We start from the raw sequence: 56,903 nt of genomic DNA on the forward strand, positions 1-56,903 counted from the left end.
CCAGAGGCAGCATCGATCGGCTTCAGTTAGCAGCAGTAGCAAAGGAATCGCTCGATCGGGTTCAGTTAACAGCCATCAATCAATCGCTCGGGTTCAGTAACGCGTAGCCTGCAGTGCAATCGCTTGGGTTCAGTTAGAGCCCAATGCCTCGCTCGGGTTCAGTTAGAGCCAATGCCTCGCACACACGCGCATACGTGTACAAGAGAAACACGCATCGCTCGGCCCCCGACCTCCCACCGTAACCGGGAACTCCCCGAAATTTTCCTCGCCCTCGCTTCTACCACGGTTTTTTCCGTCATGGATGGCTCAAAGAATGTCATGCAGCTGCGTCTCCGGCCCGCCCAGGACGAAAAGCCCATTTTCTTTCATGATTTTTTGTCATAGAAGTAGGAGCCCACCACATCTATGATGATACCGGGTTTTGTCACAATTATCGTCATAGAAGTGTCATATGTATGACAGAAAAAAATTTCGTTCGGCCCAAAATGTCACGGATGTGTCTTTTTTTTGTAGTGCATGTGAGATGTAGTACAAAATATCTTGGAGCACCGTCGGTGTATAGTACGCCTATGGCTTACGCGAGAAGGTGCGTCGGCTACAGTCCACAGCCGGCGTGTCAAGCACACTAGCTCACTCCCCAAAAACTACCGCCTCTGCATCCCTTGCAATATCGAAAATATCTACCGCCTGGAAGGTATTAATGTTTGATAGCACATGATTAGTATGTGCAGACTGTGTGCGATGTCTGTTACTCCCGCTCTGCTTCAGTCCCTTGATTCAAATTTTCAGTAGCCCCGGCATTTTACTCCCGCCTCTACATCCCTCACAATCTCAAAAATTTCTTCTCGCCCTTGATCCAAATTTTCAGTATCCCCGCCTTGTTACTCCCGCCTAGTAAAATTTTCAGTTGCCGCAGTATTTCCTCAAACACAACCTTGCTCCCCCCTCCCTCCACACACACACCCCAAAACCTCCTCTCACACAGACACACACAACCCTCAAAACCATTGGTAGGTCGCCGCCATCATCGGCGCCTCCATCCTCAACCTCTGCCCGTGTGCCGGGGAGCTCGAGGAGCCAATGGCCAAAAAGAGGTTTATCGCGGCCTTTTCGCCCGACGCCGGCGAGGTGGCCGCCGAGGTGTACCCGTCGTCCTCTGCGGGCCCGATCCGCCGTCACCGGTCCCCTGATCCGCCCGCCGCCGCGCCCCTACGCCGGTTCGAGGACTTCCCCGTCCTCCCTTGGACCCGGCAGCCGATACCTTGGGGTCCGACAGCGGCGGTGGGGGACGTGGGTCGCCGAGATTACAGATCGAGAGACCCACACCCGCCGGTGGCTCGGTAGCTTCCACACGGCCGAGCTCGCGGCCATGGAGTACGACCGCTGGCAGGTCCGCTACCACGGCGCGGCGGCTAGGCTCAATTTCCCCTTTGGCACACGTCCGGTCCACCTCGTTTCACCGGAGCCAGGGTGGTGAGCTCGGCTATGGCGCGGGAGGACCACGAGGCATGGGAGCGTCTCGAGGCCAAGGCCGCCGACGAGGTCTACATGCAAGAGCTCCGCCGGCAGCACCCGGAGCTCGTGGAGGCGGAGCGGGCGATCTTTGCCGGCGCCGAGGGCGGCGAGGTTATCGCGCTCTCCTCCGATGATGAGGTCGAAGGCGGCGAGGACGGCGTCACGGAAGGCAGTGAGGTTATCGCGCTCTCCTGTGAGGACGAGGTCGAAGGCGGCGGCGACGGGGCGGAGGGCATTGAGGTGGGCCCTGAGGACGAGGAGATCGACGTCGAAGAGTGGAGGAGTTCCTTCCCCAATGACCCCGATGACAATACTGGCCCGGACCCGGCTCGCGGCACACCGTATGTGACGAGGAAGGATTGGCTCGACCTCTACTTCGACCGAAAGTAGTTTAGCTTAGTTTAAATTTATGTTTTATGTTCGGTTATGCAAGACTATCTATGTTTATGTTTGAGTGCATGCTACTTTTGGTTGAACCTGCTTTGAACTTGATCAAATTGAAGTTTACAACCTTAAGTTTAGGGGATCGACTAGAAAAGGCCAAAAATTGCTGGAGTATATATATATCCACTAAGGGTTTTATTCCTTTAACTTTTTAAGGATCGCCTAGAGATGTCCTTATGACTTGTTAATTTCAGTTCTTCACAATGTGATGCTCTATATGTGCAACTATTTGTTGTGCAGTTCAATTTCATCAATAACAGTTTCAACAATACCACTATGAATTATGATATTTGGTTGCTGTTAAGGATATTGCAGTTAACATGCCTTTTCGTTTTTCAATTGTTGTTTAGCAACATGCATTGTACTGAATGACTAAATATGCAATCCCAGGCTACATAGCAACAAGGAAGAGTGTTACCTTAATGTTCTGATGATGTCTAGATATACATGTAATAAAATCTTATATAATGGGATGGATGGAGTGTTGTACTACATCATTTTTCAATTGTTTTTTAGCTTCTAATATTAACTTGGTGCTTTTAGGTACATATATCATTGCCAAAGATCCACACTTCGACCCTTTCTGTGTATGGGGCAATGAGATATTCATGAACCAGCATCAAGTGAGGAAACTGATAAAGATTGTTACTAAAATGGGTCAAAAGATGTCAATCGAACTATTTGTTTACACTTTATGCAAGACAACAGTGAACTGCAGGATGGTAAGTAAGAACCCTGTAGCCTTCTTTTTACTGCCCGTAATGAGTTGTGTTAGATGACAATATCTGAATCTTTTTTCTTTTGTAGTGGATCCTGAAGCAGTTTACTCAAGATTACCTCTCAAACTACATGGGGTTGGACTAGAGTCCTGCATGCCTTCTGCATCCAGGAGAGCACAATAGGGCCATTCCGCTTCACCTTGTTCAGTAACTGGAATGTATGTCGCCTCTTTCTTTACCATCTGTAATAGTACAAGTATAGAACCCTGGTACATCATTCTTTATTTGGTGCTTCTGCAATTCTTAAACATATGTACCTGTGAATCGAATAATGCATTGGTTGTTTGAACCTGATGGATATGAATAAAGCTATAGCCTACTTTCAAGTTTAAATTAGGTACAATTTTAAATAGCAGCAATTAAATTAGGGCGAAATTACGTTGTGTAGGTCATTACGGCACACACGGTTGGTAAAACACATATGTTTGCGATATACACCATAATCCGAGACGGTTCACAGAGAGGAAACGTGTGCAAGCATGCACACAGTTGCCGTTCGCAAAGCCTGTGTGATGTCAGACACTATCACATATGGTGCAGGAAAACTAAATGTGTGTGATTGTCTACCTATCGTACACGGTTTATAATCATGAACTGTTTGTGATGTGCCAGGCATCGTAAATCTCCCGTGCCTGGAATCTGCCTAGAATCTGCCTGGAAAGCTCCCGTGCCTAGAATCTGCCTGGTTTTAGGCAGAACCACAAAACTCCGACTGCGATGGCAATGCGAGCACAAACGAGTAGCATGGATGAAGTGTTTGGGATATTCGAGATATCAGAAACAGTTATATAGGGACAACTGTATGCATCAAGGCTCCCTATCCCCGATGGTTTCTGGGTCGTGTGGGAAGGACCACCCTATCGCCCACACTCACTTGGCGACGGTTCCAAATGCCGTCACGGAAAGGGGTAAAAAACCGTTTGTTTAGGACCGACGCGCACCAGTGATACCATGCCAAGTTTCGTGATTTTGAGGTGAGTTTTGGATTTACAGTAATTTTATAACCAGGTTTCTCAATGTTTGCTGTCGAGTCGGCACTGCCCTGGATAGGCTTTTTCCTCGTGGGTCCCAAATGACAAATCCAAATCTGTCACTACCATGCTACCTTTCTTATTAAGAATTACAACCCATTTGGTGTGCTAGCTGAAAATAAGTTTGTGGGTGCTGGTGGGCGCTAAGAACTTGCGGGTTCTATAATGAACAAAGATCTCGAGGATCCCGCGAGAGTGATGTTCTTTCCCTATGTTGTGAATTCTTATAATATTTATGTCTTAATTAAAGAAATGGCAAGCCATTGGCCCAGTATGAAAGAAAATATGGGTCAAAACCGAGTTGAAAAGGGAAACAATATCTAACTCCAGCTTAGAAACAGTACAAAAGCACAAGGATTAATTGCTCATCAGGTTTAGACAAAATCCAGATTGAACAGGACAATGACATCTAACTCAACCAAAGTTTTCGGCAGTCACAATCAAATGGATCGGTCTGATCCATAAAATCAAGATCCCCGGCCAGAAATTCTACTGGTACATGATGACAAGCTATTGTAAATAGAAGCCGAGCACGATCAGAAGCCCTTAGGTCCACTTGAAACTTCTTTTTATGTTGTTCAACACTTATAGCCGTAAAAAAATTCTTGTCGAAAAACTTAATCCTCATGGACAATAGTGCCCTCGCATTCAACATGAACAATGTGACAAAGCTAGTGTTTGCATTGTTGGATGCATATCCTTCCAGTGTTACTGTCTTCAAACGAATGTCATGAGATCTGAGAAAATCCCGGTGCTTCTTGAACCATCGATTGGTTATACCTTTTTCTCCACGTGTTAGTGCCTAAATAGATATGAAGATTGAAAACAGTTAATGTCTAAAAAGATTATGTTGAAAGAGTGATAGCTCAACGATTAATTATAGTACATTATATATGGGCTTTCAATGTGCGTGAAATCATCACCTTTATATACAAATTCTCCAGACATGGAAAGCATTGCAGCAAGCCAATAATCATGTTCAGATAAAAACACCACATACTGATATGTAAGGTCTTGACAGAATTCACTACCACTGATAGGATGGACAAGCTCTTCATTGAGCATAGAACATAATATTAGTACCAAAAGTGTAGTCCAAGATGATACTTAACTTATGCGCACAAATGAAAAAGGCAGATTACAAAAGTTTACGTGAATAATATACAGCACCTCAATAGGTGTGGAGCCAAACACCATCTTGAACCATCTAAAAGGATCACGAATTGCACCCAAGGTCTCCAGTTTAGGCGTAGAGACTATAGTTATTTGCGAAGGTACTATACCAGAATCAAGGAGCAACCTTTGAAGTGAAGGGGCATTTTCGATGATGAGATCATGTCCAAAAAACAAATTCCCATGCTTACAAGGTCGGTGAAAGCACAAGTGCTCCCTGGGTGGTTTGGTAATTAATGTCAACATATCTCTTGTTGGACTAATGTTTTCATCTAGTATATTTCAGACGAGTTCAACAGATGGAGTGGCGTGGACAAGAGGATATGGAACCCCTTTAAGGTGCTAAGGATAAAGGATTGGCTCAAGCTCAAAAGCTCGAGACTCTACATTTTACTTTTAGTGATCCAAGATCACATTGGGTCCATAGGAAAGCCAATACTATTAAAAGGGGATGAGGTGTTGCTTAATGGCTTGCTTGCTCAAAGTGCTTAGTGATATGCTCCAAAACCCTCAACCATTTTCTCATATCCACATATGTCCCAAACCAAAAGTCAAACTCGGCCCCATCGAATCTTTCTATCGGGCGCCACCGAGTTCAGTTGACATAGCCACTGCCAGAAACCCTAATCAATTCGGTCTCACCGATGGGATCTCGGTCTCACCGAGATGGGCTTGCAAACTCTCTGGTTCTTGTTGCATTAAATTCAGTCTTGCTGAGTTTCGTAATTGGTCCCACCGAGTTTGCCTGACCAACTCTCTGGTTAGCCTATTACCAAAATTGGTCCCACCGAGTTTGTGTAATCGGTCAAACCGAGATGAGGTTTTACCCTAACCCTAGCACATCGGTCCCACCGAGTTGATCATGTCGGTCCCACCGAAATGCCTAACGGTCACATTATGAACTAAATTGGTCCGACCGAGTTTTTTGATTCGGTCCCACCGAGTTTGGTGATTTATGTGTAACAGTTAGATTTTGGGTGGAGGCTATATATGCCCCTCCACCCAATCTTCACTCGTGGGGAGAGCCATCAGAACATACCTACACTTCCATCATACATTTTCTAAGAGAGAACCACCTACTCATGTGTTGAGGTTAAGATATTCCATTCCAACCACATAAATCTTGATCTCTAGCCTTCTCCAACTTGCTTTCCACTCAAATCATCTTTCCACCAAATCCAAATCTGTGAGAGAGAGTTGCTATCATTTGAAGCACAAGAGCAAGGAGTTCATCATCAACACACCATCTATTACCTTTTGGAGAGTGGTGTCTCCTAGATTGGTTAGGTGTCACTTGGGAGCCTCCGTCAAGATTGTGGAGTTGAACCAAGGAGTTTGTACGGGCAAGGAGATCGCCTACTTCATGAAGATCTACCCTAGTGAGGCAAGTCCTTCGTGGGCGATGGCCCTGGTGGGATAGACAAGGTTGCTTCTTCGTGGACCCTTCGTGGGTGGAGCCCTCCGTGGACTCGCGCTACCGTTACCCTTCGTGGGTTGAAGTCTCCACCAATGTGGATGTACGATAGCACCACCTATTGGAACCACGCCAAAAATCTCCGTGTCTCCAATTGCGTTTGCACACTCCAATCCCATCCCTTTACATTCTTGCAAATTGCATGATTTACTTTCCGCTGCTCATATACTCTTGTCATGCTTGCTTGATATGTATTGTGAATGTTTAATTTTGTGCTAAAACTCCACCTTAACTTGAAGAAAATAAAAACTGCAACTTTTTCTTGTTAAGAGTCTATTCACCCCCCCCCCCCCTAGACACCTCTTCTTGATCCTTTCAGTGGGGCGACTTTATTTTGAGACAAAAGATATGAATTTCCATTGCAAAAAAAAGCAGCAAGTGCTCCATGGTAGGGCAGCTGGAGTGGATGATGTTGTGCAGTGCGGCCTCCGACAGATCAAACACCATAAGTGCAAGTTTTTTTAGCAGTGGGAGTCGAAGCATTTGTACCAGATTGTCTGCTAGATGGCACCTGGCAAAGGTGGCGGTGTGGAGAGAGGAGGAAAACCACGTGATGGACATCGGTGGTGAGGGCACAGATACATCGGTTCGTGGTATGTTACATACATAGTCATGGTAGAACTCAAGCTGCTGGAGTTTATCGAATTGACGGGATGTTAGCCAGGCGGCCACCATGCAAGGTATGTCCAGCAGGTAGCATGTCGGGATTCAGATGTGTTGAACGGAGCCCTCGTGGGAGGAGATGATGGCTCCGGGGAGTTCAGAATCATCATCGACAGATAGGTGACGACAATCGAGATTAAGAGGCGCGGTGCACCATAGAGTGCGCCACCGAGATGCGAGGACTTGTATGCGGCAGCCATCCTTGGTGGGGAGAAGGGAGATGGTCTCCCCAAGGATTCCGTCCGGGAGATCGCTGATGCGGTCCGTCGGAGATTCTACTGGTTCCTCAGGTCCAGGGGGCGCTTCTGGCCGCACAGCCGGGTCCAAGATCTACATCCGGCGGCGGCGCTGGTCGGAGCCTCATCTGTGTACATACTAATCTGAAAGAAAAAATGGCATAACATGTAGGACATTCGAAATCAATTCTCAAGATCAGGAAGAAAAAAGGCACAAACATATATGTAGTACATTCAAAATCAATTCTCAAGATCTAGCCATGAAATATTAGCATGCAAGCTAACCCTAGTCGGATTATTAGCAAAAATCATTTGTACAGAACAAATAATTAATCACTAACTCTATACAGATAACATTTAAACAATCAATACACTACGTGCATCTAACGGATCTTAATTACTCTGATTTCATGGACTGAGAGAACATAACCATAGGATTTGTATTCCAGAAAAATTATAGAGGGGCGGGGTGGGGGGATTAACCAAAGAAAACACTTGATATGTTTGCCGCACAAATGGGTATATAGATGAGTAACCGGTTTTCCGTCGGAGTCGCAGTTGTTGCCGGAGTAGCTGTTGACCTCCGGCTCCGGCTAGGGGGGCACAACGGCGCCGACAAAGTCAAGGTCGTGCTACTGCCCACGTGAGACCTCGTCGGCGGCGACGGAAACCTTTGTGGCTAGCTTCATGCGTTGTGCGGGTGCTTCACCAGCCCCGGCGTCGCCACTCCCTCCGATGGTGTGCTTCGGCGGCATCATCATACACTCTAGAGTCCAGACGTTGGTGACCGCTGTGGACCAGGGGTGCGGCCGCCTATTATGGCCGGCGGCTCGGGCGCGGAATTAATACGGACCAGTGGGAGCAAGGCAGGCTGCGGTCAAAAGTTGTCTCGCCTCCCGGTGAGCCTACGCGGCGGACGTCTGCCATTCCTACCATCGTTTCACACAGCTACTCGCACGCCTCCCCGTCAATTCACACACATGCACGCACGCCTCCCCGTCTGCCTACGCGGCGAACTGCTCGCATGCGTCCTGTCAACTCACGCCTGCTCACACGGCACATTGGGCCTGTGGCAGCACACATATTTTTTGGTTTATTTTCTGCCGCTTTACTGCTTCACTGAACCGTTTGAGTTGAAGAGATGCACAAATCCTGCGTTGAACATCTCCCACGCTTCCCGGTGAACCTGCGCACCGGACGAGTCTTGGATTTACTAGAATTTAAAAACCATGTATCTCAATGTTTTGCCGGCAATCAACGGTGCCCTGGTGTTTGGAATTCATTCCCATTTCTTGCATGGGACGTAAGCATGCACCCAAGGACAAAGATTTGATTTTTTAACCAATTTATATGCACTGGAGCATGTGCATGTAGTTCAAATTTGAATTATGCACATACATGCATTGAGAACTCAGTTAATGCATAAAAATGTCCAAACGAACCCCGAAAAATCATAAAAATTGACACAACACTCCTGTTGTTCTATGTTGACACGAGAAATTTTTTGAAACCAATAAGAGGCAATGGATATCGTTTCGTCCCCAAAGGTGGGACGTTCCCTCACGAAACCCACATGCTTGTTGTGAGAAGCTCTGGTTTGTGAGAAGCATATACCCAAACCTGCCCCAAATGGGACAAAAAATTTGCCACGACATGTTGATGCCGCTCCATGATAGCATGCCAAGTTTCATGAATTTCAGACGAGTTTTGGATTTACTAGAATTTAAAAACTAGGTATCTCAATGTTTGCGGCCGAGTGACGGTGGCAGGATGTTTGACTTCATTCCCATTTCTTGCATGGGACCTAAGCATGCACCCAAGGACAAAGATTTGATTTTTCAACCAATTTATATGCACTGGAGCATGTGCATGTAGTTCAAATTTTAATTATGCACATAAATGCATTGAGAGCTCAGTTAATGCATAAAAATGTCCAAACGAACCCCGAAAAATCACAAAAAATTGACACAACACTCCTGTTGTTCTATGTTGACACGAGAAAATTTTTGAAAGCAATAAGAGGCAATGGATATCGTTTCGTCCCCAAAGGTGGGGCGTTTCCTCGCGAAACCCTCATGCTTGTTGTGAGAAGCTCTGGTTTGTGAGAAGCATATACCCAAACCTGCCCCAAATGGGACAAAAAATTTACCACGGCATGTTGATGCCGCTCCATGATAGCATATGCCAAGTTTCATGAATTTCAAACGAGTTTTGGATTTACTAGAATTTAAAAACCAGGTATCTCAATGTTTGCGGCCGAGTGACGGTGGAAGGGTGTTTGACATTCATTCTCATTTCTTGCATGGGACCTAAGCATGCACCCAAGGACAAAGATTTGATTTTTCAACCAATTTATATGCACTGGAGCATGTGCATGTAGTTCAAATTTGAATTATGCACATAAATGCATTGAAAACTCACTTAATTCATTAAACTGTCCAAACGAACCCCAAAAAATCACAAAAAATAGCACAACACTCCTGTTGTTCTATGTTGACGCGAGAATTTTTTTTAAGCAATAAGAGGCAATGGATATCGTTTTGTCCCCAAAGGTGGGGCGTTCCCTACCAAAACCATCATGCTTGTTGTGAGAAGCTCTGGTTTGTGAGAAGCATATACCCAAACCTGCCCCAAATGGGACAAAAAAATTTACCACGGCATGTTGATGCCATTCCATGAAAGCATGCCAAGTTTCTTGAATTTCATACGAGTTTTGGATTTACTAGAATTTACTAGAATGTAAGCGCCACTCTCATATTTTCCTTTTTTACAAACTAGTTTCCCTAGAATGGTTAAGTCCACAGTAATAGTTATTTCATTTGTTGCCCTATCCAGCAACTTTTCCCTATCTGTATTTATTTCATGTCACTGGCTTTTGTGTGTTACACCCGTATTTTTCAGTTTTCATTCCTTCTAATTTAATCTCACCTGCTCCAGTTTTCAAACATAGTCTCAATATATAGTATCTTGTCTTGGTAACATGAGTGAAATTGCTGCTCTTTGTCCAATTCAGTTTCTCGAATATACACATCGACCTGTAGTCTCCTTTTCAGTGCTGAATTGTCTTGTTTTATTGCAATGGTCCCACCAGTGTCCAGGTGGAGTCCAGAGACTTGAGTGTAACATGCTCTCTGTTTCTCCAGCATACACATAATCCGACTATAAAATGTACACAGTGCTTTTAGTTTCTACTGTTCTTGCTTGACATAGCCTGGCAAGTTGAAGTTTAACATGCTTGACTTTTAAGTTCGACCTTTGTCATTTGTTTGGCCATTGACTTTACTGAGCTGGGGAGACTCATTCTTTTGATCTTCCTTTCTTTCGTTTGAATTTTTGGGGAATGGTCAGAGGTACTTCTCCCAGACGGATTAATAGGATTAATATCACCTTTTCATAAATAACTTAGAATATTGTCTCCTCTGAGGATCATGTGCTTGGAGTAATCAAGCAGGACATGCTGTTGGCTCACTCGCGTATCTCCTGGAGCACATTTAGGGAAAACGAGCCTGATCCAGAGTCTGATTAGCTGTAATTTTAAGTTTGTTTTGAGGGCCACTGGGAGCCATGATCCCTTTCTCTGTAACTCAACTATACTTGCTTCTCTTCTGAAATGCATCGGCAATACAACTTCCATTTTCCTCAAAAAATAGATAACATGAGAGGCTAATTCATTTAATTTGCGATGTTTGTACATGCTAATTATGTTATTTCTTATTTGTGTCAAAAGCTTCTACTCACAATGACATTATATATAATACTTTGAGTTGATGGATAAAATTATATATATATATACTGTATATCACTATTCAACTGTAGTTCTTCAGCCCTTATTTAAATTTTATGCTGACTGTAGTTATATGGAATTTCTAATTTCTGCATCTCCCAACAGCATAAGATAGCTTTGAGTGGTACTGATTCTACAGCTCTTGTTATTGCTACTGCCGCGTGCTCACTAAAATGTGTGAAGCTCCTGCTTGAGGTATGTCATCTTCTCACATCAACTTACAGGTTACTGTGCTAATGTGAAAAGAAAGGGTTATATTACTTAGTTTCTGTAATTTTCCTAAAATGGTTATGACAATGATGAATTGCAATTTGTATGTTTGTTCTTGTGAAGTATATAACCTGTCATCTTTTGTTAGGCTGGTGCTGATGTGGATGGTATTGGTAAAGATACACCCTTAATAATTGCTGCCCTTGCTGGCTCGACTGACATCCTTAAGTGCTTAGTTCTGGCTGGTGCAGATGCTAATGTTACTGACAGTGTAAGCTCTTTTTTTACCTTACTGCTACATGGATGCTCTCGTCAAAACTTAGCAGGACATATTCTAATACACGGTTCGTTTAGCAGGTCATTGCTAAACATATTACTGGTTTTCCATCTTCAGTTTGTAAACTTTAAAACAAATGTCTTGATGAATTCTATTTTGTGCATTTTTGGTCCATTTAGATTTACCATAACAGCGAAGCTACATTTTAAATTCAAGACCCTATTCTGTTTGATTATTTGGAGAAGCATGTAATGGCTCTAGGCTATCTACTAAGTAGGAAGAACTTACCTTGGAGTTCCAACTTTGACCAATTTCGAACTTACAAAGAACATTGGATCGTTGGATGAAATATATAAGTTACCATCATCAGTTTTGAGAAAAAATGAAGCTGCGATTGCAAAATCAGCAGGAGTGTGACGCCCGAATAATCAGACTACAGTAATTCCCTGTTAATGATGCCACATCACCTCGATTACTGTTGCTAATCTTGCGTTAGTTCAAACCGATTCAAAATTCAATTTTAAAACAAAGTCAAATAATTAAAAAATTTGAAAGTCAAAACTAAAAAGTTCTAGATGTAGCAAATAATTCATATGTAATTGTGGTGAAGAAACCACATTCCTATAAAATATTGAAGTGCTCTAAAATAAATAAAACAGCAACATAAACAAGTAATTAAATGCCTTTTATAATTAACAAAATTTTAAACTATTTTATTTTGGAGTTCAACTTTTGTGGCAGTGAACTAGATTGAAATAATAATCTGGGTACAACTTTTGTATTTTATAAAACAAAAATAAACTGGTAAATAAAAGAAGACAAAAAGGGAAAATAAAAGAAAAAGAAAACAGAAAACAGAAAACAACCCCCCCCCTATGGGCCAACCAGCCCAGCTAGCAGACCTTGCCCAGCCCAACCGGATCACCTCCCTCCTCGCTACAGGAGCGGAGACAGGGCGTGGCGCCCATCGACCGGCGCCACTGCCGTCGACGCCCACGCGCCGCCCATCTGACGGTCCGCGGAGGGGATAAGGCCGCACCCAGCCCCCTTTCCCTCGCGGAGGAACCCTAGCGCGCCCCAATCCCCACCCCCACGCTCTCTCTCCCTCTCTGACCCACTCGCTAGAATGCCATCGTCATCGTGGCGTCGTCGCTGTCGCGGCGACCGGCCTCCCCGGCGCCCGGGAGCACATCCAGGAGATGCGTGCCTTCCTCATCGTCTACGCGGAGCCGTGCGAACGGGATCGCCTTGCTTCATCGGCATCGCCGCCATCTTTGCCGCCTCTGCCCGACCACAGTCGTCGTGGATCCGCGCCACACCGAGCACCCCGACTTGTCCAAGACCTCTTCAAGCCCCCTTGTGAGCTCTGCCCCGAATCCCACTCTCCCCGGCGTTGTTACGTGCATGTAGTCGCCGTCCCCGCGGGCTCCGTCGCAATGGCCGCGCCGGAGTTCTACATCCGCGCACGCGCACAGCCACCCCTGGCTCCACTCGCGTCGCTCCTGTTACCGTCGGGCATCGCGCGCGCTCGTCCGCCCCCGCACGCCCGTGCTCACGCACTCGCCCGCGCCGGCTCGCCCCGCGTGCACGTGGGCCTGCTCACCGCCGCCGCTCGGCCACGCCCACCGCCCCCCGCAGGCCTCTGGCCACGCGCGCGTGCCCGAGCCCACGCCGCCTCGCGCTCGCACGCCTGCTGCGCTGCCCTCTGCCCACGCTTCGCGCCGCTGCTGCCGGCTGCCTGCTGCTTGCGCGTTGCTGTTGTTGCGTTGCTGCTGCTGCTTTGCTTGCTGAAGCCTGCTAGCCGCTGCATTCTGCTGCTGCGCTACAGTAATGTTCAGTTATTGTAGCAGTAGCTAGCTTTTGTATTTCTACAATGAGTAGCCCTCTAAACAGCCCATAAACAATAGCTAATCAAGTGCTAACATGAGTAAAAATAATATGTGACGGAAGTACACTTGACAAACTTCATTTTACCCCACTGGACCGAATCCATTTGATGCGCGGATTAAATCCTATTAAATTCACAAAATGCTAAGTTCTGTTAGCTGAAAAACTGATAAACAGCTTTATTTTCATAGCTACTTTAGAGCTGTTGATGGTCAAGCAAATGAACTCTAATATGGAGTAAAGTGTTACTAACATGTAGATCGCAGAAAAATGCTCACAATTGATATAACGCACAAAGTTATAGGATGTACAGAACAATAGCTATAGCCTCCGGAAACCAGCTAAGTGATGTTTAAAAACTGGGCAGTTCTCAGAATTTCAGAGTGAGCGGATATTGCTTAAACTTCGGAAATTCTTAGTAATTCATCCGTCGCTCGGATAGAAAAACTTTGTACATGAAAGTTGCTCACAACGACGAGACGAATCCGGATACGCAGCCAGTTCGTCCGCCACACCTCCCTAGCATAGCAAACACGCAATTTTCCCCCTCCGATTCATCTGTCCGAAAACGCGAAACACCGGGGATATTTTCCCGGATGTCCCCCCCTTCACCGGTATCACCTCATACTGCGTTAGGGCACACTTAGCACCGCTACTTGTCTTGTCATGCATCGTTATGCATCTGTTTGCATTGTATTCATTGTTTCCTCCCCTTCTTCTCTCCGGTAGACTACGAGACTGACGCCGCTGCTGGTGCCCCGATCGACAACGCTGTTGACGACCCCTCTTTCTTGCCAGAGTAACCAGGCAAGCCCCCCTTGATCATCAGATATCGCCTATTCTTTCTCTATATTGCTTGCATTAGAGTAGTGTAGCATGTTACTGCTTTCGGTTAATCCTATTCTGCTGCATAGCCGGTCATTGTTGCTATAGTTGTTACCCTTACTTGCAATCCTAAATGCTTAGTTAGGATGCTAGTATTTCATCAGTGGCCCTACACTCTTGTCCGTCTGCCATGCTATACTACTGGGCCGTGATCACTTCGGGGGTGATCACGGGCATATGCTATATACTTTAAACTGTTACAGTACTTATGATACTGTTCGGAGATGGGGGCTGAAGGGCCAGGTGGCTCCATCCCGGTAGAGGTGGGCCTGGGTTCCCGACGGCCCCCGACTGTTACTTTGTGGCGGAGCGACAGGGCAGGTTGAGATCACCTAGGAGAGAGGTGGGCCTGGCCCTGGTCGGCGTTCGCGGATACTTAACACGCTTAACGAGATCTTGGTATTTGATCTGAGTCTTGCCACTGGCCTATACGCACTAACCAACTACGCAGGAACAGTTATGGGAAGTCGACATCGTGGTATCAGCCGAAGCCTTTTTGACGTCAGCGACTGAGCGGGCGCGCCGGATTGGACTGGAACGCCTGCTAGGTTAGTTCTGCTTCCGGCCGCCCATGCAACGTGCAGGTGTGCAATGGGCGATGGGCCCAGACCCCTGCGCCATATGATTTAGACCGGCGTGCTAACCTCTCTGTTGTGCCTAGGTGGGACTGCGGCGTGTTGATCTTCCGCGGCCAGGCATGACCCAGAAAAGTGTGTCCGGCCAAATGGGAGCGAGCGTGTTGGGTTATGTGGTGCACACCTGCAGGGAAGTTTATCTATTCGAACAGCCGTGATCTTCGGTAACAGGACGACTTGGAGTTGTACCTTGACCTTATGACAACCAGAACCGGATACTTAATAAAACACACCTTTTCAAGTGCCAGATATAACCCGGTGATCGCTCTCTAACAGGGCGACGAGGAGGGGATCGCCGGGTAGGATTATGCTATACGATGCTACTTGGTGAACTTACCATCTACTCTCTTCTACATGCTGCAAGATGGAGGCTGCCAAAAGCGTAGTCTTCGACAGGATTAGCTATCCCCCTCTTATTCTGGCTTTCTGTAGTTCAGTCCACCGATATTGCCCCTTTACACAGATATCCATGCATAAGTAGTGTAGATCTTTGCTTGCGAGTACTTTGGATGAGTACTCACGGTTGCTTTTCTCCCTTTTTTTCCCCTTTCCATTCTACCTGGTTGTCGCAACCAGATGCTGGAGCCCAGGAGCCAGACGCCACCGTCAACGACGACTCTTACTACACTGGAGGTGCCTACTACTACGTGCAGGCCGCTGACGACGACCAGGAGTAGTTTAGGAGGATCCCAGGCAGGAGGCCTGCGCCTCTTTCGATCTGTTTCCCGGTTTGTGCTAGCCTTCTTAAGGCAAACTTGTTTAACTTATGTCTGTACTCAGATATTGTTGCTTCCGCTGACTCGTCTGTGATCGAGCACTTGTATTCGAGCCCTCGAGCCCCTGGCTTGTATTATGATGCTTGTATGACTTATTTTAATTTTAGAGTTGTGTTGCGATATCTTCTCGTGAGTCTCTGATCTTGATCGTACACGTTTGCGTGTATGATTAGTGTACGATTGAATCGGGGGCGTCACAAGGAGTTACTTCTTATCTTATTCATCCTGAAAATTGTTGGGAACTTGGGATAGTATTATAATGTAACAATTCGGTATTAGTATAAATGTTGTTCTTGATAGATCATGTTAACTAAGCGCCAGATTTATCCTAATCTCTAGAATGTATTTAAGTTTATACCATGTCTGCTCAATGGTTGTCTACATACCTTGCATGCTCTCGGCCGCTTCGTCATTTTATTTTGTCAAATATCAAGTGAAGTTAATCTTGTTTGTTGTCTTGGCAGTATGGGCACACTCCTATAGAAATTGCTGCACGTTCTGGTATGCGTGAACATGTTGAAATTCTATTTCCCGTCACTTCTCGTATTCCTAAAGTACGTGACTGGAGTGTTGATGGAATCATTGGCAATGTAAATTCAGTGCCCTCATCAAAGGTATAATTATAAAACATCACTACCATATTTATATTAATGGTTTGAGTGTGCATGCTTGATTGCTGGCTGCGAGATTTCCCGAATTTGGGGTTTCTTCAATTCATTGTCTGAACTTGAAAAAACAGCTTGAAACCGTGCACTTGAGTGTCCCTTCTGTATGTAATGAATTATGATTAGTGGCTGAGAATTAGATTGATCGTGAATTTCAAGTATGCCAGTTGTCTTGCTGCAATGGGTTAGCTATGAGCCGGTAAGCAAAAAATGTGTCACATGTATTGCATGCCAACTCATTTCGGAGCAATAAGATTTAGTTGAAAGGATTCTAAATGTATTTAACTTATCTGTTCTGTTAAACTGGTCAACTCGATATTCCTTATCACGTAACTTTTTGATGGCACATCACACTTTAATCTTTTACGTGTTAATTCTGTGGCATGCAAACATGGATTGTGGTTTATTGTCATGCCTATGTGTTTTGAACTCTTGTGAAGTTTAAATTTTTGTAAGTATGAACCTAGCCAGGATTAACCCCAGTGTTGATTTTGGCCCATTTTGGGTCGAGATGTGCATTTAAGATTCTAAATTAAAATAAAGTACAGGGAATTGGCCAAGTGAAAATTTTAGTTTTTAATGATGAGATTGTGGTCTTGTGGGATTTCTGTAGCGGTAGCCTTAGCATATCCCAACTTGCTTTGGAGTAAAGGCTTCATTGTTTTTGTTGTGGATTATGTAGTGGATGGAAGATGCGGTAATCAGTAATGTTGTTTAATACCTCACTCCAAAGACCACAATGAGTGATATGTATATCTGAAACAAAAGAGGCTACCGAGTTCTATCAGTGATATTGATAGTTAGGCCAGTAGAAACATGTGGAAATGAAATGAATCAAACAATTCTTCAACTGGTGACACTGACTTTTAATATTATTTTATCTGGGAGACAGGAGGTTCAACATTTGAGTAAAAATATTCATGGCCATTTCGCAAGTGATAGAACTATTGAGTATATTCAGGAGATTATTATTTTTTCTACTGAGCATGTGGGAAGGGATTACATGTGATACTGCATTGGAGTAAAAATATTCATGGCCATTTCGCAAGTGATAGAACTATTGAGTATATTCAGGAGATTTTTTTTTTCTACTGAGCATGTGGGAAGGGATTACATGTGATACTGAATCTTTATTTCATTTGACTGTTCTCAATGTTTCAGAAAACTATGCTTGCTAGTGCAAAATCTAAAGCACATGAGGCATTCAAGAATGGGAATTATCTTATTGCAGCAAGAATTTATGGAGAGGTACATTCTTGCATCTTGCTTGTTCTAGTTTATGGACTTATTGACTGCTTAGGACAAGTTGAAAGACTATAGTGCATTTTAGTTTTGTTTTTCTGTTCCTTCCGTGGAATGGCATGTGTGATGGAAATTATGCGCTCTGCGCGCTTTGCAGATGTGCTAATGCTGTGAACTAGTTAGAGATTGCTCCTCTAAGCCCTTCCTGTCACGTTATTATTTTTGTAATCTCTTAGGATGCATTTTTTTATTGATGACGCAGTTGGATCAGTGGTAGAACAGATCATACATTGCATGTAATTCAATTCATCATTGTGGACATAGGCCACACAGCAGCACATACGTGTAGGGGAAATAGAATTTGACACTGGACACATGAGACCAATACTAGCGGCTGGGCATGAAGGAACAAGTTGACACCACAATGAAGTCCAGGAAGAATAATAGAATTGTTTCGGAGTTGGTTTATGTTAAGATATATACCTATCAACCAACTATCCCAAAAGACCGATCTGATAGGGAGAAGAGATATATAATATACCTAACGTATGCATGGCATGGGTGAGCAGATATCCTGTCACATGCTTATGGAAGGTAATCATGTCATTGATGACTTGTATTTACTGCACGCGTATATATTATTAAAATTCAAATTGTTTTAGTGATTCATCCAGCACGGCAGATTTGTTGCTGGCAAATCTTAAACATTGTGCAGAATTGTGCTGATGCTTGTTGCGTGCTGTTGTAGGCCATGGAGCTCGACCCTTTTAATGCGACCTTGCGCTCAAATAGTAGCCTATGCTGGATTCGCTTCGGTAATGGGACGCAGGCCCTGAAGGATGCTCAAGCTTGCAGGATGATGCGACCTGGCTGGGCCAAGGGCTGCCACCGTGAAGGAACTGCTCTGATGCTACTGAAGGTGAGATGCGACGGTTTTTTAGATGGGTCGTGTGTCTTGTTTGTGTGGGAAAACCGTTTTGATGCAAGTAGACAAGTTATGTTATTTTCTGTGGCAACAGAATCGTATTTGATGCAGCTGATAGACTTTGGATTGGAGTAGGCTAGTAGATCCGGTGAACCTACCTTCTCCAGCAGTGGATGAACTCGAGCCGGAGGCCATCGTGGTGCTGGGGCGCACGGCGATGGCGGAGAGTGCGCGAGGTGGTGGAGCTTCCTGTGAGCACCGCGCTAACCCTAGATCGGTAGGGATTGTAGGTGGGGATTGTGGCAGCGATTAACCTCGTGAGTCCTGCCCCGGCCCCCACCTCTGCTTATATAGCGCGGGTCACAGGGGCCCACCAACCATGGTTTGCTTGGGCGCCCCCGATCAGGGCGCGAGTCAGGGGCCCGTTCGACCCGTTGGGTTCGAACGGAAGAGAGATCAACCTAACATTCTCCCCCTTGATCTCAACTTTACTTTTAACTTTATACTTTCTAGTTTATTTGTTTCATCACATATTGATACATAGAGCATGTTTCATCGTCACGACTTAATTGTCGTTAGAATCATACAGCTACAACATACGTTATGTTCAGAAACAAATTCTGTTCCTTTTGGGCCTATCCAGGAATCATAAGGCTTTCCCTTAAACCCATGCCGGCTAAGTGTTCCTTGAACACATTGGGTGGTAAGCCTTTCGTTAGCGGATCCGCAAGCATATCCTTTGTCTTTATATGCTCGAGACTTATAGTTTGATCCTGGATTTTATCTTTCACAACATAATACCTTATCTCTATTGTTTTGGCAGCATTACTCGACTTGTTGTTGTGAGCGTAAAATACTGCGGGCTGGTTATCACAGTACATCTTTAGTGGTTTGTGAATGCAATCTACCACTTTCAAGTCGGGTACAAATTTCTTTAGCCATATCGCCTGCCCCGTGGCTTCGAAGCATGCTATGAATTCTGCATACATCGTGGATGATGCAACTATCGACAGTTTGGAGCTTTTCCACGAAATAGCTCCCCCAGCGAGGGTGAATATGTATCCTGACGTGGATTTTCTATCATCTCTGTCCCCCGCAAAATCTGCGTCTGAATACCCTTTTATCTCTAGGGAATCACTTCTCCTGTATATTAGCATGTAGTCCTTCGTGCCTTGCGCATAACGCAATGCTTTCTTTACCATCTTCCAGTGCTCTAGGCCTGGATTCTCTTGATATCTACCGAGTACCCCGGTGATAAAAGCTAAGTCAGGGCGAGTGCACACTTGTGCATACTGTAAGCTGCCAACTGCCGAAGCATATGGTACTGCTTTCATTTGATCGATCTCATACTGGTTCTTGGGACATTGGAATTTCCCAAAACTATCGCCCTTGACTATTGGAGCAGGTGTGGCTTTACTCGCATGCATATTATACTTTTTAAGAACCTTTTCTAAATATGCTTTCTGAGATAGTCCTAAGACTCCATTGTTCCTATCTCGATGAATTTCTATGCCCAAAACATATGATGCTTCACCAAGATCTGTTATGTCAAAATTTGAGGATAAATATTTCTTTGTTTCTTGTAGTAGACTAACATCACTACTAGCAAGCAGGATATCATCCACATACAAGATTAGGAAAATATATTTCCCATTTTTAAACATTGCATAAATGCAATTATCCTCAATATTTTCTTTAAATCCAAAACTTTTAATCGTTTGATTAAACTTTAAATAGCATTGCCGAGAGGCTTGTCTTAATCCATAAATGGATTTCTTCAGGCGGCATCCCATATTTTCCTTGCCTTCCATGATAAAACCCTTGGGTTGTTTCATGTAGACCTTTTCTTTTAAATCATCATTCAGAAATGCCGTCTTAACATCAATTTGATGTAACTCTAAATCAAAATGAGCAACTAATGCCATTATGATTCTGAAGGAATCCTTACATGAGACTGGAGAAAATGTCTCATTGTAATCTATCCCTTCTCTTTGTGTAAATCCTTTTGCCACGAGTCGTGCTTTATACTTTTCTATATTCCCTTTAGAGTCATACTTAATTTTGTAGACCCATTTACAGCCTACTGTTTTGGCTCCTTTGGGAATTTCCTCTAAGTCCCAAACATCTTTGGAACTCATCGATTTCATCTCGTCTTCCATTGCCTTCATCCACTTCGATGAATGAGGGCTTCTCATGGCTTCTTCATATGAGGTGGGATCTTTTTCCATATGAACCATTTCTGTGTTATAAACTTTAAAGTCGGTAGAAATAGCTGACTTTCTTGGTCTTGTAGACCTTCTAAGGGCCTCAGATTCTGGCACAGTTTGTGCCTCAACTTCTGGCACTTCTTCTAAAATTTGCTGTTGCACCTCCCTTTCATGCTCAACAACGGGTTCAGTCGGCTCCTGACGGACAGGTTCCGGGTCTTCCCCATAGCTGTCATGGGTGGAGTTGCAACTGGTAGTGAGAAAAATGGCTCCTGAATCATCGGATTAGGTGCATGCACCCTCTTCTCCTCAAGATCAATTTTCCGAGCTACCAAGCTCCCCCTCATCATTTCGTCCTCTAAGAAGACTGCATGTCTCGTTTCTACAAACTTTGTATATCTGTCAGGGCAGTAGAAACGAAAACTTTTTGATCTGTCTGAATAGCCAATGAAGTGGCAACTTACTGTTTTGGGATCTAACTTTGCAATGTTTGGATTAAACATTTTGGCCTCAGCTGGGCACCCCCACACCCTGAAGTGTTGTAGGGAGGGCATCCTTCCTGTCCATAGCTCGTACGGTGTTTTGGGCACCGACTTGCTTGGTACTCTATTGAGAATGTGAATGGCGGTTTTGAGCGCCTCCATCCATAATCCCAATGGCAAGTTGGAATAACTCATCATGCTGCGCACCATATCCATAAAGGTGCGGTTGCGCCTTTCAGCTACTCCATTTTGCTGAGGTTCGCCCGGCATTGAATACTGGGCTACTATGCCAGTCTCCTGCAAGAACTTCGCAAAAGGTCCAGGGACTTGGCCATATGGAGTGTGTCGACCGTAGTACTCTCCCCCATGGTCGGACCTTACTATCTTTATTCTTTTATCGTGCTGATTTTCAACTTCAGCTTTGAATATTTAAATTTATCCAACACTTCCGATCTTTCTTTGATTGGATAAATATAACCATAGCGAGAGTAATCATCTGTGAATGTTATGAACGAGTCATATCCATCCACACTTTTCACCGGAAATGGTCCACAAATATCAGTGTGAATGATTTCTAGTGTGCCTATGCTATGGATTGCACCATTTTTGATTTGTTTTACGTACTTTCCTTTAACGCAATATATGCATTGTTCTAAGTCTGAAAATTCTAACGGAGGAAGAATTTCACTTTTGACTAATCTTTCTATTCTCCCCTTCGAAATATGGCCCAAGCGACAGTGCCATAATTTCGATGAGTCGAATGTTCTTTTTCTTTTCTTTTGTTCTTTATTCGACGCGGAAACATGTTCTTTCACATTGCAAACGGAATAAACTTTTTCACGAAGTGATAACAAATAAAGCTCATCATGTAGTAAAGCATCACCCACATAAGCATTATTTAACCAAATGGCACACTTGCCATGTCCAAAATAACATTCATAATTATCTTTGTCCAAACAAGAAACACTTATTAAGTTTCTATTGCATGATGGAACAAATAAAACATCTCTAAGTAGAAGATTGAATCCATCAGCTAACTCCAAGGAGATATCACCGACAGCTTCAACTTCTGCTTCAACTCCGTTCGCCACTTCAATGCGTCTTTCGCTTCTTAGCGTAGTCCGAGTCGAATGGAATCCCTGTAAAGAATTTGCAACATGAACAGTTGCTCCTGAGTCAATCCACCAAGTGGATTTTGAAAACTGTGCATACAGGGATTCATTTACAAATGAAACTATATTGTTACCTCTTTTTGCCATGATTGACTTTAGCCAATCAGGACAGTCTTTCTTGTAATGCCCGGTCTTCTTACAGTGGAGACAAGTGTCTTTGTCCACTGAGAAAGGCTGTTGCTGACGCTGATGCTGATAGGAAGCTTTTCCTTGTGGCTTTGAAGGAGAACTTTTGTTGTTTTGATTGTAATTCTCTCTTGTGACCCTGCACATAGTTGAGTGTACCACCATGTGAGGCTTTGAGTCTGTCCTCTTTTTGGACACACATTGCTATTGTCTTTTTAATGTCCCATGTTCCAGGTGACATATTGTAGTTCACAACAAAAGCTTCAAACTCCTTCGGCAGTGAAGCCATGACAAGGTGGACCAGGAGCGCTGGTTTGATCTCCAGATCCGCATCCATGGGCTTGAGCTTTTCTGCCATATTGCTCATCCTGAGGATGTGCTCTCTTATTCCATGACTATCACCTGTGTAGCGTTCTGTCACCAGTTGCTCTAACACCTGGGTGGCATATATCTTTGAAGAGTCAGTGAACTGGCTCTTTATCTTTGAAAGCAACTCCCCTGCGGAAGTGCACTATGCAATGGAGCCCACAATGGCGCTCTCAATTGCATTCTTTATAAAGGCCATGCACTTTTTGTTTGCATTGACCCACTTTTGATTATCTATGAGGTAGGACTGCTCCAAAGGAGCATAGTCCCCTTTCTTTTTAGCCCATGCAGCATCATCATCAGTGGCCTCTCTTACTGGCTCTGTGGGTCTGACCGGCTGTGGTTTCTCCACAACCCAATCAAGATCAGCACAAACAAATGCCAATTCAACTTTCTTCCTCCACTCAGTGTGGTTGTCACCTCTGAGTGTCGGAACTTCTTTTAGGCAACTCATCAAGTGAAAGCCTCCTGAAATCACAATTTAAGTGACATCAATATAACAATCATATGCATTAATCTAACGTTGGTCAAATTAAACATATAATTATCTATGCAATTAAATCTATATTACCGTTGGGCAAAAATTAGGAATAAATGCACCTTTAAATTTCAATAATAAAACATGATCATGGTATTAATAACGTTGGTCATAAAAATAACATAATCATATTCGTTTTAAAATATTCACTTTAACATGCTCTTAAAAACTTAAATCTATCTAAACTTTTATTTTCTTTGTAAAAGAGCACTATTAATTATTTACGCAGCGGAAAAACATGAATAAAAATTCATGAACTTTTTACTTTTACTTTTCAGAGTCATTTTCTGTTAGCTTTTCTATTTTCTAAACAAAAAATTTCGTTGGAAAAAAATTTGCATAGAAAAACTATTAAATCTGCCCAAAATCTGGAGCAACAACGGCGTGCGGCTGCGGCCTCGGCCCAGCGCGCGGCCCAGCCGGCCTGGACCCAGCGCGCCCGCGGCGGCTGGCCACGGCCCAGCGGCGAATGCGCCCGGCCTCCACTTTCGGCCCACTGGCCCAGAGGCTGAGCTAGGGTTTGCCCGTGGCCGTCGGATCAGATCCGATGGTCCAGCGCGCCGATCGCTGGGTCAAAACCAGCTAGCGACGCGGCCCCTGGCGAAACCCTCGCTCCTTTCCTCCTTCGCGCCGCTCTCCTCTGCTCCTGGGCTGCGGTTTCTCTGGCGCCCCGCTCGCCGACGACCTGATCGCCGGCGACGGCGGCGAGCGCCACCGCGCCGCTCTGCGCGAGCCTGCCCTTTCCCCCGTCCTTTCCTTTGACAGCGAGTGCGAGAGAGAGGCACTGCTAAGCCCTCTCCCCCTTGCCGCTCGTGCTTTTCTGCGCCCGCCAGCCACGCCGGCCGCCGGCGACTGCGTCAGGCCACCGCGCCGCGCGAGCCCGCTTCCTTTTCCCCGCACCATCTCCACCTTCTGTGGCAGAGAGGACGAGGCTACTTTGCCCTTTCTGCTCCCCTTCGTTTTCGACGACGGCAGAGCACTTTACGACGGCGTCGTGGTCATCCCCTCGCCGGCTGCGCGGTGGACGCGCCGCCGTCGAGCGGTTTGTTCGCGATGCCCTTTGCCCCGTGTGGGGTGGTTCTTCTTCCTGGATCCTCGGCTTGCCGATGCGATTCGGGATCGAAAGGAACGGCGCGGCCGGAGCGGCGGCGCAACTTTTCTTTGAGATGTCTTTGCCCTCTTTTTGCTGTTAGGGTTCTTGAGGAAGGGGATCTCTTTTTCTTTTTCTTTTTCTGTTTTTGTTTCTTTGTACCGAAATCAACTAGCCCGATCTGGCTGATACCATTGATAGACTTTGGATCGGAGTAGGCTAGTAGATCCGGTGAACCTACCTTCTCCAGCAGTGGATGAACTCGAGCCGAAGGCCATTGTGGTGCTGGGGCGCACGGCGATGGCGGAGAGTGGGCAAGGTGGTGGAGCTTCCCATGAGCACCGTGCTAACCCTAGATCGGTAGGGATTGTAGGTGGGGATTGTGGCAGCGATTAACCTCGTGAGTCGTGCCCCGGCCCCCACCTCTGTTTATATAGCGCGGGTCACAGGGGCCCACCAACCATGGTTTGGTTGGGCGCCCCCCGATCAGGGCGCGAGTCAGGGGCCCGTTCGACCCGTTGGGTTCGAACGGAAGAGAGATCAACCTAACAGCAGCATGTACAATTCAAACTCCTTGTCTTCAGGACTATGAAAAGGCATGTGGTGCATTTCTTGATGGTCTTAAGTTGGAGCCTGGGAACGTCGAGATGGAAGACGGGTTACGGTATCCTCTTTGTTCCTGTTGGCTACATTTTATACTTACTGTGATAACCATCGATAGTCAATGATGTTTCTTGGACAACTCCTTGTCGCGGTGATCTTTCAGTTAGAACAGCCTGCCCTGTAGACACCATACTTACTTAGAGTTGGAACCGAACTGAAATATGCAGGGAGGCCTTGGAGTCCATGAAGATATGTGGCAAAACAAGAAAAAGTTAACTAGCCTAGCTGGACCAGCACCCGCGATTGCTGCGAGTAGACGTAGGTGCCAGATATATACTCTTACCAGAAACTTGTACGCATGCCCTTGATTTGGTCCACTCACTGAAGAAACGGAGGCGCCCTGTTTGGCTGAATTTGGCATGTAGCCGGTTAGGTTAATTGTTAGATGTCCTCTTGCTAATCACCATGAGCTAGCTGCCAGAAACGACCGGAACGCGAAATTGTCAAGGGTGAGAGGGCTGAGAAGAGGTTCAGTTTACTGAACTAAATGTTGTTAGCTTTTCCATTGTTGTTGCTGATCATCTATCGTATCGTGTGGGTGGTGAGAATTTACAAGTCCCTCGCCGGATCGCCTTTTGGGGGTGTCTGCCTGTCTTTACTTAACATGGATAGAAGCAGATTACTGGACATGTGAACACATATTGGTATGGATACCACTACCAGTGTAATCCGCGAGTCGTAGTCTCGAGTTACACTGTTTTATTTATTGTGAACCGTACTTTTCATCCTTTCGTCTCATCCACAAGGGTTTATGAAAAGAAAATCATAGGTCTAGTCTGTTGCCGGCCTCCCACAGAGAGAAGATTAATCCTTGCAAGTTGATTATTGCCGGCAAAAACAATACTCCCTCTATAAACTAATATAAGAGTGTTTAGATCACTGTTTCAGTGATCTAAACACTCTTATATTAGTTTACGGAGGGAGTAGTAATCAAATCGCTCGAAAATCACAGTATCATACTGGTACAGCACTACGTTCCAGTTTCATTAATCTGACCAAACAAACTACCAGTAGTAGTATCAATCAACGAATCATCATAACCAAACCAACACATTTCATGTGAATCATAACGCACCAACTCTACTGCGCCCGTACGTGGAGGAGGGTCTTCTTGGCGCCAATATTAATTAATGGTTATGGTGTCCGGCGGCGGCGCGGGCGTGTCGGAGTCGGAGGTGGTGACACTGCGGTTCGCCCGGCAGGTGGTGGCGGGGCGGTGGTTCATGGCGCTGGCGTGCCTGCTCATCCTGTCCGCGTCGGGGGCGACCTACGCCTTCGGCGTCTACTCCACGGCGCTCAAGTCGTCGCTGGGCTACGACCAGCGCACGCTCAACACGCTCGCCTTCTTCAAGGACCTCGGCAGCAACGTCGGCGTCGTCGCCGGCCTCCTCAACGAGGTCGCACCGCCCTCGGCCGTGCTCGCCGTCGGCGCCGCCATGAACCTCGCCGGCTATCTCATGGTCTACCTCGCCGTCGCCGGCCGGACCGCGCGCCCGCCGCTCTGGCTCATGTGCGCCTACGTCTGCGCTGGGGCCAACTCGCAGTCCTTCGCCGGCACCGGCGCGCTCATCACCTGCGTCAAGAGCTTCCCAGGGAGCGGCCGCGGGGTCGTGCTGGGCCTGCTCAAAGGCTACGTCGGCCTCAGCGGCGCCATCCTCACGCAGCTCTACCTCGCCATCTACGGTGGGGACGACTCCAAGTCCATCCTGCTGCTCATCGCATGGCTCCCCGCAGCCGTCTCCGTCGTCTTCCTCCCCGTCGTTCGCGTGAAGCCGCCGCCGCCTAGACGAAACGACGATGGAGCTTTCTTCTGCTTCCTCTACATCTCTGTCGCCCTCGCCTCCTACATACTCGTGATGATCGTGGTCCAGAAGCAGAGCAGCTTCTCGCACGCTGCCTACGCCGCGTCGGCCACCGCGCTGCTCATTCTCCTCATCCTTCCCCTGCTCTCCGTCGTCGTCCGGCAGGAGTACTACCACTACTACTACTGGCTCAAGAAGAGAGAGCTCCAGCAAGAGCCTCCGCCGTCATCGACATCGACATGGGTGACCGTCGAGAAGCCAAGCGCTCAAGTCGTGCAGGTGGCAGAGCGTCCGCCGCCGTCTTCTTCTTGCCTCGGCTCTTGCTGGAAGCACATGTTCAACCCGCCGGCGCACGGGGAGGACTACTCCATCCCTCAGGCGCTGGTGAGCGTGGACATGCTGGTGCTGTTCTTGGCCACCATCTGCGGCGTGGGCGGGACGCTGACGGCGATCGACAACATAGGGCAGATCGGGCAGTCGCTGGGGTACCCGGCGCAGAGCATCAACACCTTGGTCTCCCTCGTCAGCGTCTGGAACTACGCCGGGCGGGTCACGGCCGGGTTCGCGTCCGAGGCCCTGCTGGCGCGGCACGGCGTCCCGCGGCCGCTCGCGCTCACGCTGGTGCTCCTCCTCTCCTGCGCCGGGTACCTACTCATCGCCCTCGCCGTGCCACGGTCGCTCTACGCCGCCTCCATCATCGTCGGCTTCTGCTTCGGCGCGCAGTGGCCGCTCATCTACGCCATCATCTCCGAGGTGTTCGGGTTGAGGTACTACGCCACGCTCTACAACCTGGGCGCCGCGGCCAGCCCCGTGGGCGCCTACGTGCTCAACGTGTGCGTCGCCGGGCGGCTCTACGACGCGGAGGCGGCGAGGCAGCGCGGGGGCGGCGAGAGCAGGACGTGCATGGGCGTGCGTTGCTTCAGGGAGTCGTTCCTCATCGTGACGGCCGTCACCGTGGGCGGCGCGCTCGTGTCGCTGGTGCTGGTGTGGAGGACCTGGAGCTTCTACAAGGGAGACATCTACGCCAAGTTCAGGGATGCCGTGGCCGTCCAGGAGTCATCCGACGGTGCTTGCGCGGTTGAGCAGCGGCCGCACGAGTCGAGTCAACACCCGTAAACAGGAAGCATAAAACCTGTACTGCTAGACTCACGAACGGTTTTAGGTCTCAATTGACCGGGACTTGAGCAAATCTAAGTCAAATGATATGACATGTAAAAAATGAAAAAAAAAGCTAAAATGAAAAATTTGCATGGATCTTCACATCAGATCCCACGAATATAACATCGGCTAAGGCTTGTTTAAATTTCAGTCGACTGAGATTTAACAAATCATGTTCCCCGCCGCCCGCCCCGCGCCCCCATGCCTCTGACCGCGCCGACCTCGTCCACCCGCGGTCAGCGTCGTTGCCCCGGCCTAGGCGATCCAAAGGGAAGTGACTCGTCCGCAGCGGCCTCATGGGGAGGAAGGAGGCACCGATCGTTGCCGCCCCGTCGCCTCGGGGAGTCGGGAGTGATGCTCTATGTTTGATCTTCGTGTTTTTTTTTTGCTTTATGTTTGATGTCCGTGTTTAGGTGCATGTTTAATCTTTATGTTATGTTTATTTCAAATCATTTGAACCATTTGTTATGTCTACTTTGAATCAATCACTGTATTTTTTATGTTTCAATTTCAATTTGCATTTTGAATCTAATTTCACAAATTGTGGTTTTGAAATGATGCTCTATTATGTGTGTTGCTCTGCCCATGGCGGCGAGTGTCTTGGTCGAGCTAAAACAGGCGCAGTCCAAGGAATGTTTGCTGTTAGAGGACAAGGAATAGAAAAGGACATGAATTTCGTTTGAATTTTGATAGACGTTTGATAGTGATGCAAATTACTAAACAAAAGACAGTTCCAGAGAGGAGTTTAATTTGAGATAGTTTGACTATGTAGGAAAGCATGTACTCCAACGAATTTAAGTTTACAAAATTACCAAAATCTCGTAACTCTTATGTCATTTGATTTTGTTCGGAGATTCGTGTTGATTTTTCTAAGTAAAAAAGCAAAAATTACTGATGGTTAAAACGGTATATCAAATCAAACTAATCAAAGCAAAGACGAACACCAAAAATCCATGGTAGAACTTAAAGTCACATTATGGTTTTCGAAGTCGTCGTCTCTAGTTTTACCTTTTACGTCTCGACTTCCCACCATGACTCGGGTGAAAATCCGGAAAAGACCAAACATGCACAATCTACAGTAACCTCAAAGTTATTGAATAAACACTTGAGCTAGTCATATTAATAGGTGAGAACCTGATATCACCAAAGAAACCTCTATCTGGGACAGACCCCTTTGCACGGCATTCGTGAAACAGCTGATTCATCGCAATATTGTCAATGAAGAAGATCGGGAGCCCAGAAATTGAAATGAGAGAACCACTTGCCAAAACTCATTTGACACCATAATTGCCGCCAAGAAGGGCCTAAGCAGAAGACGAAAATTCAAAGGATTTGAGATCGTCAATTAGTGGGACCAAATACCACATGCTTTCTAGTGTTTGTAATGCTGTCCGGAAAACTAATAGCCGTGTGACTTTATAGGTGCGACACCGCTTTCATCGTTGTGACACCGTAGTCAAAGACACACAAACCTAGCATTGCAGAAACTGAAATTGTATTTCAACGCCTGGGTTCTCTTCACCTCCTGTGGTGGCTTAGAGGCCATAAGACAAAGGAAACTAACGAACACAGACGAAAAAGAACGAAGAATAACTCTTTGACGGCTAGGTTCAGCACAAGAGACAATCCAATGATCATAGAACGAGAAAATCTCCCATATTCTAATTTAGAACCTAGCATGATGCTTTTTGGACGATGTAGGGTAATTTCATTTTGTTTTGTCTGTACATACAATGAGAGGCCGGCGTGAACTATGCTGACCTGGTCTTTTGCAGCTGGCGGTACTCCTTTTTTTTTCTTTTGGGGTAACCGGAGCTACTCCTTAATTATCTTCCAAACAATAAACTACATCAATTGGACTCCATTTGACCAAAGTCTTACTACAACTGATTGGCAGCTTGGAAACAAAATTGCCACGTTTCCCTTCTCAATCCATACGAAGTAAACAAATTAGGCACAACTCGTACGTAAAAAAGATCCATTGGTATTTTTATTTTTGACGGGAAGATCCGTTGGTGCTAACAAACCACAGGTGACCAAATGGCAAATGCTAGACCATGCTTAGCTAAGCGAGGCCTCACTTAATTGTGTTACTTGTTTATGTCGCGTAAACATTCTTGGGGTACCACGTTATTTCCTTGTATTAATATAAAGATACGCAACCAATATTGCGTATGTTTGGGAAAGATCGATGACAGATATCATTTGAGACACGGGACACAGCTGTGCGTCCAAATTAATGAGAATCCAGTCAGTATACATCTAGCCAAATCTCGGTAATGCACGAAACACACCCTGAAGTTTCGCTCGAGTTAGCTTAGAGTTTCCGTCTACCAATCTCTGTGCGTTTAAGCCCACACATTTACCCAAAATCTTTATTCCGGCACTGCGAAATACACAACACAGTTTGATTGATTCATGATTTTTTTTTACTCTTGTTTTCCCAAACGAGGGAAACGAGCTGCAAAAGCCAGAAATAGTCTTGAAAAGAAAAAAGCTCCCATTTTTAGTCGCCCCTAATCCCCTAGCGATATATGGAGTCCACACCCTCAAAGTCTTCCTATTTCCACTCCCCACCCTCGCCACCACCTCAAAAAAGGAAAACACCAACCCGCTCGTGAGCGCCACGGCCACCACCACCATTTGGAGGAGAAGGAACAGCGCCCCTCTCCTCTTCCACCGATTTCTTCCCCCCAATCCACCCGCGATCGCGCCTCCCCTCTGTCGCCGCCTCCTCCCGGGCGTTCCAGCCGTGTTCGGGTCGCCGGGTTCGGTGCTGACCCGGGGCTTCTATATATGGCGGCGTCGCCGGAGCGGGAGGCGGTGGCGGCGACAGCCATCGTGGAGGACGTGCTGAGGATGCACGGGGAAGGATTAGGGGGAGGAGGGGGTGTAGGTGAAGCGGTGGTGATGGGGAGGAACATTGACATGGCCTGGCGCAAGGCCGAGGTGGCCGGTGAGTTGTTCTCTTGTCTTGGCTCCTTCCCTTCTTCATTAGGGGCTTATAATTTTTTTGATTTCGTGAAATCTTATACTAGTTGATTGATGATGCTTGGACCGGGGTACATCTCAACCAAGGATTGAATTACTCTTTTACTCCATACGTTTAGTGTTTTCTTTCTGGGCTGGAGCTTAGATTGTGCTCAGACAGTGCCAATGCCTATGGGCATGGCAGCAAACCACACCTTTAGCCGACATGTAATGAAGAATTACAGTCTTTTGCATGTTCAGCACAACGGATTCATCTTAACTTGTTACCGGAAGTGGAGGAAAGAATTACTCCCTCCGTTCACTTTTATAAGACATTGAACTGTTTTGGGTGATGTCTGAATTGTCTACAAGGTCTTATAAAAGTGAACAGAGGGAGTAGAAGAAAACCTTGTTCGATAATAAGATGATCAGATGACACCCCCCAATGCAATGATGCTAGACCATGCTTCAGTAACTTTTTCCTGCACTCTCAGTGATGATACCTGAAACTATCTATCCAGTTGAATTTCGCATTCATGATCTAGGTGTATTATCTATCCAATTGACGACAAAATGTAATCTCATTAAGTGAACTAAGTGTTCAATGTGTTGTGTACCAGTATTTCAGAATTCAAGCATCAGCCTCTCAGTAATATAACTGTTAACCTGAACACCTCAATTCTACAGCTAACGCAGTGTCGTCGCTAACATATCTGAATTGCTTGAAAGTTGTGCTTGTTTCGGGTTGATAAATGCAGCAGTAAGAAGGAATGAAGCAGCCAACTGGTTGAGAAGGACAGTAGGGGTAGTCTGCGCGAAGAACCTTGCCGAAGAACCATCCGAGGAGGAATTCCGGGTTGGCCTGAGGAATGGCATCATTCTTTGCAATGCAGTCAACAAGATTCAGCCTGGCACCGTGCCGAAGGTTGCATTCGTCCCCTTCAAATCTTTAAAATTTCAAGTTCCCTTTTGGTGATTTTGCATGCTGAGTGTGATGATTCTAGGTTGTGGAGGTCCACTCGGTTTCTACTATCCCTTCAGATGGTTCAGCTCTCTGTGCATACCAGTACTTCGAAAATGTGAGGAATTTCCTCACAGGCCTACAAGATTTAGGTCTCCCAACATTTGAGGTGTCCGACCTGGAAAAGGTGACACTATCATTTTCAGTTAAATCTAGACGTCTACGGCTAATCCCCTTGGGAGTACAGTTTTGCAGTGTTAATTCCTGCCTCATACTGCACTTTCAAAGGAATGTTGCTTCAGCTTGTGCAAAAAACATGCATTGTGTTTCTTTCGCCACAATGAACTTAACGAATTCATCTTAAACTCAACTATAGGGTGGACAAGGGGTCCGAGTTGTAGACTGTGTTCTTGCCCTCAAGTCATTTGCTGAAACTAAGAAACTCGGCAAACAATCTTTATTTAAACATGGCGGCATTGTAAAGCCTTCAATGTCTGCAAAATGCTCTGTTCGCAAGAACGAACCTTTTATGAAGGCGATGACGAGAAGTCACTCAGCTGAGCTACTCCGGGATGGCGTATCACCGGAGCAAACTTTAGGTCTTGATTGTTCCCTAGAACCCGCTGAAACAGTAAGTACCTATTCATTCAAAGAAATGATAGTTAGTACTCCCTCCGTAAACTAATATAAGAGCGTTTACATAACTACTTTAGTGATCTAAATGCTCTTATATTAGTTTACGGAGGGAGTATATATTTGCGGCTCTTACTTCAAACTAGGTGATTTTCTTTACTCTGAAATTATATTTGTTGTATTCACGATTGTAGATTACTTCAGACTCCATCAGAATGCTTGTTCAAACAATTATATCAGATAAGAAACCAGAAGAAGTTCCATTGGTGAGCCTACTGGATAATTTACTTTTTACGCAACGTGATTCACGAGGATCAATTTTTGTATAAGGGGCTCTGCTAATTTGCAGCTTGTAGAATCACTCTTGAGCAAGGTTATTCATGAATTTGAGCGTCGTATGGCAAACCAGAATGATTTGGTATGTTCACATATTTCAGTTTGTTCTGATGACCTTGTAGTTGTGGTTATGCTACCTCATGCGCTGCTGGACTAATAGAGAACTCTTAATAGGTGAAATACACTATAGATCCTAATGACAGTAGCTCATTATCTAAAACAGAGTCATCAGACACACCACAGGAAATGGAGGCAACTTCCACCAGCGATCATGGGAAGGTATCTATTTCTGTGGGCTACAGCCTATCGTTATCTTGACATATCTAACATACTGTTGAAATGAAATTTATTCCCTTTTCCATGGCTGAAATGGATAAATAACCAAGTATTTTTCATTGACTCGCTAATAATGTAAAGATGGACGAAGAAGATCACGAGTCTGTGACTAATCATGTGAAGACGGACGAAGAAGACAACAGTTGTGTCACTAATAATGTAAAGATGGACGACGAAGATCACAATTCTGTGGGTAGTACGGGAGATGTCAGTGCTGCTGGGCTGGTGAACGGTGATAGCGTGGCAAAAGAGATACAGGCAAAGGCAGATATACATTTTGAGCTACAAAAGAAACAGATCCAGGTATTTGTAAAGTTCAAGCTTCTTTTCTGATTTCTGTTACTTTGCATTTCCACTATCTTCCTCTGGGTGTTGATGTTTTCTGTAGGATATGAAAAGTAACATTTGTACTGTTAAGTCTGGGATAGAGCAGTTCAAATTGCAATACTCTGAAGACCTTGCTAAGCTTGGTAAACCAAATCCTGAGTTTTGGGCGTTTATAATATTTTATACATTTTTCTTTGAAATCATTGAAGCCATCTTATGTTCTTTCTTGTTGAAATAGGAAATCATCTGCGCACTATTTCTCATGCGGCTTCTGGGTATCATAAAGTTCTCGAGGAAAACCGTAAGCTGTACAACCAAATACAGGATCTTAGAGGTACTATTGTTTGAGTCATACAAAATGAGGTCTTCATGATTGCAGACACACCCTTCGTGGTGCAACGCTGCATACTGATACTTCATTTTGTCCTTTGTCACCAGGGAATATTAGAGTGTACTGTCGAGTGAGACCTTTCCTGCCTGGAAAGGTAAGTTCCTCAAGCAGTGTTGCTGGGATAGAAGATAGAACTATCACTCTCATGACTTCATCGAAACAAGGAAAAGATGCGCGGAAATCTTTTACTTTCAATAGGGTGTTTGGGCCCTTAGCCACACAAGGTTGTACCTACAAGTTGCTCTACCATGTTATTTCTTTTATCTAGTAGTAGTATCTTTGGCAATAAAATGACATGCATACTTCCGATTACTGCAGCGGAGGTCTTCGTTGACATGCAGCCTTTAGTCCGTTCTGTTCTTGATGGTTACAACGTATGTATATTTGCGTATGGCCAAACTGGGTCAGGGAAGACCTTTACAATGGTACACAGTTTTCCCATCTTTGTGGTAATTTTAGTTTCATTGCAAAATCAAAACAATATTTTTGTGATGTTGCAGAGCGGTCCTAAAATACTGACAGAAGAAGGGCTTGGTGTCAATTATAGGGCTTTAAATGATCTGTTCGATATTCAAGCACAGAGGAGGGATACATTTTGTTATGAAATTTCTGTGCAGATGATGGAGATCTACAATGAACAAGTGAGAGATCTTCTTCACAGTGGTCCAAACAAGAAATATCCTTTGCTGCTGAATTAGATACTAATCATGTCAGACTGTCAGTAGTCATCGTTATCCTAATACAAAAAAGAATCTCCTTTCTTTTTACGATATACTTGATCTCCTTAACATCAATCAACATTAGAGATTCGAAATAGCTCTCAGAATGGCATTGCAGTTCCAGATGCAAACAGAGTTCCGGTCGCGTCAACCTCCGATGTGGTTGATTTGATGAATCTTGGTCAAAAGAACCGTGCAGTTTGCTCAACGGCTATGAATGACAGAAGTAGTCGCTCCCATAGGTAATGCTTGATTTTTCAATGTTGCCTTTCATGCCAAACAAAAATAAATAAATCTGAACGTGGTATTTCTAGCTGATGGTTGAGGAATGCACTTTACAGTTGTGTAACAGTCCATGTTCAAGGGCGAGATTTAACATCAGGCACGGTGCTAAGAGGCTGCATGCATCTTGTGGATTTAGCTGGCAGCGAAAGAGTCGATAAATCCGAGGTTGTGGGAGACAGATTGAAGGAGGCACAACACATAAACAAGTCACTGGCAGCACTAGGGGATGTCATCGCGTCCCTCGCCCAGAAAAATGCGCATGTTCCTTACCGGAATAGCAAACTTACTCAGTTACTGCAGGACTCTCTTGGTATCTCTAAAACCCGACATCCTTAATTTGCACCTTCTCGGAGCCGAAAATATGTATAATACTAGTAATATGTGTGCTATTCTCAGGAGGACAAGCAAAAACATTGATGTTTGTTCACATAGCCCCCGAACCGGATGCCATTGGTGAATCAATAAGCACTTTGAAGTTTGCTGACAGAGTTGCCAGTGTTGAGCTTGGAGCAGCCAAGACAAACAAGGAAGGAGGAGAAGTCAAAGAGCTCAAAGAACAGGTTAATTTAGTTACCAGCCTCCTCTTTGTTACTGTCATAAGGACTAGCTTTAGGTGGCTCTAAAGCAACTTCTGCTCATGTTTCTCTTACTGCAGATTGCTTGCCTCAAGGCAGCTTTGGCTAGCAAAGATGGAGAAAATGAAAGCATACGAAGTACACATTCGAGCCCAGATATATTAAGAGACATTAGGATCAGTCATGCACCCCCCGCATCCGGGCACCCAGGGGAAGAAGCTGGATGTCTAGAGGTATTCATTTTCCAAGCTGAAATTCATAGCACAACTTTTTCTTGATCAATTTTTTTAATGCAAAGCTGCAAAAATAGTTCTAACTAGCCACAGATCCCATTGGACTCATATACTCGGATGATTTTTCTTTGCCTGAAAGTTTGGTGTGTTTGCTAGTCTATCTAGTGAACATACATATATATCTTGTAGCATGTATTATATGAGGGTGAAGGCGTTCTGTTTTACAAAAATGAAGTTATAGAGATACTTGACTGCATTTGCCGAACAACTTTAAATACAACGTAAGCATCAGCAGAGCTAGCACACAGTATAATCAATCTAATTTTCTACATTGTAATAAGGTCCGAAGCAATGGTACTCCTACAAGGCAGACCAAGCCAAACTTCGAATTGTCAGACATGCTTGTCGAGAGCGATCCATCTTCGTGGCTTGATGGCTGTAATGGCGACAATACCCGGTTGAGGAGCAGCAATTCCTTACCAGAATTGGGACCTGATGCTACACATGATCTAGCATTGTATCAACGAAGCAGTCCTGACCAACAATGGAGTCGGGCCGGGTCTGTCGCGACAGAGGATTCAGATGACGGCGAATTTGAAACTACTTGCTCATCAGAACAAGATTCGGTGCGGCCAGCCAGCGCCCCAAAAGCTTCTGTTACTGCCAATGGGGGCGCCTCAGTTGCAAAGAAGGCCCAAACCAAGAGTGTAAAAAGTACAGACATCAGGTAAGTTCAATTACCAACTATTGAATTTCTGTAGCAATTATCAAGTTTGTGCACTGCTGTTGTGAGTTACACTGGTTTTGAATCTCTTTCAGAGGGACAAATCCTGCGAAAAGGACATCTCCGTTACCGAAAAAGGCTAATGGAACGGCTCATATCCCAATCAAGAATGGTAAACAATCAACTTTGGGTGGGGTGGATGGAAAGAAAACTCCAAATGGTAAAGTGAGCACCAAGAAGTAAGCAATACATATGGGAGGAGCTGGATTTTGTTGCGACCATCTTTACCATGGCCAGAGATAGCTAGACAAATATGCCGGCCCTACTGAAGGATAATCGGGCAGCTAGATATGCCGGCCCTCTGGAAAGGGTTACTGGAAAGGGTTAATCATTTATCCATCCATTCATTCATTCCATTAGTGCAAATAGAGAAGATGCCCAGAGAAACAATGAGGTCGAGAGAAATGATCAACAAGGAGGACTTGTTTTGGATATGTGTACCTGTGGAAGCTGGGTAATTTTCTATGTACATTGTAGTCATGTCATGGGCCATAGCAACACCTTTGTGATCAGTTACTTGTAATCATGAGCGATGTTCCCAGTTGTTTGAGTTGCACATCATTTGGGTATTTCAACCTTTTCCCCGGCGTGTTTGCTTTTTTTATCTGCACTTTATTTAAAAATTGACCAACAGGGGACTACCCCTGAGGCATTTGGAATTAACATAAGAAGAAGCAACCCAGGCACACACCCTTGGGCCCGGCTTGGAATCGGTGTATCTTTTTATGCACCCTTATTTATTTTACAGGTGTATATCACCGGCCACACTTGATTTCCACATGGAAAAAGAACAACAAATGGAGGCATGTATATTTTACTGGGTATAGCGCTGCGAAACGACAATCCAATCTCGGCATTGGTGAGAAAGATGTATGTTGGCGAGAATCTAATTCAAGATAATTGCTCAAGACAAAACAAGACATACAATGAAGAATACCCACGGTGATGTGCAAACTTTGCATGATTGCATCCCATGCATACAAAGCATCTCCGGCGGTTCCCTTTCTCTAATAAAATCCCGGTACTGGAGGAGTTAGGCCATAAAAACTGCTCCCGCAGGTTCTCTTTCCCCAATAAATTGTTGGTGACGTTTGCAGATGATGGCGGCGTCTCTAACGTCGTTTTCTTCTCAAGACATCATTGTTATAGTCGCGTCACCATGCTTGAAATGTTCTGGGGAAACCCTATATACTGGTCTCCCGAATCGGACGATGACGATGCTTTGGGTGTTGTTCTTTCTTCTGGGAGCATCGTTTTGGAGCAGGAGTTGGCTGGAGTAGACAAGAGGAGGAGCGGTGTTACATCTATCACAAGGCGGACAAAGGATCTTGGCGGTGTGGCAAAACGGAGTTTCGGCGACGGGCGTGTGTGGATGGACACACGCAGAATGGTGGCGCTGTCTGACGTTGCAGTGACGTCGACGACAGAATGGCCTGATAAGGTGAATGTGTTGATCGTTTTTGAAGGTGGGACGACGAAAGATGGCGGCGGGTGATTTTAGAGCGTGTGCATGCGGTGCACGCAGAGGGTCTGGTTAGACCGGGTGGTGCTCTTGGCTTGCCGGGGAGCGGCTTGGTGAGGCTATCGGAATAGATGGTTTGTGTTGATGCGAGGTCAGGGCACATCATCAAGTTTATAGAAGTAACAACAATAGTTGTCAGAAAAGTGGCTTTGGGTTGATCAATGTATTTGCTTTGTTCGGTTCTGTTGAATAATACTCCATACAATATAATGGACATCAAAGATCGGTACCCTTCTTTTTTGGAAGAAATAAATTTATGGGTGATCACCAGAAAAATAAGAGTGGCAAAAGTGATACTTCCTCTGTAAAGAAATATAAGAGTATTTAGATCATTTTTTATGATTTAAATGTTCTTATTTATTTTACGGAGGGAGTATATTGTTAAAAGTTATAAGAGTGACAAAAGTAAAATAGAGTGACCTCGCCGGGCGGCCGACGCTACAATCAGGGCGGGGCGGGTTGGCAGGCCCTCGACTGAGCTCTGGGCTTGGACGGACAATCTAGCCGACGCAGAGTGACTCGACGGATGGGCCGAATCGTGACAGACGGCTCTTGGCGATGCGATGAATTCTCACCTGCCATGTTGTGCGCGATTGGAATTCATCCGTCGTTCAGGCGAGGAGTAGACCAGCCGTTCCTGCAGGCAATTAATGGAGTGGAGATGCGACGGTGATCGATGGTGGAGGTCAGGTCAGTTACAAGTCGACTGCGCCGCCTACATATGCTCTGTCCCGTTCCCTGGTTATTTTACCCCTTCCTCTTCTTCCTACGGCCATAGCATCCCAGGAGCTATGCTTCTCCACTAGATTGCCCCTTCATCTTCAAATTTGTTGTAAATTTTCCTTATCCACTCAATGTTTGCAGTCGGTTCGGGCTCCTGCTAATGTTGTTTTCCGCTCTTAGTTTGTTGCAGGTACTGTCGTCCAAGTGCTTGGGACTGGTTCTGGTTTTTTTTTTCTTCTGATAAAGGGCGTTTTATTAACTAAAAAATATAGCATCAAGCGGATACAAAGCATTATGAGTGACACCCAGCCTCTGCATAACTAAGATGCACACAGCCAACTCTAAAAAGTTTGACATAAAGAAAAGAATCAAAATCAACAAAACGGCAACAGTAGAGTCCTATAGACCGACACTATATATGCCTATGTCAAAAGTGGTGGTGGGTCAATCCGGAGGTTATGCTGCCACTCATGTTGGGAAAAAACCTCCGTAGCCACCTGCTCCAATCGCGTACACACCGCCTTGAACAACGGTTGGTACTCCGCTCGCTGTAGTATAGACCACGTAAGAAGCGAGTGCGTACACCGGAAAATAACCTGTAGAGGAGAAGCATTTTTGTCATTAAAAACTAAATCATTTTTACATAGCCATAGCGACCACATTAAGGCATACGTTCCCACCCTTATTAGCGTTTTGAACCTATTTGGAATACCGTCCAACCAATGACCAAAAATATTGGCAACACTTGTGGGCGGATACAAATTTGACGCTATTTGAATGACTGACCACGTCGAACGTGCAAACTTGCATTGAAAAAAAGGTGTTTGATTGTCTCGTCATGAGTACAAAAACAACACTTCTTACTCCCTTGCCAATTGCGCCATGCGAGGTTGTCTTTGGTTAGCACAACCCCCCTACGAAGATACCACATGAAGATTTTGACCTTTAGTGAAATCTTCGACTTCCATAGGTTGCTTTAATGTGGTCATTGGTTATTGGTTGCCGGCGGACCCAGATCGAACCCGGCGCGCTGTGAGGCGCTTGGGGGCGCCGGCCGAATCGTTTTTGGCGCGAAAATCGGCGGGCCCTCCTTGGCAGCGACTCGGCTCTTCTCGTCGCTTCGTCGTCCTCATCGCCTCGGTTCCCGCGTGGAATCAATGCCAAAGCTGCCGCGCGCTGCCGCGCCGGTCAACCTCCTCCATTGATGCCTCACGGGCGGCGCAGTGAAGACGGGACGACGCGCGTCCCTCGCCCGCCACGCGTACACATGGCGGCTCTGCCTATATAAGCCGCCCCCTCCCGCACCGGTGACGCATACTCTCCACCGCCGACGCCCTCGTTCCTCGACGCCCCCGTTCCTCCCTCTTTTCTCGCCGTTTCCAGTTCACCCAATGGCCAAGCGCTTTCCAGGCGATGGCGCGGCGGCGAACGGCTTCGGCCGCCGCCACCTTCACGAGGACGAAGCTCGGCTTCTCTATGAGGCCGAGTACCCGGTCCCGCCGGATATGCGGGTGCCCGGGACGTGGAGGATTAGCGCCGGCGGGGTCCCGGTGCCACCGCCGCCCACTGGGGCGGCGCGTCGTGCGGAGATCGCCTGTATCCATGCCTCTCTGCCGTAGGCGGCGAGGGAAGGGCCGAGGTACACCCCCGACAGCCCGCTGTGGGAGCCGTACTTCCGTGCCGCCACGCTGAGCAGCTCGAGGCCACCAACGGCGTCATGCCCTCCAGAAGGCTCAACTCCGACGGCCGCCGCCGATGGTGGGGCGTGCCCGGCCGCACGCTGGAGGCCGTCCTCGAGTACATCGAGGGCGGCAACACGCCCAGGCTGGAGTACCCCGCTCCCCCTCCTTCTCCCGCCGGCGTGGGAGCTCGTGGACGCCGAGACGCATGGACCCGACGTCCTCCTCCTCGTCCGACCGCTCGTCCGGCTCTCCCTCCCTCCTCCCCGTCAAGCCGGAGCCCCAGGACACGCCGATCAGCCAGCGCACCCGCAGCTCCAGCGTCCGCATCGTCGAGTCCTCTCCCACCTCTGCCCGGCTCGTCAGGCCGAAGGTGGAGCCCGACCTCCCCGCGGAGTACGAGGCCATAGTCTGGCGCGGCTTCTCCGATGAGGACGCCCTAAAGTGGGCGCGGGACGACTACCTCCACGACGAGATGGTCCGGCAACGCCGAGCCCTGCAGGAGATAGCCGCCCGCCAGCGTTGGCGCGAGGATGAGAACGACGTGGTGATCCTCGACAGTGACGAGGACGAGGACGCCCCTGGACCGTCCAACCCGCCGCGCGTCGGCGACCTTGGGCAGGGGAGCAGCGGGGACGGCGGCCGCGGAGGAGGCGACGACGACGACGGCGGCGGCGGCGGCGACTACACGTAGTTCTATAGGCTCCTCGGCATGTAGAGCTTCAAGGGCGGCGGGCGGCGAGGAACGGCGATGGTGACGGCGGGTCTAGTAGTGTTTTTTCTTCTTTTGTAAAATATTTTATACATGTTATGAACTCGCCGAAGTTTGGTTGAATTTGCGCCTTGTTTGTGCCGGATTTTGTTTTTCAGGAAAAACGTGGGCGCGTCGACTGAGGAGCATCACGCCTCAACACGCGGTTTAGCGCCGGTACACCCCCAGGCGGTGATTTTTAGCGCCTCCTGGGGGGCCAGCAGCTGGAGATGCTCTTAGGACGGTAGATCCATATGCGCAAACGTAAGCAAATTATTTCCGTGGTTGGTTGTTCCAACACACTCTTAATTCGTTTTCTATCTGATCAAATGGCATATCTATAACAAAGAAGAAAGGAATACTGAATGTTTGTATGCTTGATTGTGGGCCTTTTTCACCAACTTGGATAATTTGCAGCAGGTTTGCATTCATTATGATGGTAATGTTGGGGAACGTTACATGGAAAACAAAAAAAATCTACGCACACGTAAGATCTATCCATGGAGATGCATAGCTACGAGAGGGGAGAGCATCTACATACCCTTGTAGATCGCTAAGCGGAAGCGTTTATCAACGCAGTTGATATATAGTCGTACACCTTCACGATCCATCCCGATCAAGTACCGAACATACGGCACCTCCGCGTTCAGCACACGTTCAGCTCGATGACGTCCTCGCCTTCTTGATCCAGCAAGAGAGGCGAAGCAGTAGATGAGTTCCGGTAGCACGAGATATGGTGACAGTGGTGGTGAAACTATTCCGTAGGGCTTCGCCAAGCACAACAGACGTGGACGGAGGAGGAACTAGAACTAGAGGGAGAGGGGGCGCCGCACACGGCTTGGGGATCATGGTGTGTGTTGCCCCCTCCCATCCTCACATATACACAGGTGGAGGGGGAGAGGAGGCTGCCTAGGGCGCCCCCAAGGGGGGCGGCGGCCAGCCCTAGGGCACCCCTCCCCTTCATTCCAGGCGCGTGGGAGAAGGGCAGGAGAGGAGGCGCCCCCCCTTTCCTTGAGCGAGGAGAAAGGTAGGATGGGCTAGCCCCTCCTCTTTCCTTCCCCTAGGGCCGGCGGCCAGGATGGGGGCGCGTCAGCCCCCTTGTGGGCTGGTGTGCTCCCTCCCCTTGGCCCGTTAAGGCCCAATAACTTCCGTGGCCTTCCCGGAACCCCTTTCGGTGATCCGATAAATACCCGGTGCATTCCAAAACTTTTCCGGAGACCAAATACTATCATCCTATAATATCAATATTTACCTCCAGACCATTCCGGAGCTCCTCGTCATGTCTGTAATCTCATCCGGGACTCCGAACAACATTCAGTCACCAACTCACATAACTCATATAATATTATATCGTCAACGAACGTTAAGCGTGCGGACCCTATGGGTTCGAGAATGATGTAGACATGACTGAGACGCTTCTCCGGTCAATAACCAATAGCGGGACCTGGATGCCCATATTGGTTCCTACATATTCTACGAAGATCTTTACCGGTCGAACCTTTATGACAACATACGTAGTTTCCTTTGTCTGTCGGTACGTTACTTGCCTGAGATTTGATCGTCGGTATCTCCATACCTAGTTTAATCTCGTTACCGGCAAGTCTCTTTAATCATTCCGTAATACATCATCTTGTAACTAACTCCTTAGTCACTTCGCTTGCAAGCTTCTTGTGATGCTGTATTACCGAGAGGGCCCAGAGATACCTCTCCGTCATACGGAGCGACAAATCCCAATCTCGATCCACGCCAACTCAACAGAAACCTTCGGAGATACCTATAGAGCATCTTTATGATCACCCCGTTACGTTGTGACATTTGATAGCACACAAGGTATTCCTCCGATATCCGGGAGTTGCATGATCTCATGGTCGAAGGAATATGTATTTGACATTAAGAAAGCAGTAGCAATAAACTGAACGATCATATGCTATGCTAACAGATGGGTCTTGTCCATCACATCATTCTCCTAATGATGTAATCCCGTTATCAAGTGACAACACATGTCTATGGTCAGGAAACCTTAACCATCTTTTGATCAATGAACTAGTCTAGTAGAGGCTCACTAGGGACACGGTATTTGTTTATGTATCCACACATGTATTTAAGTTTTCGGTCAATACAATTCTAGCATGAATAATAAACCTTTATCATGATTAAGGAAATATAATAATAACCACTTTATTATTGCCTCTAGGGCATATTTCCAATAGGTAAGAAGTTGCTTTGCACATGAGTGTTGACAAATATATTTTACTTGAGGTTCGAGAAACTGAATTTCGATAGCGCTTGACCATTCCATCAGATGGAGTCAAATGGAAAATTTTCAATATTAGTGTAACAATGCAACACTTTGTCTAGTTGATAATCATCTTGAGAAATCATATCGTCACCTACTTATATTGCGTACCAAAATTTGATATGGGAAGTCACGAAGTAAAGTTTTAATATGTACCAACCTTGTGTATTTATTTTTAGTTGCCACTCGTACACAAAAAAGCACAATCATGGGGATGATAACGGTGTTTTTTTCCCAGCAAAGATCCATTAAGAAATTCAATTCTTGGACATTTTCTTGACTTTTCTGCTGGTACTAGAAAGCTTTCATCACTGAGGTGACATCGATTCAGAGGTGTGTTGCTCCATGATAGTTTTATCCTACTTCGTCCCCATTGCACGTCAAGGAACACCTATAGGGATGCAAATTTGGAACCTAAAGGGTACCCTCCGACCCTAACTAGTTCAACTGAAGGAACTAAATTTTCAGAATTTACTTGTGAAAACTTATTTCATTTGGTTGAACTAAGTAGGGTCGGAGGGTACCCTGTAGGTTCCAAAGTTGCATCCCTAAACACCTAGACATGCCAAGTCGGCGCACAAAGTAATACAACTAATGTTCACTAGGCGATTATAAGCATACAATTGATATAAGATTATTTGTTATTTCTAATTTCTCACCACTGTAAGGCTCAGCTGGGATAGAGATAACTTTAGATGATAACATTGATTGATAATGCAATGTTTAAGCAAATCAATTATCTCACTTATGTGCTGGAAAGAGTTTCATCATTTCGCTAGCCTGATAACACATTTTCTCACTGAAGGTTCATCCTATGCTTTCCAATGAAGTTACTGTCCAGATTTGAAATAGCCAATAGTTGATTTGCACATTCTTTTGTGGAAGGCATAAAACAGAACACTTATTTTACCTAATTGAGCTGAAGCAGTGCCAAATATTATGTGACTACTTAGGCAGAAAAACCATTGGATCTACTCAGTACTCATAGTAACAGAGATATAATGATTTTGTTATCTTGTGAAACACACAAATTATTGGTTTAAATTAATTTATTTGTCCTAAAGCAGTTTTTATTGGCATACGACTCCACCCTATTTTTTTGAAAAGGAGGATTATTCTCAGCCTCTGCATGAAGCGATGCGCACAATCATTTTATTATATTATTCCACATAATCCAACAAAACAGATACATGGATCACCCCAAAGCCACCTTCCTGGCAACTATTGTCGCTGCACCTACAATCTCGATGAAGTGCCATGACCTCGCATCAACACACAACATATATTCTAGTGTCTCACCAAGCCGCCCGTTGGCAAGCCGAGGGCATCATCTGGTCTAGCTGGACCCTTTGCGCGCACCGCATGCGCCACCATCTTCCGCTGTCCCACCTTCAGGAGTGATCAATTGTTAGGACATTTCCCGTCTTTGTGTTTTGGGTGATGATGACAACTCTCCTTGTGGTCTAATCATGTGTTAAGTTCTTTAGGTTCTCTATGCTCAGGTTCGCATCAATTAGGCATTCTCTCTCAAAGAAAAAGATCGAAGACGGAGTTTTCTGCGTGCTTATTTCCTTGGTCGTAGGAAACCCATACTATCAAGAGGGAATCCACATCGGAAGGCGTGGGGAGAATCATTGCACGTACACTCTTCTCGTCACCCACCATTACCTTCCGTTCTGTGTAGAGAGAGGCTACCTTTAGTTCTTTCTGGTGCAGTAGTTTCTCTTCAGCGGTTGTACCGCCCAGCTGGGCGGTTGTACCGCTGGCCTGTTATACCGGCCCAACCACCGCCCCAGGGGTGATACCCTGGGGTTGCACCTCCCAGGTTCCTCCCAAGCGGTTGTACCGCCGCCCCAGGGCGGTGGTACCACCATCCCACTTGAAGAACCCTGGTGTGGTGCTATGGGCGGTTGTACCGGCCGGGTACCGCCCAACCACCAGACTGGCTTCTGTGATGGGGCGGTACTTGGGCGGTGGTGGCCCGGTTATCCCGGTTGTGCTCTGCATACCGGTACTGCCGGGTGTCCGAGCGGTTGTACCGCTCGGGACTTAGCCACCCCGTGCACCAGGAGCAGGCGGTTGTTCCGGGGCACTACTGCTCGACCACCCATGGGGGTGACTCCCCTCTGGTCCAAGGCGGTTGTTGAGCGGTAGGGAAGCGGTTGGTCCGGTTATTCCTAATAACCGGTACTACCGCTCCGACGTCCAGTTGTACCGCCTGCTAGGGTTTCAGTAGCTTATCCGTGATTCCCGGTTGTACCGGGGAGAGGAGCGGTTGTACCGCTGTAGTGTAAAAACTGCTGTAATGGTTGGATCTTAGGGTTTCCTATATAAAGGGGGTTCTTCCACATACCCTCTTCACCTCTTACATCTCTCTCTCCACCATTAATGCCTTTCAAGCTATCTAGCCCGATCTCTCTCTAGCCACTCAAACTTGTTGATTTGCTAGGGATTGAAGGAGGAGACCTAGATCTACACTTCCATCAAAGGATATTCGATTCCCCCATACTTTCTTGTGTGGATTTTGTTACTCTTGGGTGTTTGAGCACCCTAGACGGTTGATGTCACCTCGGAGCCATATTCCATTATGGTGAAGCTCCGTGGTTTCGTTGGGAGCCTCCAATTTGGTTGTGGAGAGAGCCCCAACCTTGTTTGTAAAGGTTCGGTTGCCGCCTTCAAGGGCACCACTAGTGGAATCACGACATCTCGCATTGTGTGAGGGTGTGAGGAGAATACGGTGGCCCTAGTGGCTTCTTGGGGAGCATTGTGCCTCCACACCGCTCCAACGGAGACGTACTTCCCCCAAAGGGAAGGAACTTCGGTAACACATCCTCGTCTCCATCGGTTCCACTTGTGGTTATCTCTTTCCTTTACTTTACGCAAGCTATTATTGTGTTGTATAATTTGCTTGCATTTGTTGTTGTTGTTGTTGTTGTTTGCATCATATAGGTTGCTCACCTAGTTGCACATTTAGATAACCTATTTGTTGCTAAACCTAATTTGTTAAGAAAAGCTAAAAATTGGTAGTTGCCTATTCTCCCCCCTCTAGTCAACCATATTGATCCTTTCAATTGGTATCAGAGCCTCGTCTCTTTATTAAGGGTTTCACCACCTGAAGAGTATGGTTGACACTGAGGAGGAAGTGCCAGAGGCCGTGGAGTTGACTTCGATCACTTGAGATGACTTAAGCTATGGCTTCACTTAAGACATCTATGACGATCGAAGTCAAGTCCATGCTTAAAGAATTACTTGAGGGGATGAAATCCACTCCCGATCCCTTGCATGTGGTTAATCCCATGGCATCGGAGTCGGAGGCCAATTCCGCCAAGGAAGCGGCTAAAGGTACTCATGTTCCTTCCCCTCATGACAAGAATGGGACGGGAACCTTTGCCTCGGTTCCCCTCCCCCGGTCTATGGAGGACCGGTCCCTACAGCTCGCATTAATATTCATGGTCCTCCTCCCAAGCTTGTTAAGGGTGATTTTGCTAATTGGATCTTTTGCATTAAGTCTCATTTGAATCATTGCTCAACTAACCTTTGGAGAATCATTGAGCAAGGCTTCTACCCGCATGATCCAAACAACTTCACCCAAGAGAAGAAGTGGACAACCAATACAATCACTCCGCTTTGTTCATCCTTCAAGAAGCGGTCCCTCCCGAAGACCTTGCACACCTTCGACTTTTCACTCGTGCAAAGGATTGTTGGGAGCACATTGTTTCAATGTTGTCGTGGTGGGCGCATGATAGATGGCAAGGGATGGCTAAAGAGAGGAGGAGGCTCGAGGGCACCGGTGGGCTCCAGAGGCGAGGTCGGTATGAGCGAGCGCGGGACGCAAGACATACCCAGGTTCGGGGCTCTCCGGAGAGATACCACCCCTAGTCCTGCCGAGTTTGGTTTATCTGTATCAGTACAGAGTTGCTCCTAGAGCTTTATGGAGGAAGAAGGAAGGCATGCCGAGGCTTAGGCTGCTCCCTCTCCCAGTGTGTTGCTAGTCTAGTTGATCTTGTGTCCGCCCGTATGCATGAGGGCTCCTGGGGGGTTTTATAGGTCAACCCCCCAGGGGTACAATGGTAATGTTACAAGGCCGTGGGGCCGGGTTGTCATTGTCCGGGAAGCTGGCGCTGGGACCTGCCGGGTGTCAGGGCTCACCAGGTTCTCCGGGCATGGGCACCGTGCGCCAGGGGACACTGTTCGCTGTCTTGTCGATCGTCACGGAGTGGCCGGGTCGAGTCCGCTATAGTGGTGCACCGTCAGGTCGCCGACTGTTGGCGTCAGCAGTGACGAAGGGTGCATTGTTGCCACGCCGGCCCTGGTCAGCAGGTAGGTGGGGCACTGTTGCCATGCCTTGGCTGACCAGTGGAGTTGGTGGTGCACTGTTGCCTCGCTCATCCCTGAATGGGCACTCGTCCCATCGTACGGCTGGGATGGGACGGGAGCTGACCCGTGGCTGGGTTGAGGAACACGCCAAGGGGGAGCTGGCTTGTTGGAGAAGTCTTGGTCGCGCCTGGTTCGGCCGTCTCGTGCCTGCCGTTGGGGCCGGGTTGAGGAGTTTGGCCGGGTTGAGCAACCCGGCCAAGTGCAAGCCGGATTGAGGGGCATTGCTGGCCCCGATGTTTTTGAAAAGGATCCGGGTTCCGTTGCCTGCCCGGGGTGCATCCCCTCGACAGTAGTCCCCGAAGCTGTGATGGTCCGCCGTCTTCGAGCTGGAGGGCCTTCGCAGTCCCCCCCAAGGGGGCAAAGTTGTGACCTCTGGGTCCGTCAACACCCACTTTGAGCCAGGTTCCGGAAGCCGAATCGCGGCATCCCGGCAGGGACGGGAAACCGAGGAGCCCGTCGAATCTTGAGGCAATCTTTTGGGCTCTCCGCGGGCGCTGTTGGGGAACGTAGTAATTTCAAAAAATTTCCTACGCACACGCAAGATCATGGTGATGCATAGCAACGAGAGGGGAGAGTGTTGTCCACGTACCCTCGTAGACCGACAGCGGAAGCGTTATCACAACGCGGTTGATGTAGTCGTACGTCTTCACGATCCGACCGATCAAGTACCGAACGTACGGCACCTCCAAGTTCAGCACACGTTCAGCTCGATGACGTCCCTCAAACTCCGATCCAGCCGAGTGTTGAGGGAGAGTTTCGTCAGCACGACGGCATGGTGACGATGATGATGTTCTACCGACGCAGGGCTTCGCCTAAGCTCCGCAACGGTATTATCGAGGTGTAATATGGTGGAGGGGGGCACCGCACACGGCTAAGAGATCTCAAGGATCAATTGTTATGTCTCTGGGGTGCCCCCTGCCCCCATATATAAAGGAGCAAGGGGAAGGCAGCCGGCCAAGGGGAGAGGCGCGCCATAGGGGGGAGTCCTACTCCCACCGGGAGTAGGACTCCTCCTTTCCTTGTGGGAGTAGGAGAAGGGAAGGGGGAAGGAGAAAGAAGGAAGGGTGCGCCCCCCTTCCCTAGTCCAATTCGGACCAGACCATGGGGAGGGGTGCGGCCACCTTTTGAGGCCTTTCTCTCCTTTTCCGTATGGCCCATTAAGGCCCAATACGAATCCCGTAACTCTCCGGTACTCCGAAAAATACCCGAATCACTCAGAACCTTTCCGAAGTCCGAATATAGTCGTCCAATATATCGATTTTTACGTCTCGACCATTTCGAGACTCCTCGTCATATCCCCAATCTCATCCGGGACTCCGAACTCCTTCGGTACATCAAAACTCAATAAAACTGTCATCATAACGTTAAGCATGCGGACCCTACGGGTTCGAGAACTATGTAGACATGACCGGGACACGTCTCCGGTCAATAACCAATAGCGGGACCTGGATGCCCATATTGGCTCCCACATATTCTACGAAGATCTTTATCGGTCAGACCGCATAACAACATACGTTGTTCCCTTTGTCACCGGTATGTTACTTGCCCGAGATTTGATCGTCGGTATCTCCATACCTAGTTCAATCTCGTTACCGGCAAGTCTCTTTAGTCGTTCCGTAACACATCATCCCGCAACTAACTCATTAGTCACAATGCTTGCAAGGCTTATAGTGATGTGCATTACCGAGTGGGCCCAGAGATACCTCTCCGACAATTGGAGTGACAAATCCTAATCTCAAAATACGCCAACCCAACAAGTACCTTTGGAGACACCTGTAGAGCACCTTTATAATCACCCATTTACGTTGTGACGTTTGGTAGCACACAAAGTGTTCCTCCGGTAAACGGGAGTTGCATAATCTCATAGTCATAGGAACATGTATAAGTCATGAAGAAAGCAATAGCAACATACTAAACGATCGAGTGCTAAGCTAACGGAATGGGTCAAGTCAATCACGTCATTCTCCTAATGAGGTGATCCCGTTAATCAAATGACAACTCATGTCTATGGCTAGGAAACATAACCATCTTTGATTAACGAGCTAGTCAAGTAGAGGCATACTAGTGACACTCTGTTTGTCTATGTATTCACACATGTATTATGTTTCCGGTTAATACAATTCTAGCATGAATAATAAACATTTATCATGATATAAGGAAATATATAATACTTTATTATTGCCTCTAGGGCATATTTCCTTCAGTCTCCCACTTGCACTAGAGTCAATAATCTAGTTCACATCGCCATGTGATTTAACATCAATAATTCACATCACCATGTGATTAACACCCATAGTTCACATCTCTATGTGACCAACACTCAAAGGGTTTACTAGAGTCAATAATCTAGTTCACATTTCTATGTGACCAACACTCAAAGGGTTTACTAGAGTCAATAATCTAGTTCACATCGCTATGTGATTAACACCCAAAGAGTACTAAGGTGTGATCATGTTTTGATTGTGAGATAATTTTAGTCAACGGGTCTGTCACATTCAGATCCGTAAGTATTTTGCAAATTTCTATGTTTACAATGCTCTGCATGGAGCTACTCTTAGCTAATTGCTCCCACTTTCAATATGTATCTAGATCGAGACTTAGAGTCATCTAGATTAGTGTCAAAACTTGCATCGACGTAACCCTTTACGACGAACCTTTTGTCACTTCCATAATCGAGAAACATATCCTTATTCCACTAAGGATAATTTTGACCGCTGTCCAGTGATCTACTCCTAGATCACTATTGTACTCCCTTCCCAAAATCAGTGTAGGGTATACAATAGATCTGGTACACAGCATGGCATACTTTATAGAACCTATGGCCAAGGCATAGGGAATGACTTTCATTCTCTTTCCATCTTCTGCCGTGGTCGGGCTTTGAGTCTTACTCAATTTCACACCTTGTAACACAGGCAAGAACTCTTTCTTTGACTGTTCTATTTTGAACTACTTCAAAATCTTGTTAAGGTATGTACTCATTGAAAAACTTATCAAGCGTTTTTGATCTATCTCTATAGATCTTGATGCTCAATATGTAAGCAGCTTCACCGAGGTCTTTCTTTTGAAAAACTCCTTTCAAACACTCCTTTATGCTTTGCAGAATAATTCTACATTATTTCCGATCAACAATATGTCGTTCACATATACTTATCAGAAATGCTGTAGTGCTCCCACTCACTTTCTTGTAAATACAGGCTTCACCGCAAGTCTGTATAACACTATATCCTTTGATCAACTTATCAAAGTGTATATTCCAACTCCGAGATGCTTGCACCAGTCCATTGATGGATCGCTGGAGCTTGCATATTTTGTTAGCACCTTTAGGATTGACAAAACCTTCTGGTTGCATCATATACAACTCTTCTTTAATAAATCCATTAAGGAATGCAGTTTTGTTTATCCCTTTGCCATATTTCATAAAATGCGGCAATTGCTAACATGATTCGGACAGACTTAAGCATAGATACGAGTGAGAAACTCTCATCGTAGTCAACATCTTGAACTTGTCGAAAACCTTTTGCGACAATTCTAGCTTTGTAGATAGTGACACTACTATCAGCGTCCGTCTTCCTCTTGAAGATCCATTTAATCTCAATGGCTCGCCGATCATTGGGCAAGTCAATCAAAGTCCATACTTTGTTCTCATATATGGATCTTATCTCAGATTTCATGGCCTCAAGCCATTTCGTGGAATCTGGGCTCACCATCGCTTCTTCATAGTTTGTAGGTTCGTCATGGTCTAGTAACATAACCTCCAGAATAGGATTACCGTACCACTCTGGTGCGGATCTTACTCTGGTTTACCTATGAGGTTTGGTAGTAACTTGAGCTGACGTTACATGATCATCATCATTAACTTCCTCACTAATTGGTGTAGGAGTCACAGGAACAGATTTCTGTGATGAACTACTTTCCAATAAGGGAGCAGGTACAGTTACCTCATCAAGTTCTAGTTTCCTCCCACTCACTTCTTTCGAGAGAAACTCCTTCTCTAGAAAGGATCCATTTTTAGCAACGAATGTCTTGCCTTCGGATCTGTGATAGAAGGTGTACCCAACTGTCTCCTTTGGGTATCCTATGAAGACACATTTCTCCGATTTTGGATTTGAGCTTATCAGGATGAAACTTTTTCACATAAGCATCGCAACCCCAAAATTTTAAGAAAACGACAACTTCGGTTTCTTGCTAAACCTCAGTTCATAAGGCGTCGTCTCAACGGATTTTGATGGTGCCCTATTTAACGTGAATGCAGCTGTCTCTAATGCATAACCCCAAAACGATAGTGGTAAATTGGTAAGAGACATCATAGATTGCACTATATCCAATAAAGTACGGTTATGACATTTGGACACACCATTATGCTGTGGTGTTCCAGGTGGCATGAATTTGTGAAACTATTCCACATTGTTTTAACTGAAGGCCAAACTCGTAACTCAAATACTCTTCTCTACGATCAGATCGTAGAAACTTTATTTTCTTGTTACGATGATTTTCCACTTCACTCTGAAATTATATGAACTTTTCAAATGTTTCAGACTTATGTTTCATTAAGTAGATATACCCATATCTGCTCAAATCATCTGTGAAGGTGAGAAAATAACGATATCCGCCACGAGCCTCAATATTCATTGGACCACATACATCTGTATGTATGACTTCCAACAAATCTGTTGCTCTCTCCATAGTTCCGGAGAACGGCGTTTTAGTCATCTTGCCCATGAGGCACGGTTCGCAAGCATCAAGTGATTCATAATCAAGTGATTCCAAAATCCCATCAGTATGGAGTTTCTTCATGCGCTTTACACCAATATGACCTAAACGGCAGTGCCACAAATAAGTTGCACTATCATTATTAACTTTGCACCTTTTGGCTTCAATATTATGAATATGTGTATCACTACGATCGAGATCCAACAAACCATTTTCGTTGGTGTGTATGACCATAGAAGGTTTTTATTCATGTAAACAGAACAACAATTGTTCTCTAACTTAAATGAATAACCGAATTGCAAAAAACATGATCAAATCATATTCATGCTCAACGCAAACACCAAATAACACTTATTTAGTTTCAACACTAATCTCGAAAGTATAGGGAGTGTGCGATGATGATCATATCAATCTTGGAACTACTTCCAACATACATCGTCACCTTGCCTTTTACTAGTCTCTGTTTATTCTGCAACTCCCGTTTCAAGTTTACTACTCTTTAGCAACTGAACCAGTATCAAATACTGAGGGGTTGCTATAAACACTAGTAAGTACACATCAATAACATGTATATCCAATATACCTTTGTTCACTTTGCCATCCTTCTTATCCACCAAATACTTGGGGTAGTTCCGCTTCCAATGAACAGTCCCTTTGCAGTAGAAGCACTTAGTCTCAGGCTTAGTACCAGACTTAGGCTTCTTCACTTGAGCAGCAACTTGCTTGCCGTTCTTCTTGAAGTTCCCCTTCTTCCCTTTGCCCTTTTCTTGAAACTAGTGGTCTCGTCAACTATCAACACTTGATGTTTTTCTTGATTTCTACCTTCGTCGATTTCAGCATCACGAAGAGCTCGGGAATTACTTTCGTCATCCCTTGCATACTATAGTTCATCACGAAGTTCTACTAACTTGGTGATGGTGACTAGAGAATTCTGTCAATCACTATTTTATCTGGAATATTAACTCCCACTTGATTCAAGCGATTGTAGTACCCTGTGACGCCCCCGATTTGACCGTACACTAATCATGCACGCAAATGTGTACGACCAAGATCAGGGACTCACGGGAAGATATCACAACACAACTCTAAAACATAAATAAGTCATACAAGCATCATAATACAAGCCAGGGGCCTCGAGGGCTCGAATACAAATGCTCGATCACAGACGAGTCAGCGGAAGCAACAATATCTGAGTACAGACATAATTTAAACAAGTTTGCCTTAAGAAGGCTAGCACAAACTGGGATACAGATCGAACGAGGCGCAGGCCTCCTGCCTGGGATCCTCCTAACTACTCCTGGTCATCGTCAGCGGCCTGCACGTAGTAGTAGGCACCTCCAGTGGCGTAGGTGTCGTCGTCGACGGTGGCATCTGGCTCCTGGGCTCCAACATCTGGCTGCGACAACCAGATAGAAAGGAAAGGGGGAAAAGAGGGAGAGAAGCAACCGTGAGTACTCATCCAAAGTACTCGCAAGCAAGGAGCTATACTACATATGCATGGGTAAATGTGTAAAGGGGCATATCAGTGGACTGAACTGCAGAAGGCCAGAATAAAAGGGGGATAGCTAGTCCTGTCGAAGACTACGCTTCTGGCCATCTCCGTCTTGCAGCAAGTAGAAGAGAGTAGATTGAAGTCCTCCAAGTAGCATCGCATAGCATAATCCTACCCGGCGATCCCCTCCTCGTCGCCCTGTTAGAGAGCGATCACCGGGTTGTATCTAGCACTTGGAAGGGTGTATTTTATTCAGTATCCAGTTCTAGTTGTCATAAGGTCAAGGTACAACTCCGGGTCGTCCTTTTACCGAGGGACACGGCTATTCGAATAGATAAACTTCCCTGCAGGGGTGCACCACATAACCCAACACGCTCGATCCCATTTGGCCGGACACACTTTCCTGGGTCATGCCCGGCCTCGTAAGATCAACGCGTCGCAGCCCCACCTAAGCACAACAGAGCGGTCAGCACGCCGGTATAACCCTATGCGCACAGGGGTCTGGGCCCATCGCCCTATGCACACCTGCACGTTGCGTACGCGGCCGGAAGCAGACCTAGCCTAGTGGCGTTCCAATCCAATCCGGTGCGCGCCACTCAGTCGCTGACGTCAAGAAGGCTTTGGCTGATACCACGACGCCGGGATACCCATAACTACTCCCGCGTAGATGGTTAGTGCGTATAGACCAAATGGCCAGACTCAGATCAAATACCAAGATCTCGTTAAGCGTGTTGAGTAACCGCGAACGCCGACCAGGGCCAGGCCCACCTCTCACCTGGGTGGTCTCAACCTGCCCTGTCGCTCCGCCACAAAGATCCACTTGCGGGTACTCCTACGAGCCGACCCGACTTTAGTCATCACATGTGTCATGTATGTAGTATATAAGTATATACCCGTGACCACCGCCCAGGTGATCACGGCCCGATAGTATAGCACAGCAGACGAACAAGAATGTAGGGCCACTGATGGAAATCTAGCATCCTATACTAAGCATGTAGGATTGCAGGTAAAGGTAACAACAGTAGTAGCAAGGATAGGCTATGCATCAGGATAGGATATCGAAAAGCAGTAACATGCTACACTACTCTAATGCAAGAAGTATAGAGAAGAATAGGCGATATCTGGTGATCAAGGGGGGGGGGCTTGCCTGGTTGCTCTGGCAAGTAGGAGGGGTCGTCAACTCCGTAGTCGAACTGGGCAGCAGCAGTGTCGGTCTCGTAGTCTACCGGAGAGAGGAGGGGGAAGAAACAGTAAATACAATGCAAACATAAGCATGACGATGCGTGACATGACAATGAGCGGTGCTAGGTGTGACCTAACGCGACAGTAGGTGGTACCGGCGAAGGGGGGGAACATCCGGGAGGTATTCCCGATGTTTCGCGTTTTCGGACAGACGGACCGGAGGGGGAAAGTTGCTAGTTCGATAGGTTAGGGAGGTGTGGTGGACGAACGGACTGCGTATTCGGATTCGTCTCGTCGTTCTGAGCAACTTTCATATAGAAAACATTTTCATCCGAGTTACGGTTTAAAAGATATGAATTTTCAAAGATTATTTGAATTTCTGGAATTATTTAATTAACAGAAAAGGGATATGACGTCAGCATGACGTATGAGTGACGTCAGCGGTCAACAGTCCGGCTGACCAGTCAAACCAGACAGGTGGGTCCAGTGGGACCCACATGTCAGCCTCTGTTAGTCTAATATTAATTTAAACTAAACTAACAGTCTAATTAGAGGGGGTGGACCCCATATGTCAGTGAGTGATTAGTTAATCTAATTATTTTTATCTATAAAACATTTTTCTTTTTCTTTTTTTTAATTTTGCGGCGGGGCCCGCATGTCAGTGGCTGGGCCTGCCCAGTCAGCACGTTGACTGGGTGGACCCAGTCAACGGGGCCCACGGGCCCACTGGCAGTGGCACTGGGAGGGGGGCCCAGGCCGGCCACGTCGGCGGCCGGCGCCGGAGCAACTCCGGCGACCAAAACAGTGGCGGCCCCTCGCCGGAGTTGGCCGGAATCGCGTTACGGGGCTCGGGGAGGAGCGGGGCTAGGCCCATTCGAAAGGGCTCGCAGCGCCGCATCCAGGGGTGGCCGGGGCTTCGCCGGACTTGGCCGGAATCGGCGCCGGCGAGCGGCGGAGGCGGCGGCGCGCACGGGTGCCCGACGGAAACGAGGCTACGGCGGCCTATCGAGCAAGCGGAGGGGCTGGGGGGCATCTACGCGAGGTGGGGAGTGCAACGGGCTTGAGCTCGTGACCAACAGGTCACCGGAGCCTCGCCGGCGGCGAGCTCCGCGGCGCGGCGTTCGGGCGCGCGTGGGGAAGCAGCTAGGGGGCGCGCGAGAGAGAAAAGACAGGGGAGGAGGGGGAGAGGCTCACGGCGAGGCTGTAGGGGGACGGCAGCGTGCTCGCGGAGGCTCGAGGCGGTGGAACAGGGCGGCGACCGACGGCGGCCGTGCGGGGAAGACGAGCTCGGGGAGGCCGTTGCCGTGGCTCGGAGCTCCAACGGAGAGGTGGAGGTGGTGTAGTCGAGGGCGGCGACGGCGTACGACACGGCGAAGTGGCGGTTGGGGCACGGTGGCCGCGGGAACGACGGTGAAC

At 46.7% G+C, this 56,903-nt stretch overlaps 2 protein-coding genes and 1 long non-coding RNA gene across 3 annotated transcripts; all 3 read left to right on the top strand.

Moving 5' to 3' along the window:
* Window positions 1–11,212: 11,212 nt before the first annotated feature.
* Window positions 11,213–16,296, top strand: LOC123099793 (uncharacterized). The gene is made up of 3 exons (XR_006448235.1): window positions 11,213–11,294; window positions 11,458–11,580; window positions 16,234–16,296. It is a non-coding gene; the product is annotated as an uncharacterized lncRNA (long non-coding RNA).
* Window positions 16,297–26,434: 10,138 nt separating this feature from the next.
* On the top strand, window positions 26,435–28,163 carry LOC123099795 (uncharacterized). Its single transcript, XM_044521883.1, has one exon. It carries the CDS (start codon window positions 26,469–26,471, stop codon window positions 28,161–28,163), a length of 1,695 nt encoding a protein of 564 aa, XP_044377818.1. The 5' UTR covers window positions 26,435–26,468.
* A 2,628-nt stretch (window positions 28,164–30,791) lies between these two features.
* Window positions 30,792–37,332, top strand: LOC123096849 (kinesin-like protein KIN-14P). Its single transcript, XM_044518643.1, has 19 exons — window positions 30,792–31,161; window positions 31,934–32,100; window positions 32,180–32,323; window positions 32,513–32,767; window positions 32,964–33,035; window positions 33,119–33,187; window positions 33,280–33,384; window positions 33,523–33,744; window positions 33,830–33,911; window positions 34,007–34,102; window positions 34,207–34,383; window positions 34,478–34,584; window positions 34,660–34,835; window positions 34,959–35,120; window positions 35,220–35,473; window positions 35,560–35,723; window positions 35,819–35,971; window positions 36,313–36,698; window positions 36,791–37,332. The coding sequence occupies exons 1-19, from the start codon at window positions 31,002–31,004 to the stop codon at window positions 36,936–36,938; spliced, it is 3,099 nt and encodes a 1,032-aa protein (XP_044374578.1). The 5' UTR covers window positions 30,792–31,001; the 3' UTR covers window positions 36,939–37,332.
* Window positions 37,333–56,903: the final 19,571 nt, after the last annotated feature.

This window comes from Triticum aestivum, chromosome 4D (assembly GCF_018294505.1).
Source record: "Triticum aestivum cultivar Chinese Spring chromosome 4D, IWGSC CS RefSeq v2.1, whole genome shotgun sequence".
Taxonomy (NCBI): domain Eukaryota; kingdom Viridiplantae; phylum Streptophyta; class Magnoliopsida; order Poales; family Poaceae; genus Triticum; species Triticum aestivum.

Coding starts and splice junctions, on each gene's coding strand:
- LOC123096849 (XM_044518643.1), top strand. CDS start 31,002: ATGGCGGCGTCGCCGGAGCGGGAGGCGGTGGCGGCGACAGCCATCGTG. Junction 33,745..33,829: donor TACAAAAGAAACAGATCCAG/GTATTTGTAAAG, acceptor TGTTTTCTGTAG/GATATGAAAAGTAACATTTG. Junction 36,699..36,790: donor GTAAAAAGTACAGACATCAG/GTAAGTTCAATT, acceptor AATCTCTTTCAG/AGGGACAAATCCTGCGAAAA.
- LOC123099795 (XM_044521883.1), top strand. CDS start 26,469: ATGGCGCTGGCGTGCCTGCTCATCCTGTCCGCGTCGGGGGCGACCTAC.